The following is a 63568-nucleotide window of genomic DNA, read 5'->3' as shown; positions in this document are numbered from 1 at the left end:
CTCATTATGCTCCACACCTGAATATAGCCGTTATATGGACAACATACCCCCATATCTCAATGTCTGTACTTTGACCAGTTAAACTTTTTACCCCCAATCAGGGAGATTGCAGATTATATATTCCTTATGCCACCCGTTCCTAAACCGAATTTCACACCCCTTGATAATCTGTACCTTTTTCCCTGATAACCAGAAACTTCTATGCTTGAACTCTGTACCGTTTTCTTTTTACTTCAACATTATCTTAATAAAATTATTAAATTTGGTCTTTTGGCCTCGAGATGAAAACCTTGTCTGTCTGTCTCTTGGACTGTGAGGTAAAAATATTATCTAAGTTAAAAAGTCCCATTTTAGAGAACAATGGGTAGACTCTTTCACGGTGAACCTTGCTGTTAACATTACATAGGACATGTGCTTTCGGTACAAGGTCACATTTTGCCTCTTATGGTGAGGGTCTGTCGGTTTGGTGTAAGAGATAACACCCACGGCAGGGCCGGACAACATAATTTGGCTTTCAGGCAGCCTGGTAAGCCACAGTCTTTTGGCTTCTTTAACTTTCATAACATGTGGGAATGGTTTCAAACAGCAGCACCCTCATTTCCCATACCAAGCAGCCGTTGGGTTGGCCATTTAAAATGGGTTAGCAATTTAAAAGAAGAGACTGCAGTTTTTGGGTTAATGTGCAGCACAAACCCAACTAAACCCCCCCACGCACACAATTCTCTGGGATGATCACTTCACCCTTCCCTGCACTGCGTGGATAGCAGCAGGGAATATTTCTTTTCAGCCACAGCCACATAGCCCAGCAGGAACAGCCAGCTCTGAATGTCCCCTTAATAAAATTACCCTATTTCAACCAGGTGACCATGAGGAGTGACCGACCAGGAGAGATTTATGGAGATGTCCCTGGAGGATTTCCGCTCCATCCCCAGACATGTTAACAGACTTTTCCAGTAGCTGTACTGGCCACGAATGCATCCCAAGTCTTCAGGGCAAATTAATCATTAAACACGCTTGCTTTTAAACTATGTATTATATTCACAAAGGTACACTCACCAGAGGTCCCTTCTGCACCTGGCAGATCTGGGAGCCCGCTTTGGGTGGGTTCAGGGGGTACTGGCTCCAGGTCCAGGGTGAGAAACAGTTCCTGGCTCTCAGGGAAAACGGTTTCTCTGCTTGCTTGCTGTGCGCTATCTTCAACCTCCTCCTCTTCCTCATCCCCAAAATGCACTTCCCTGTTGCGTGATAGTCCATTGACGGAGTCAAAGCACGGGGGTGGGGTAGTGGTGGCTGCATTCCCTAGAATGGCATGCACCTCATCATAGAGGCAGCATGTCTGGGGCTTTGACCCCAAGCAGCTGTTTGCCTCTGTTTTTTTGGTAGGCTTGCCTCAGCTGCTTAAGTTTCACGCAGCACTGTTGCGGGTTCCTGTTCTAGCCTTTGTCCTTCATGCCCTTGGAGATTTTTTTAAATGTTTGGGCATTTTGTCTTTTGGAATGGAGTTCTGACGGCACGGATTTGTCTCCCCATACAACTATCAGATCCCGTACCTCCCATTCAGTCCATGCTGGAGCTCTTTTGCGATTCTGGGACTCCATGATGGTCACCTCTGCTGATGAGATCTGCACTCACCTGCATCCCCCTACCCCACAACCACTGGAAGGGGTAAGGGCTCATTCCATCAGAGGGCAAGCAGCCCCTGCTATGTCTCTGAGAGACCTTCCCCTACTAGAGAGATGTAGGGGAGCTACTTGGAGCTCTTTCCATATCTTCACCAGACATTATGCTCTGGTCCAGGTTTCCACTGCACATACACCTGTTGGGACAGCAGTATAACAGTCAGCTATCACTTCTGCGTCCTTGCACCCACCTCCTGTTTTGATTGCTGTTTATTAATCTCCCACATGTGGAATACACAGGGGGACTATCACTTGAAAAAGAAATGGAAGGTTACTTCCCTGTAATTGGAGGTTCTTTGAGACGTGGGGTCCCTATCTGTATTCCACTACCCGCCATCCATCCCCTTTGCTGCAGATTTAGACTTCAGTAAGAATAGGAACTGGAAAATCGTTGGCCCACACCAACCTTTATGCCCTTGCTTTGGAGCATGAGAAAAGTTATGGTGTATGTGCAGGCCAACAGACACTGCTTGCGAAAAAAATTCCAGACTCAATTGCATGGTGCGCATGCATACCCACATGTGGAATACAGATAGGGACCACACATCTCAAAGAATCTCCAGTTACACATAAATAACCTCCATTATTTCTTGTTGCTGAAGGCACCAGAGAAAATATCTGCCTCTTCCATGTTTCTCATTTGTACAATAAACTCTCTCTCCACCCTAATGTTGTTCTGCCTTTAGTAAATATCTGTTCTCTGCATTAGTGTGGTCCGGGGGGGGGGGGGGGGAACTTGTTCTCCTAGTAAGGCTGCATTATTTTCCCAATAAGGAGAATACCATGAGTTTTTAAAAAGTGGAGTAGTTATTTAGCAGAGTAACCAACATCAAGAGTTCACCATCCCTTGTTTATTATATACACTTCATAGCTCTCATCCCTGTGGTATTTAATGTCTTGCATTGTAATGGCCTTGTTGCTGTTCGAATGTGCATTTAAATTAGATTATCTGAAGTTAGTCTGGTGGGAGTAAAGCCAAAAACAAAGTGTAGTCACTAAATGTTTCTAGGGTTTGTTACTATGATACAAGTACAGACCCCATTGTTGCAGACATAACCATAGTCTATGCCAGAAACAAGGATTATTTTAATTTTGTGCGCTAAAATTCATTTGTTGCTTGAGCAGCATGATGATAATATATTTGCTTTTTCCCACTGTAAAAGTGTCTTGGAACTATTAAAGAAAGGTCAACTGAAAAGGCACTGAGACATGCACCTAATAGAGAGACCTGATTTCTTATATCCATATTTTTTTGCCTCTAACAGAGATTGGATTTGTGCCCAGAAGTTGTGAATTTGGGATATAGCCATGATATTTGGGCACAAATTCCTCCCTTACTGCATTTTCTCTATTACAAACCTGAAACAGCTATGTTCATTTTTATTCTGTACTGTTGTATTTATAAAAGATAACTAGTATTTTCTATTGAAATTCAAGGCAGCCTTGAAGAGGCTGTGCATTGTATGTACTACATCTGCCTGACACCTTTGATCTTGTGCTCATGTTTCCTTTTTTGAGCTGATGCTATGGTATTTTGTTCACTAGAATTTAAACAATAGTAGTAGTGACAAGTGTCTCCCTCGGGTGTGTTATCTTTTGAAGATCTAGGGCACAGTGAGTACATCTTGTGTCTAAGAGGAGCCTACAGTCAGAAGGGGACTTGTTTGTAAAGCACTGCCTACGCAAGGAGCAAGATTCCCCAGATCAGTGTGGAATGGATTTTTTTTCTTGAAGATTACTATATCGATACAAACACTGCACAGATAGTAGTTTGGCTAATATAGGCCGGGGGGCAGGGAGAGGGAAGAATTCCCTCCCCACGCTGGTTAGGGAAAACATTACCTAACCCACTTCGTTTCTCTAATATCCTGGGACTGATATGGCTACAACAGCACGGCATGCACCAAGGTTTACCAATGGCATCTCTACAGCTATCATTACAACCTTGGATCGCATAGAGCCAGGGTTTGTGGAAAGGAAACTCATTCTTCCTGACTTCAACAAGAGCAGTCTGAAAGTTCTTCAAGGAACTGAACATTGAAAACATATATATTCAAAATCGTCGCTGGAGACTTGTTAGAATCCTGCAATCTATTTTTGTCTGCCCTGAGTTCCCTCCTCTTTGATGCTTTTACATGTTACATTTGCTGATTAATCTATAAATTGCTTCTCACTATGATTAGATATTGGCAGGTCTATAGCCATTTCTATCACAGACATCTGGTTTTAGTTTTAGTTTTGTTTTATAAACCACTCTCACAATTCCCACAAGATAAAAGCAACTCTCTAACCATGTTTATAATTCCATTTCGTCAGTGAATTTTTTTCTTCTGCTCTGGTTCATCAGAATCCTATGTGCTTTCACAGACAGCCCTGTTAAAGTCTCTGCTGTGGCTATATCCTCTTTCTCTGGATCTATCTCGTGTTATCACCACTCCCTGCTTAAAGTCCCTTTTCCTGACATGTAGCATCTTTTCCAGGGAGGCTGGTGTGTTTTACTACATAATCCACACAGTTTTCCCTCCTTTGTTTCCTGTCCCCAAAGTCTTCCGTTGTAGTTGCTCATGTTTTCTGCTTTCTTTCGTTAGCTTTTATTCCACTGACATTTGCATGGTCATATTTCCTAGTGAACTGCATGCGCCTTCACTTTTCGTGCACATTTCTTCTGTTCTGGAATTATCTGATGTTATCTGTCTGATGTTATCTGCCTCATCTCTCGTGACGTATGAGAATTTACTCTGTACTCATTGCTCTTGAATGTCTATCTGTAAATAGATATGTTAAAGTATTAATATAACAGCCCTAATAATAGCACAACATTGAGACACTGTAGGGCATAAAAAACCTGTAGTTTTTCTCAACCGTTTTATGTGGGCAACATGGGTGATGAGTTGTATAGTCTAGGGGAGGGTCTGCCTCCCCAAACAGCCAGGCATGACCTCACCCCCTGCTGGGACCACTCCCTGCATGTGGCTCCAGTCCTCCAGCTCCAGCCCCCACAGTGCCCTGGGCAGTGGGGGCTGAAACATGCAAATTAGCTTTGCAGGGCCTCAGGCAATTGCCCTGCTTCCTACTCCCTAATGCGAGCCCTGTTTGTAACCCCCCTAAACCTGTCCCATGGCCCCTAGGTTGAGAAACACTGCTTTATAAGTTCTTACATCACTTTACAAACAATGTACTAAACCTCACAACACCCCATTTTACAGATGGAGAAACTGAGCCACAGCAAGGTAAAGTGACTTATCCAAGGCCACACAATGACAGCTGTGGTCCTGATTCCAAGATCCCTCAACTTGAGTTCATGCTTCCTGTTGATCAGTCTGTTGCTGTAGGTCTGTTGGGTTAAGGAAGTGTCCAGAGACATGAGTTCAAGTCCCTGCTCTGCCACAAGCTTCCTGTGTCCTTATCAAGTCAGTCAGCAGCTCTTTGTGCCTTCGCCAGCTGTGACATAGAAATAGTAATACTTCCCTCCCTCAGGTTTCAGAGTAACAGCCGTGTTAGTCTGTCTTTGCAAAAAGAAAAGGAGTACTTGTGGCACCTTAGAGACTAACCAATTTATTTGAGCATGAGCTTTCGTGAGCTACAGCTCACTTCATCGGATGCATACCGTGGAAACTGCAGTAGACATTACATACACACAGAGACCATGAAACAATACCCCCTCCCACCCCACTGTCCTGCTGGTAATAGCTTATCTAAAGTGATCATTAAGTTGGGCCATTTCCAGCACAAATCCAGGTTTCCTCACCCTCCGCCCCCGACAAACTCACTCTCCTGCTGGTAATAGCCCATCCAAAGTGACCACTCTCTTCACAATGTGTATGATAATCAAGGTGGGCCATTTCCAGCACAAATCCAGGTTCTCTCACCCCCTCACCAAAAACCACACACACAAACTCAATCTCCTGCTGGTAATAGCTTATCCAAAGTGACCACTCTCCCTACAATGTGCGTGATAATCAAGGTGGGCCATTTCCAGCATAAATCCAGGTTTTCTCACCCCCCCACCCCCATACACACACAAACTCACTCTCCTGCTGGTAATAGCTCATCCAAAGTGACCACTCTCCCTACAATGTGCATGGTAATCAAGATGGGTCATTTCCAGCACAGATCCAGGCTTTCTCACCCCCGCCCCCTCCAGGAACACACACACACACATAAACTCACTCTCCTGCTGGCAATAGCTCATCCAAACTGACCACTCTCCAAGTTTAAATCCAAGTTTAACCAGAACGTCTGGGGAGGGGGGGGTAGGAAAAAACAAGGGGAAATAGGCTACCTTGCATAATGACTTAGCCACTCCCAGTCTCTATTTAAGTCTAAATTAATAGTATCCAATTTGCAAATGAATTCCAATTCAGCAGTTTCTCGCTGGAGTCTGGATTTGAAGGTTTTTTGTTGTAAGATAGTGACCTTCATGTTGGTGATTGCGTGACCAGAGAGATTGAAGTGTTCTCCAACTGGTTTATGAATGTTATAATTCTTGACATCTGATTTGTGTCCATTTATTCTTTTACGTAGAGACTGTCCAGTTTGACCAATGTAAATGGCAGAGGGGCATTGCTGGCACATGATGGCATATATCACATTGGTGGATGTGCAGGTGAACGAGCCTCTGATAGTGTGGCTGATGTTATTAGGCCCTGTGATGGTGTCCCCTGAATAGATATGTGGGCACAGTTGGCAACGGGCTTTGTTGCAAGGATAGGTTCCTGGGCTAGTGGTTCTGTTGTGTGGTATGTGGTTGTCGGTGAGTATTTGCTTCAGGTTGTGGGGCTGTCTGTAGGCAAGGACTGGCCTGTCTCCCAAGATTTGTGAGAGTGTTGGGTCATCCTTCAGGATAGGTTGTAGACCCTTAATAATGCGTTGGAGGGGTTTTAGTTGGGGGCTGAAGGTGACGGCTAGTGGCGTTCTGTTATTTTCTTTGTTAGGCCTGTCCTGTAGTAGGTGACTTCTGGGAACTCTTCTGGCTCTATCAATCTGTTTCTTCACTTCCGCAGGTGGGTATTGTAGTTGTAAGAATGCTTGATAGAGATCTTGTAGGTGTTTGTCTCTGTCTGAGGGGTTGGAGCAAATGCGGTTGTATCGCAGAGCTTGGCTGTAGATGATGGATCGTGTGGTGTGGTCAGGGTGAAAGCTGGAGGCATGTAGGTAGGAATAGCGGTCAGTAGGTTTCCGGTATAGGGTGGTGTTTATGTGACCATTGTTTATTAGCACTGTAGTGTCCAGGAAGTGGATCTCTTGTGTGGTCTGGACCAGGCTAAGGTTGATGGTGGGATGGAAATTGTTGAAATCATGGTGGAATTCCTCAAGGGCTTCTTTTCCATGGGTCCAGATGATGAAGATGTCATCAATATAGCGCAAGTAGAGTAGGGGCTTTAGGGGACGAGAGCTGAGGAAGCGTTGTTCTAAATCAGCCATAAAAATGTTGGCATACTGTGGGGCCATGCGGGTACCCATAGCAGTGCCGCTGATCTGAAGGTATACATTGTCCCCAAATGTGAAATAGTTATGGGTAAGGACAAAGTCACAAAGTTCCGCCACCAGGTTTGCCGTGACATTATCGGGGATAGTGTTCTTGATGGCTTGTAGTCCATCTTTGTGTGGAATGTTGGTGTAGAGGGCTTCTACATCCATAGTGGCCAGGATGGTGTTATCAGGAAGATCGCTGACGGACTGAAGTTTCCTCAGGAAGTCAGTGGTGTCTCGAAGGTAGCTGGGAGTGCTGGTAGAGTAGGGCCTGAGGAGGAAGTCTTCATAGCCAGACAATCCTGCTGTCAGGGTGCCAATGCCTGAGATGATGGGGCGCCCAGGATTTCCAGGTTTATGGATCTTGGGTAGTAGATAGAATATCCCAGGTCGGGGTTCCAGGGGTGTGTCTGTGTGGATTTGATCTTGTGCTTTTTCAGGAAGTTTCTTGAGCAAATGCTGTAGTTGCTTTTGGTAACTCTCAGTGGGATCATAGGGTAATGGCTTGTAGAAAGTGGTGTTGGAGAGCTGCCGAGTAGCCTCTTGTTCATATTCCGACCTATTCATGATGACAACAGCACCTCCTTTGACAGCCTTTTTGATTATGATGTCAGAGTTGTTTCTGAGGCTGTGGATGGCATTGTGTTCCGCACGGCTCAGGTTATGGGGCAAGTGATGCTGCTTTTCCACAATTTCAGCCCGTGCACGTCAGCGGAAGCACTCTATGTAGAAGTCCAGTCTGCTGTTTCGACCTTCAGGAGGAGTCCACCTAGAATCTTTCTTTTTGTAGTGTTGGTAGGGAGGCCTCTGTGGATTAGTATGTTGTTCAGAGATGTGTTGGAAATATTCCTTGAGTCGGAGACGTCGAAAATAGGATTCTAGGTCACCACAGAACTGTATCATGTTCGTGGGGGTGGAGGGGCAGAAGGAGAGGCCCCGAGATAGGACAGCTGCTTCTGCTGGGCTGAGAGTATAGTTGGATAGGTTAACAATATTGCTGGGTGGGTTGAGGGAACCATTGCTGTGGCCCCGTGTAGCGTGTAGTAGTTTAGAAAGTTTAGTGTCCTTTTTCTTTTGTAGAGAAGCAAAGTGTGCATGGTAAATTGCTTGTCTAGTTTTAGTAAAATCCAGCCACGAGGAAGTTTGTGTGGAAGGTTGGTTTTTTATGAGAGTATCCATTTTTGAGAGCTCATTCTTAATCTTTCCCTGTTTGCTGTAGAGGATATTGATCAGGTGATTCCGCAGTTTCTTTGAGACCAATGCACATTGTAGGGAGAGTGGTCACTTTGGATGAGCTATTACCAGCAGGAGAGTGAGTTTGTGTGTGTATGGGGGTGGGGGGGTGAGAAAACCTGGATTTATGCTGGAAATGGCCCACCTTGATTATCATGCACATTGTAGGGAGAGTGGTCACTTTGGATAAGCTATTACCAGCAGGAGATTGAGTTTGTGTGTGTGGTTTTTGGAGGGGGGTGAGGGGGTGAGAGAACCTGGATTTGTGCAGGAAATGGCCCACCTTGATTATCATGCACATTGTAGGGTGGTCACTTTGGATAAGCTATTACCAGCAGGAGATTGAGTTTGTGTGTGTGGTTTTTGGAGGGGGGTGAGGGGGTGAGAGAACCTGGATTTGTGCAGGAAATGGCCCACCTTGATTATCATACACATTGTGAAGAGAGTAGTCACTTTGGATGGGCTATTACCAGTAGGAGAGTGAGTTTGTGTGTGTATGGGGGTGGGGGGGTGAGAAAACCTGAATTTGTGCTGGAAATGGCCCAACTTAATGATCACTTTAGATAAGCTATTACCAGCAGGAGAGTGAGTTTGTGTGTGTATGGGGGTGGGGGGGTGAGAAAACCTGGATTTGTGCTGGAAATGGCCCAACTTAATGATCACTTTAGATAAGCTATTACCAGCAGGAGAGTGAGTTTGTGTGTGTATGGGGGTGGGGGGGGGGGTGAGAAAACCTGGATTTGTGCTGGAAATGGCCCACCTTGATTATCATACACATTGTGAAGAGAGTGGTCACTTTGGATGGGCTATTACCAGCAGGAGAGTGAGTTTGGGGGGGGGGGGGGCGGAGGGTGAGAAAACCTGGATTTGTGCTGGAAATGGCCCAACTTAATGATCACTTTAGATAAGCTATTACCAGCAGGAGAGTGAGTTTGTGTGTGTATGGGGGTGGGGGGGTGAGAAAACCTGGATTTGTGCTGGAAATGGCCCACCTTGATTATCATGCACATTGTAGGGAGAGTGGTCACTTTTGATAAGCTATTACCAGCAGGAGAGTGAGTTTGTGTGTGTGTTTTTTTGGAGGGGGGTGAGGGAGTGAGAGAACCTGGATTTGTGCTGGAAATGACCCACCTTGATTATCATACACATTGTGAAGAGAGTGGTCACTTTGGATGGGCTATTACCAGTAGGAGAGTGAGGTGGGGGGGGGGCAGAGGGTGAGAAAACCTGGATTTGTGCTGGAAATGGCCCAATTTAATGATCACTTTAGATAAGCTATTACCAGCAGGAGAGTGAGTTTGTGTGTGTATGGGGGTGGGGGGTGAGAAAACCTGGATTTGTGCTGGAAATGGCCCAACTTGATGATCACTTTAGATAAGCTATTACCAGCAGGACAGTGGGGTGGGAGGGGGTATTGTTTCATGGTCTCTGTGTGTATATAATGTCTACTGCAGTTTCCACGGTATGCATCCGATGAAGTGAGCTGTAGCTCACGAAAGCTCATGCTCAAATAAATTGGTTAGTCTCTAAGGTGCCACAAGTACTCCTTTTCTTTTTCCCTCCCTCAGTGCTGGGAGGATGAATGCACTGCTGTGAAGAGCTTTAAGCTCTGCTGTTGAAAAGCCCTAGGTAAGAACCGGGGGCTATTGCAATGAGGGCTGGAGTCCCTGTTTTCGGGCCCAGGCCTGACCAGCAATCCCACTGGAGAAAACAAACTGCTCTTCCCTGGAGCCTTGCAGGGGCTTGTTTTGGACTTGGCGTTGTTGTTATTTACATTTCTAAAGGGTCTGTCCTTGCAGCATGTGGGGGCTCACTCCCCTCCACTCAACCCCCACCCCGGGCACTGGGAGCTTCTCCCCCACGCGCCGTGTCCTCCCTCCCATCACTCCGGGTCCGACTCCCGCGAGGCACGGCAGGCCCAGGAGGGGCGGGCTCTGCTCCCAGGGGCAGGTGCTGGGGCGGGCACGGACCCCAGGGGGGCCTCCACTCCCAGCCTGTCGGCGGGGGGCGGGGCCGGGCCGCTGAGGCGGGGAAGCCGGTTCCCTTCGCCCCCTCAGGGCGGCTGCTCTGGGTGCCCCGACTCCCCCCGCCTCCGGGGCACATGACCCGCCCTCTCCTCTCCCCAGCGGGCGGGTCACATGTCCCCGGCGGAGCGGCGCACAGCTCGCAGGCCCAGGCCCGCGCGACGGAGGCAGGAGCGGATCCGCCCCCGCCAGGCCCGCAGGTACCTGCAGCCTCTGGGGTCGCTTTAGCGGGAGGTCGATTCCCGCCGCGAGGCTCCTGCCCCTGCTGGCACGAGGACGGCGAGCCCTTAGCCCCGGCGCGCTGAGCGGGGGTGTCCTGCCTCGCCCCCGCGGGAGAGAGCTGCCGGCCCAGCGCTCCGACCCGGGGCGAGCTCGCCTGCCCCGCGCCGCGAGGGGAGCGGGCCGGGGCTGGGACCTGCTGCTGCGCTCGGCTGGGAATCTGGGCACACGCGCGCTCTGACTTCAGCCTGCGGCGCGTCTCGAAGTGCCCTGTGGGTGGTTATTGCGGGGGGTTAGGAGTTAAAAATACTGTAATACCATTAAAATAAAAACATGACTCTTCAAAGCTGTTACCAGTAACTCTGTCTTACGGGGGTGTGAGTGTCAGTGTCCGTTTCGTGTTAAAACGAGCAAAGTCAAAAATGGCGAGTCAAAAATGAAACGGGATTTTTTCCCCCCAAAATTGTATTGATTTCTACATATTTTTTTAAAAAAAACATTTGGAATAGGACTTTTAAAAAATAGAAATGTCGTATTTCGATGTTTTTGGAACAAAAACCAGTTTTGATGTTTTTGTTTTGAAATGACACTTTGTTTAGAAATTTACTTTATGTAAAAATTACAAAGGGTTGAAGATGAAACAACATTTCAGATTTGTCAGAACGAAATGTTTAGACTGACATTGAAATGTTGGCCTTTTAATCATGTGAAATTTTTTGAAACTTCGCCTTTTTGTCCTGATTCGTGATGGGTTTGAGTTCTTTTGAATTTTTTTGTGGGGTGAAAAATCTGTTTTCCAATGAGCTCTGAGCATAATGGTTATCAAGCTGCACTCTGCTCTTGCCACTTACAGTCATTAAAACAAATAGTTTTAAACATTTAGTTTACTTCTTCCCTATTTTGTCAGTTTGGACACTGAAAAAAGAGGGATCGCTCTCACTTTTGTTTATTCTATTTTCTAGTCAACAGCACTTCCATGTTTTTATGCATTTAGCACAACATTCAATGTTTTGGTTGTGAATACCGCAGAGGAATGCGTTAAACTGTTTCCACTGAAGACTGATATCTAGAGAAAGATCTGATGATGATGTTTATGTTAGTCTCAAGTTTTGTAAACATTTTCTTTTTTCTTTCTTTTTTTTTTTTTTTTTAAGAGTGACATCTTGTAATCGTACTCCCATTCATGGGTATTAAAGACCAATTTTAGCTCTCAGATATATGCATGTGTGAGCAGCTTCATTGGAAACTTCCAGGGTTTAAGATTTGGTACTTCACTACCACTAGCCACCCTCCTCACAATGGAAAAACAAATGGTTTTCCAGATTTTCTTTTACTTTCTCTTCTGTTTTTTGTTTTGAGGGTGACAAAGAAAAAGATCCGAGCTGAATCCAGTTTCTTCTAGCCCTTGATGAGAATTACTTGAGCACACTAAGAGAGCAGTAAGTAGCAAAGTACGGTATTTTAATTGAGATTAATCCTATTTCTTTTGTGTATTGTGTGTAGATTAAGTTACAAAAGGGCCTTGCTTAGTATTACTGGAGGTTTGCCACTTGAATATGAGCCTCCCAAAAAGCTTGGTTAACTTTTTTCTTCACTATTTACTAGCCCTTTAGTAAGTGAGAGTGGAGTCTTAAGATTCTGTTGCTGTCTCTGTGCAGAAAAGGGCTCTGGATCCAAACAGGAGAACAGAGAAATCAGAGCTTGGTAATGACTTTAGCAGAATGGTTACCCTGAATTAGTTTTATTAGCGGTCCACAGCCCCAAGTCATCCAACACTAGGAATAGGAATCTAAAATATTTTAAAACATTTTTGTTATGTGTGATTTAATCCTCTTTAGCCTAGGATGAAGAACCTCCCAGAAAAGTTCACCCTAGGTATGAAGGAAAAGCATTGTTTTCAGCCTTGATTTGAATTATAAATTAATTATATAGAGAGGGAAGGACCAGATGTGGTGGTTTGTTGTTCCACCTCCAGCCCCCACTACAGTGCTGAACTTTTGCTACTACACTAGTCCCACTATCTCCATTCTTCCCCCTCCCCCCCGCCCCCGCCCTGCAAAAGAGTCAAAATAGAGGGTGTGCAGTTTAAGTCAAGCTAGGTGGCCTTAAGATCTGCTTGCCATTTGGGGGGAGGGGTGCACTTTTTTTCAGTTGCCTGTGAAGATGATGATAATGTAAATGGTTGAGGTAGAGATTGTTTGAGGCTATGTCTAAGCTACATAGTTAAGTCGACATAAATTACACCAATGATCATAACCTGCTATAATGACATCGCTTGTGCATGTTGACACAACACTCATTGTGTTGGCAGAGCTCATCCACAGTTTGTGCTCTAGCACTGACAGAGAGAGCAGTGCACTGTTGGTAGCTATCCCACTGTGCAACTTGCCACCTTCTGCAGCTAGGAGTTGTGAGAATGGGGAGTGGATTGCAGTGCATCATGGGTGTGGGCTCAACATCCCATAGCGCAGTTTTTTCTGTCCCATCATTCCATGGATTTCCGACTATGTTTTGCGCTGTTTATTAACAGTCCCTGTAAACTGTGTGCCCTCCATCTCTGCCTGAAAGCATGGATCCTCCTGCACTGCTCTCTAGTTTTGTGATCAATGTTATGAACACACTGTGGCGGATCATACAGTATTTCATGAGCTTCGAATCTGAACAGGAATCCATGGTGCCTTTCCTGCTGTCTGCCATGGAAAGAAACAATTCCAGATTAAATTTGGCATTCATGGAGTAATTGCAGATGGTGGACCATCACTTTTGGGCTCACGAAACAAGCACAGGGTAGTGGGATCGCATTGTTAGCAGATCTGGGATGATGAGCAGTGGCTGCAGAACTTTTGGAAATGCATAGCCACCTTCCTGGAACTGTGTGCTGAGCTCTCCCCGCCCTGCCCTGTTGCGCAAGGACACCAGAATGAGAGCTGCCCTCTCAGTGGAGAAGTGCATGGCAGTAGGTGTGTGGAAGTTAGTAATTCCGGACTGCTTCTGGTCAGTTGCGAATCAGTTTGAAGTTGGGAAGTCCACTGTGGGGGTTGTGTTCACACAAGTGTTCAAGGCCATTAATTGCATCCTTCTATGAAGGACTGTGAAATGTACATGAAATAGTGGGTGGCTTTGTGGCAATGAGATTCCTTAACTGCAGCAGGGTGATAGATGATAACCATATCCCAATTTTGGACCTGGACCATCTTGCGACAGAGAACATAAGTAGAAAGAGGTACTTCTCTATGGTATTGCAGGTGCTTGTGGATCACCAAAGTCATTTCACTGATATCAATGTGGGGTGGTCAGGGATAGTGCATGGTGCATGCATCTTCAGGAACACTGGCCTATACAGAAAGCTGCAAGCAGGAATTTTCTTTCCAGACCAGAAGATTCCAATGGGGGATTATCATAAATATAAAGGGAAGGGTAAACACTTTTAAAATCCCTCCTGGCCAGAGGAAAAACCCTTTCATCTGTAAAGGGTTAAGAAGCTAGGATAACCTCGCTGGCACCTGACCAAAATGACCAATGAGGAGACAAGATACTTTCAAAGTTGAAGGGCAGGGAAAACAAAGGTTCTCTCTGTCTGTGTGATGCTTTTGCCGGGAACAGAAAAGGAATGGAGTCTTAGAACTTAGTAAGTAATCTAGTTAGATATGCGTTAGATTCTGTTTTGTTTAAATGACTGAGAAAATAAGCTGTGCTGAATGGAATGTATATTCCTGTTTTTGTGTCTATTTGTAACTTAAGGTTTTGCCTAGAGGGATTCTCTGTGTTTTGAATCTGCTTACCCTGTAAGGTATTTACCATCCTGATTTTACAGAGGTGATTCTTTTATTTTTTCTTCAATTAAAATTCTTCTTTTAAGAACCTGATTGCTTTTTCATTGTTCTTAAGATCCAAGGGTTTGGGTCTGTGTTCACCTATGTAAATTGGTGAGGATTTTTATCAAGCCTTCCCCAGGAAAGGGGGTGTAGGGCTTGGGAGGATTTTGGGGGGAAAGACGTTTCCAAGCGGGCTCTTTCCCTGTTATATATTTGTTAGACGCTTGGTGGTGGCAGCAATAAAGTCCAAGGGCAGTAAGGTAAAATAGTTTGTACCTTGGGGAAGTTTAACCTAAACTGGTAAAAATAAGCTTAGGGGGTTTTTCATGCAGGTTCCCACATCTGTATCCTAGAGTTCATAGTGGGGAAGGAACCTTGACAGGGATGTTGACATGCCTAAAGTGATCTTGGAAGACCCAGCATATCCCTTACTGCCATATCTGATGAAGCCTTACACGGGAGACCTGGACAGCAGCAAGGAGCGCTTCGACAATAGGCTGAGCAGGTGCAGAGTGACCATTGAATGTGTGTTTGGCAGATTGAAAGCTCGCTGGCGCTGCCTTTATGGCAGGAGGATCGCAATGAGAAAAATATTCCCATGGTTGTAGCAGTCTGGTGTGCACTGCATAATATTTGTGAGGCTACGGGTGAAAAGTTTCCCCAGGGGTGGAGTGAGGAGGCGGATTGCTTGGTGGCTGATTTTGAGCAGCCAGAAAGAAGGGCTATTAGAGGGCACAAGGGGGGCTATGAGGTACCATTCTGATAATGAGCACCAGTAACATGTTTTCCTATAAAGCATTTTGCAGTGCTTTGTTAACTTGCCACCTTGAATTAAAATTTTGATGATTGCTTCCTGAACGTGATTTGTTGTCTGCAAATGTGCAAATTGCCACTGTGTATGAATTCCAGCAGCAACCACCATGTGTAGGAGATAAATAAAGATTTATTTTCTTTCAGAGAGTACACTTTTATTAAATAGCAATAACCAATACACAAAAAAACGCTTTCTTGATAGGGACATAACAGTAAGAGGAGCACTCTCTTGTTGGAGGCTCTCATAGCTGTGTCTAAGGGTATGGCTACACTTGCAGATGTAGACGCGTTGAGTTAAACCAGTCTTCATAGAGCGCAGTAGAGAAAGCGCTGCAATCTGTCCACACTGACAGCTTCAAGCACACTGGTGTGGCCACATTTGCAGCACTTGCAGTGGCATTGGGAGCTATGCATTATGGGCAGCAATCCCAGCATGCAATTGACTGCAACGTGCTTTTCAAATGGGGTGGGGTGGAGTGTGACAGGGAGTGTGTTGTGTATATGTGGGGGGAGAGAGAGTGGGTTTTTGGGGGGGCTGAAAGCATGTCAGCGTGCTGTCTTGTAAGTTCAGACAGCAGCAGACCTCTCCCTCCTCCCCGTCTTTCTCTCACACACACAGCGTTCCACAGTAATGGCTTGCTTTGTCTCGGAGCCGGCTGTCAGAAACAGAGCTTTCAGAGGGCATATCTGCATTCCTAAGCGAGTTCAAAACAATGAGAAGAGTGGCCATTTGACTTAAGGGGATTATGGGACGTTTCCAGAGGCTGATCAGAGTGCAGTAAGGCAACACCTCGTTCACATTGATGTCCGGGCGTTTCAGCCACTACGCAACAAGCGTTAATCTTCTCGATGAGGTGGAGTACCTGGAGTGCTCTAGCCATGGAGTCAGAGCATTCTATGTGCCTTGCCAGTGTGGACGGGGAGTGAGCTAGGGTCCCCAGGGCTGCTTTAATGCGCTCTAACTCGCAAGTGTAGCCAAGCCCTAAGTCCAGCTATCAGTGGGGAACCTGTCCAAAGAAGTGGAGTGAATGGGGAATACGACAGTCTGGGAAGATGCAAGGAATGTGTGGGTGGAGTTTGGGGAGGACATAGCTAGCAGTTCTGTATGGGCTGCAGGAGGGAGTGAGCTCACATATATTCTGCCTGCAGGACGATTAGGGGCTTCAGTATCTCTGTTTGGTCTCCATCACTTTTATCATCCACTCCTGGTCCTCTAAAATTCTCTCCTCACCCTGCTTCCTCTCTTGGCTATCTGTTTTTAATTTTTCATTGATTGTGTCTCTCCATGCCCTGTGTTCTTGTTCTGTAGCGTCAAAGGATTGGAGCACCTCTCAAAACATTTGCTCCCCCATAAGGTCATTTCCTTATCTGGCAGAGGCACTCCACCAGTGTCTAGGGGGTTCTTCTCAAGGCCACATCTTCAGAAACAAAAGAAACAATAAACAGAGGCATGATAGTGAACTCACAGCATTGAATCATAATAGTAAAATACCTCTTTCTCACTGTCCCTTGGCAAGCACATAGCTCAGCGAATGCCTTAAACATGGTGAGTTTGGCTTGGGCGTGAGGGAAGTGGAGTGTAAGAGGGCGTTCAAAATGAGGCAAAGGATCAAGGTGGTTTTTTAAGGGGATCACTGCAAGTGACTAGGGACAATATTGTGACTGCCACCATTTTCCATAGGCGGGGGTCATTGAAGCCGATATCTGAATCCTTGCTTATCCTCGGAAGTGAAAGATGCATTTCCTGCATACATGCGACTTCAGACTGGGTCCCTCTGCTGCTCTCCTATGTGCCGCTTTGGTCCTTGCACCAGTGATTGCTGATTGACATGGGAAAGTTTCCTACAGCGGGGGAGGGAACAAAGCAGCTCTGCCAAGAAACCTTCCACAGAGGATTGTTGAGTATCTCCATGAAAGTTTCCTAGAGATCTCTCTGGAGGATTCCTGTGAAATCTCGGTGTGCATTAACACACTTTTCCACAGGGCCCCACTGTTTAGTTTCATAGGGAAAGTGAAGCAGAGCCAAACACAGCTAATCTTGTACATTTCTATCTCTTAACCCACTTCTAGCATATAACAAAGCAAAGGACAGCTCTACCTCATATAACCAAGCAGTATCAACTCAAAATGAGCACTAACCAGAGCTCCCCTCCCCTGCATCATGCACGCCACAGGTGGAGAGCTGTGACTGGCTTGAATGCTCCGGGGTTGAGAAGAGGTCCTGGCTCATAGTGGTACTGGACTACCCTGTCACCTGTCCCATCTTGTTCACTACTTCATCCTTGGGGTTCAGTCCACTGGCCCCTGTCTCCAGGCCTCCCCGCTTGAAATATCCATGGGGCTCGTGGAGGTGGGGTCACCGCCGAGGATGGCATCCAGCTCCTTATAGAAATGTCAGGTCTTTGGCACAGAATCAGAGTGATGGTTTGACTCCCTTGCCTCTTGGTATGCCTGCCTCAGCTCCTTGATCTTCACACTGCATTGATGTGTGTCCCATTGATAGCCCTTATCCAACATGCCACGAGAAATCCGACCATAGATATCGAAATTCCTATGCCTGGAGTGGAGCTGGAACTGCACAGCCTCTTCTCCCCACAGAGCCAGCAGATCCAACAACTTCGATGTACTCCACACAGGAAATTGTTTAGTGCATGGAGCCACCATGGTCAGCTGGAAAGATGCCATGTGAGCAGTCCATGCCAAGCAAACCAGAAGTGCAATTTCAAAAATTTTTGGTCCTTTAAAGGGAGAGGGCAGAGGCCTGTGAACCTGGGTGCAGGGCAGGGAAGTTCAAATGGCTGACCAAAGCAGTCAGGATGGGCATTGTGGGACACCTCGTGGAGGCCATTTATGGCGACATAACCAAGCACAGTGTGTACATTGACACTGCATCAATCTAACTTTGCCGCAAAAATCTCTATGCCTCTTGTCAAAGTGGTTTTTATTTTGTTTGCGTAGCAGGAGAGTTAAATCAGTTGGAGGAGCATTGTTGTGTGTATACCTCCACTGTTTTATTGACAAAAGCAGACTTTTGTCGACAAAACTGTGTAGTGTAGATGAGGCCTTAGTGTGGTCTCAGGTAGCATGAACAGGAAGTTTCCCCTAAGCAGACTTTCTAAGCAGATGGAATGGGAACTACAGTTCCCAGGCAGGCTTTCTAAGTATGATCTCACTTGCCTAATTGCATGTTCCACCCAAGCTATGCGTATTCCTGATAGCATTTTATTATTGCTTGTTTGTTTTATTTGTAACAGTTATTTGGCATCCACTAAAGTTTTGTCCACATTTTTTGGTTCAGACAGAATAAAAAAGCTAGAATCCTTTGCAGGGTGCTTCACAACACATAGTCTCTGAAGTGGGGGATGGCAGAGTGGTTGTTTTTTTAAATAGACTCTAAATGGGGATATGATGTTGAACTTTTTGTCTCATGGGCCACTTGCCAATGCTGAAATCTGTGATGGGTACCCATTCAAACAAAATATCCCTTGCTGAGCAAGCATATCGGGTGAGGGAAGAAAATCTTTTAAGGTCTAATGACCATATTTTATCGCATAACTGAACAAACTGAAAAGGATAAGACAGAGTCCTCAAGTCTGGCTAAGTTTATTGGAACTCAGCTTTCATTTTGACCCTGCTGCTGTTGGCATCCAATTAAAACATAATCCTAATCAGGGATGTTGTTTTGTTTAGTGGTTGTGAAATAGGCCATTCTTTCCTCCCATACTTTCATGCAGTTGAGCCTATGAGACGAGATCACTCTTCATGGGATACTTTCTGGAATTATACTCTGTTTGGCTACAAAGGCAGTGTTAATGTATGCAGCCATATTTTGATTTGCATACCTCCCTTCCCTGACAAACATTATTCAGGCCCAAAATAGGAATAATTTGTGTGTGAGGCAGTTGTGTAGGTATTTATGCTGGGTCAGGAAGTATTCATCTACAGACATGTAAACCAAGCCCTTTAAACTGTAAGCCTCTTTTCAATAACACCACTCCCTTCCTTGGAGTGGATTTTCGGGTGTAGGGTAGAACTGGTAAAGGCAGCTTCTGTCCCATGCTGCTCCTGAACATTCAAAAAGCAAATCACTGTATTTTTTTCTTAGTGTATAATAGTTTGTCTAAATTAAAAGTTGTTGTGGGTTAACTTGAACTATTTTGTGATAAAGTGCTTTGCGTCCACACGCACACAATTTTTTGTTGCAAATCATTTGATGTTTTAAGCCATATTAATACACTCCCTTTAGAAGTGTGTATACTGAGGTGTAGGATGAGTTTACCCAGAACAAAGTAGGTGTGGCTGTGTTCCCATCCTGAAACAACTGTTTTATATTTGGCAGTCCTGTTAGTATCCCATGCTGCTTTGCTGGCTACCTGGGTCAGCTTATCTATTTACCTGTGTGCCCTCTACTGTTCTGGAATCATCTTGACGTGACTGTCACCTCCCTGTTTAAATGGTGGCATGCAGCCATGTGTGGCTGTTCATGGTTCCAGCTCATGGAAATGATTATTTAGCAGCCATGCCTCTTGCTTCTGTTTGGTCTGGGCTGAGGTCCTGGACTTCATTGTCCAAGGTTCTGGACTTCGTTGTCCTCTGGGAGAGGTGCGAATCCCAGCCTATCTAAGAGCAGTCTTCATAATGCACATGTCTGCAAGTGTCTATCAGAACAAACAAAGGAGAGGGGGTACTTCAAGAACCTGATCTGATGCTGCCACAAGGGAAAGGAGCTCTAGCTGTGATTTAATAATGTCAGGGTCAATAATAAGGGGCCTGGTTGAACTCGTATGGTTTGGCAGCTATTGTGATGAACTGGATCATATTGCTTTGCACTGGACTTTTAACTTTGCGTCATGTTATGTTTGTTCAATAAAGTTTTTTTCTTTTGCTATTCACAATGTTTAACCTGATGTATTTTTTTTTATTAATCATTAATTGAAAATATCATGACATTCTTTGTTTGAAAATTTCATAAGAGCCTTATGTGATTCAATAAAATCCCCACCTGCAGTGTACTAAACTCCATCTACCAGTAGATATAAGTGTTAAGACACGTGTACTGATCATGATAAAAGCCTTACTCAAAGGTATATACATTGTTCACAAGTTTGTCTTGGCCTCAGAGTAGGAACATAATGCATCCCTGGCTCTGAGTCCCTGACCAGTTGCAGCATTTGGTAGATGCTGCCTTTCTGGTGTTCAGAAACTTCAGGAATTCTGCTCATGACCTCCTTCTATTCCTCAGCAAAGCTATCTCCTTTGATCTCGCGTAGGTTGTGCAAAACACAGCAAGCATCTATCATCAATATCTGATGATGCAGATATTGCTCATCAGCTTTCAGCTTGGACATTAGGTACCTCCATCTACCCGTCAGTCTTCCAAATGTATGTTGCACTATCATTCTGCAGCCACTTGGGATTTAGTTAAACAGGTCCTTTATCCAATCCAAGTATCCAGTAAGAGGCTTCGTAATCCAGGGAGACAGAGGGTAATCATAGGAGGAATGCCAGCACCATCAGGGTCCAGAGTGGTTCACAGAAACAAAAGTTCATTGCAGAAAACAAACCAGAGTTTCTAAAGATCCCAGCATCATGGACCTTTGCAGACCACCCCACATTCATATTGGTGAACCTCCCATAATGTTCAGCCAGCCCTGCAGCACCATGAAGAAATATGCCTTTCTGTTGATGAACCCTGAGGCTTGATGCTGGGGGCAAAGGAGAGGCACAGGGATACCATCAATGGCTCCAATATAATTCAGGGGCTCAAATAGTAAATCCGTGAATAACATCCTGTGTATTGCCTAGCTTTATGACCAGAGGGAACAGCACCTTTTTGATAACCGCACACACCTCCATTACAACAACCCTGAGAGGTGATCTAACAATACCAAAATGGGCCGCTACTGACTGGTAGCAATCGTGTTGATGAGCTTCCAGATAGGTGTGTTCTGCAGATTTCTAGGAAGGTGGCCTTTGATATCCTGAAGTTCTGCTTCCAATGCTGGACATCCCAGGTCTGCATTCCAATCATGTTCCATCAGTCAGTGGTAGTACTGGAAATAAGGTGCAAAATTTTAACTGTGAGAGTAATTAACCATTGGAACAAATTACCAAGGGTCATGGTAGATTCTCCATCACTAACAATTTTTAAATCAAGATTGGACGTTTTTCTAAAACCTGTAGGAATTGTTTTGGGGAAGTTCTATGGCCTGTGCTATACAGGAGGTCAGACTACATGATCACATTGGTCCCTTCTGGCCTTGGAAACTATTAATCTAGTTGGCTGAGCTCAAAAGTGGTGGCTAACTCGCTGAAGCCACTGCAGGAAAAGATTAAGCACTAGTATCTTCTCGATTCCATCTTCCTCAGGGGCCTGTATCTACTTGTCTTTGAAATCATTGCACAATATGAAGCATATTTGCAGTATCTTGTTTGAATTAATCACTGTGATGATCACAATGCTCAACAATGTTTCCTCCGTGCTACCTGACAGTGCTTTAAAAATAGCGCTGGCTCGTTACAAGATGGATGATGGAATGAAATGAGAGGAATCGTGGGAATTATTTATTTTGATCCCAAGTCCCAGAATTCAAGTGCCTTTTGGTAATTATCTCACAGTCATAGAACCATAGAAATGTAGGTCTGGAATGGACCTCAAGAGGTCATCTACTCCATCCCTGCATACTGAGACAAGACCAAGTACACCTAGATAATAGATCATATCTGATAGGTGTTTGTCTAACCTGTTCTTAAAAATCTCCAAGGATGGGGATTCTACAACCTCCCTTTGGAATTTATTCCAGTATTTAACTATGTGCCGCAAAAACAGTCCCGGAATGTGTAGAGTTTAGTGGGGAAGCAGTGTACCAGGGGCTGTCTGCCCAGAATGCTGACTGCTTGTTTTGAAACAGTGCAACACTGTGTGCATGCAGCGATCCCAAAGGGTGCTTAGTTGGGGATTACAATGTGGTGTTGACCGACTGCTTGTGCAGCCATTGTTCTGGATCACTTAATGCAGATACGCAAAACCTGCAACAGCTTTCAAGTGCAGACAAGCTTAGTACAGAACTCTGACGCTTTAAAAGGTAAATGTAATGGAGACTTGGATCCAGTTGGAACAGATTCACCCTTGCTAAATGAACGATCCAGTCTTGATGTAGCTGGTGAACAGATATCTGTTGTTTTAAAAACAGCATGGGAGGCCCACAATACTGCCTTTTTATAATATTTGTATATATTTCATGTTTTTGGGAATATTATATTAGGGAAGAAGAGATGAAATAATCAGAACTATAGTGAGACAGAAATGATACTGAAACGTTTTTCTTTATAGACCATATGGATTCATATTTCAAGTTATAAAGGTAAGTATTTTGCTACATTGGTCAGGATTAGTGCAGTATATTCCAATTTAGATTTTTTTAATTTTTAATTTAGAAATTAGTTGGCTAGCAGGAATCATGCACACAAAGCTTGTTGTGGGGATACTACCCTGGTACAGAATCATAGAAATGTAGGGCTAAAAGGGGCCTCAAGAAGTCATCAAGCCAGCTTCTCTGTGCTGAAGCAGGACCATGTAAACCTAGACCAGCATGTCCTCCTTTGGAAGCCTATTCCAGTGCTTAACTACTCTTATAATTAGGAAGTTTTTCCTAATATCTAACCTAAATCTCCCTTGCTGCAGATGAAGCTCATTACTTTTTGTCCGATCTTCAGTGGACATGTTGAGCAACTGATCGCCAACCCTCTTTATAACAGCCCTTAACATACTGGAAGACTGTTATCAGGTCCCCCCTCACTCTTCTTTTCTCAAGACTAAACAGGCCTAATTTTTTTAACCTGTCCTCATAGGTCAGGTTTTCTAAACCTTTTATCATTTTTGTTGCTCTCCTGTGGACTCTCCAATTTTTCCACATCTTTCCTGAATTGTGGTGCCCAAAACTGGACATAGTGCTCCAACTTGGGCCTCACTAGTGCTGAGTAGAGCGGGACAGTTACCTCCTGCGTCTTACATACAACACTCCTGTTAATACACCTCAGAATCATATGAGCCTTTTTTGCAACTGTATCACATTGACAACGCATATTCTGTTTGTGGTCCACTATAATCCCCAGATCCTTTTAAGCAAAAAGACCACATAGGCAGTTTTTCCCCATTTTGTAACTCTGTTTGATTTTTCCTTCCTAAGTGAAGTACTTTGCACTTGTCTTATATGAATTTTATCTTGTTGAATTCAGACCAATTCGCCAATTTGTCAAGGTCATTTTGAATTTTAAACCTGTCCTCCAAAGTGCTTGCAACCTCTCCCTTGGTGTCGTCTGCAGATTTTATAAACATACTCTCTACTCCATTATCCAAGTCACTAATGTAACTATTGAATAGTACCAGATCCAGGACTGACCCCTACGGGATCCCACTAGATACGCCCTCCCAATTTCAGAGCAAACCATTGAGGCAAACCATTGAGGCATAACATTTTCTCTGCTTCAGACCAGTGTAATGGAACACTTTTTTTTTCCCCCCAGAGTCCTGAGGGGCCAAGATAATGCTGCAATTTCAACTTACATAAAAATCATTATCATAGTACATGATCTGATACAAAGGTCTTGGAAGGTAATAGTAGAAAGCAAATGGTATAAGGGAACAAAAAAAAGCTTATTTTTACACAGTCTGAAAGCTTTGTAAGGGCATTTTTGTTTAACCTATGAAATTGCATTTGGTTTGTAATTAAAACCATTTGCTTTAGTACTACATTTAGGTAGCAATTCTGCTATATTTACATTTTGTACAGTGAATGTATGAGTAAACCAGACCTTTCTATTTTAATCTCATTGATTGTTTTACAGTCATCTTTGTGTGAGATAATTTGGAGATCTTAAATATATCATAAATGCCTTGTCTGGTTTATTACTATACTAGAATACCTTTGTCTGACAGTTAAATTGCGTCTTTAGATATAAATACTTGGGGATTGAACCTGGTCTCGCAAGGCTGTGCTATCAGAATCTTGCCCTTATTTTCTCCTTACTTGGCTACAGTAACAATACTCTTCATTTTCAAAGCATTCTCTGAACATTGACTAACCCTCACAAAACCTGTCAAAGAAGACCAGTGTTGTATATTATTTACCGATGGGGAAACTGAGGAAGAGAGGCTAAATGAGGAGATTTTCAAAGGCACAAAGAGCAATTAGGCACCTAACATATCAAAAATCAATGGAAGTTAGATGCCTAACTGCCATTTGTGCCTTTGACAATCAGTCTGTGAGTGAATAGCCCCTAGGACACAGATGAAATCTAAGTCTGAGCAGGTATTACTAAAGTTTTCTAAAGTTTCTGGCTGTAGCGTTGGGCTCATACATCTTGACTAGATGTTTTACCCAAGTAAATTTCATCAGTGTAAATTTGTGTACCTCAACTTGTTTAAACCATGGGTTTTTTAAATCAATTTGTTCTGAATTCATTAGTTTCTTCTAGCTTGGGGAGAATATGGTGCTGCAGTCAAAATCCACTACAGATATCATATAGTCAGGGAAGTGTAGGTAGAAAAGTTAAGTCCTCCTAAATAGCCAAAATCCAACATAACCTTTACCTATATTAGATGCAAAAAATATTTTTTGCCATAATTAGATTTTAAAATGCATACATATGATATCATCCAAGAATTTCCTCTAATTATAATCCTTTCTTAAAAGTATATGCTGTAGTATAATCTTTTCATTGTTATTATACATGTATAAAGAAATTACTTTTAGCAAAGCCCATAGACATGTAATTATCCTTTTAAGTAGCTTTGTAGCCACAAAAACTTAGTGTGAGAAGGACTGTGAAGCAAGTTATAACTCCACAGTAAAACACACACAGTCATTACACCATAGTTAATTGCAGTTGGTAAGTATACATACTTTAAGAAAGGTTGGTCTAATTAACTTCTAAAAACCAGAGTTCTCAGGAAATTTTGCCTCAGGGTAATGGTATTGTTCAGTAAGGTGCAGTTTTTGGCTCAAAAGGTAATACAATGAAATGTGGGGTAGAGGAAACTTAATGTTTCGTTGTAGGCAAAATTAATGGATTATCTCATACACATACTTCATTAGGGATTTCTTATGTTACAGATGGACATTAGAATTCCATTGTCAGGCAGACAGAAAGTAAAACCTTATCCTTACAGTTGAGGCTAAGTAGCTTGTGTCCCAGAGAGCTTGTGAGAAAGCTTTTCTCTAACAACACACAGAGAAATCCAGAACAAGGACAATCTTCTTTAACTTGCATACTCAGAACACAGCAAATAGAGTTCCAATTACTGTCAGTGCCCCCAGAGAAAAGTCACTTGGAAAATAGAGTCCCATGCCACTTTCTGAAGAGCTTTTGTCTGCTCATATTTAATACTGAAGATACTTCCCTTTCTGAATACTTGTACTGAATAATTCCTGAATTCTTTTTCTCTGAATAAATTAATTAAAAGCACCATGATGTATGTGAATGGGATGTTTGCATAAATAATAGTGTGATTTATTTGATCTATCTCTTATAACTACAAGTAATTTTTTCTTAATTTTGTTCTAGTCTGCAGCAGACTTGATTTTTTTTTTCATTTGAACTTGGTGTGAAGAAACTTAAATGAGACTTCTCATTTTTCTTTATGCAGCAAGGCTGCCATTGCATCTGTGTTCTGAACACATCCCACGAAACTGATGTGAGACAGAGCTTGCTCTCAAACAGTTCATTACTATAAGGACGTGCCAAAATAAACTCTAATTGAGAACACTGTTTCCTCTCTACTTCTTCTCGTCTCTTAGTGGTAATTACTCTGATGTTGTTGTGGATACTGATATGACATTTATAAATGCAGCTTTTAAATCTAGCATAACGTAAGCGCTTCAGTTGTTGCTAACCAAAAAGATGAAATAGCAAGGAGATATGTGCCTGTTACATATTTACTTTGGCACATCCTTCTGGTGCTGCAGTGTCTAACAGAAAGTGACGATTACCATCTGTTCCCTCCTGTGTTATCATCAAAGATTCCCTTCTTCACTGAGAATCAGCTCTTCATAGGGAGATTCTATCCCTTTCTTCATGGCACAATTCTTTTTTTTTCAACAAACATTCCTGTTTTTTACTCCCAGCTTTACACTGTTATTCTCTCTGTCCCTTTCTGCTTGGAACTATCCCATTACTTTAAATCCCCCAGGCACATCCTCATCTTCACCCTCCTGCAAATGTTTCCTTAAAGTAAACCAATGTCTTCCAGTAATCCTTTCCTTATTCTCACCAATAATTTCTCCACACCTTTCCTTTGCTGAACTGTTGTCCTATGTCTTGTCTTCTCCCTGCTAATCTTAGATTATAACTCCACATGGTATGAAAAGTTATTAATTCTGCAAAACACCCTGTACATTGCTACATATTCTGCTATATAAATGATTACTAATGGATGAGCAGGTTTTACTGACTTAGTTTGCTAATGGCGGTGGGCTAAGAAGAGGTTTATAGATTCAGTGAATGAGAAATACGTTCTCACTCTCTGATCTGCTTGGAATCATCATAAAGAATTAGCAAATGAATATCACACTGTATACAGAGGACGCATACATGCACGCAATCACAACTAATACCAATTTGCATAGAATCTATTGGGAAGCTTTCGAATTGATACTACCAACACAGGGGAGAAAGAATAAGAGCCTGGAAGAATATGACCCCTATTAGACACAGGACTCTGGGTTTGGGAGACCTAGATTCTATTTTCAGCTTTTCTCTCAGATTTTCTGTTAATGTTTTGGGATCACTTATTGACTTGAGTCTGAATTTTAATTTAATATCATGCAATAGTGTTGGGCTCTATGCCTCAGTTTTCCTACTTGTAGCAGGCAGATATTAATGTACCTCAGAGTGATGTTGAGGCAAACTTCGTTAGTCTTTGTAAAGTGCTTTGAGATTCTGATGGAAGGAGCTATGGCAGTGTGGATTATTAATATTTCTTTTCATATATTAAAACCTAACAGTTAAAGTAAGGATCAAGATGTGGTGGTCCTTTCTGGCCTTAAACTCTGACTTTAAAACAGTTCTTTGGGGAGTTTATTTTTGGTTTATGGGGTTTTCTAGGTGAATCTTGGTTGGGTTTTGTTGCTGATTTTTACATGCATATTGCATTCTTTTTTGTTTACTTGTAACTTTTGTTTTTAGTTATTACTGTTTAGGTGTCCAAAAGTGTCAGCCCTCGGCACTCACAGGCTACATCTTAGCAAAATTATTTCACATTGATTTTTGTGTACTGAATTGTATTGACTGAACTGTACTATTTTGTAAGGATCAGGAAACGTGTACGTTTAGCAATTAAAGGACCCAATCCTGCAAGCCTTCTGCATGGAACTCCCTGGAGCATCAGTGGAGGTCACATATGGGGGATTTGCAGTACTGAACCCAAGCTGACATAATTGTGTAAAGTTATATTCCTGAGTTGAGACCATATAATACATCATGTTTACTTATATGGCTGGAATGTTGAAATTGGAGTTAAAGGTAGCTGTTTCAGAGTAACAGCCGTGTTAGTCTGTATTCCCAAAAAGAAAAGGAGGACTTGTGGCACCTTAGAGACTAACCAATTTATTTGAGCATAAGCTTTCGTGAGCTGCTCACGAAAGCTCATGCTCAAATAAATTGGTTAGTCTCTAAGGTGCCACAAGTCCTCCTTTTCTTTTTGCAAAGGTAGCTGTGTTAATTAAAAGCACCCATAACTGGATTACACTGAAGAGTATACGACAGCAATTTGTTATAAAGTTGTATAAAAGCAGCACGTGAAAGACAAGACGTTAATCATTGAATACTGGATGATCTACTGGAAAATGTTATACAATAGTGAATTTTCCTGGGAAATAGAGGAGGGGTAAACCTGTTGGAGATGACTCGTGAAACGCCCATTCCTGATTAAAACCCTGGTGTGTGTATGTGCGTGCGCTCCTGTGTATATGTGGAGCCAGATTCTGTCCTTCGTGGAGTCTGTGGGGGCTGCGAAAGTAATGTAACTGAGAGGAAACTTTTGTCTGTATTATTTGCTAAATAAAGGGGGTGTCAATAGTATTTTGTGCCAGACTATTTTACTAGAGTAATTCCATAGAGGCGCTTTTCTATGTGGGTGTGAGAAACTGTATGCGTTTGCTCTTTTGGGGGTTACAGTCAGAAGTTTATTAGTGGGATAATGGAAATTAAAATCCTACTCGATCCAGCCCGTGTTGTTGGGTATAAAACCGATTACTGTAGAGTCATGACAAATTCCAAATAAATTTTCCACCCTGGTGGATTGTGCCAAAAACTGTTTGACTGAACTCTGGCACTGCAGAAATCCTCCAGTAGCTGCTGTGTGTATGTTGTCCCAAATAGAAATGTTTGAAAATAGAGAAATGTATACATATTTCAAAGACAAGGCTTGATCTTGATCCTGGATCACTGTTATACATGTGCAGAGATGATAGGTCAGATTTTGCCCTCTGACTCCATGTAGCCCCACAGACTTTTATTGGATTCAGTGGGGTTGCAGAGATATAATCAAGGGCACAACCACAAGTACAGCGTTTTAAGCACAGATGCACAATGCCAACTAATGTTTGGATACAAATGTTTGAATTTGTAACTCTGCATTTGGAACACATCAATAATAACTTTTAAAATCACATGTGCTGTTGTTTTTTGGTTTTGGTTTTTACTTAAGACTGAAAAACACACCTGTAATTTTGTTGCTTTTATAATTAGAAGGTTGTCAGATAATAGTAATGTATTAAACTCAACCCTGCTCACTGATTTGTGGTTTGTTTTTTTCCCCCCACTTTTTCTCCTGGGTGGTCCTCTGAATTCCTGAGACCCAGGTATTGGAAAACCATTCCCAGAGAGTAGTTATCAGTGGTTCAGAGTCATGCTGGAAGAGCATAACAAGTGGGGTCCCATAGGGATCAGTCCTGGGTCCGGTTCTATTCAGTATCTTCATCAGTGATTTAGATAATGGCATACAGAGTACACTTATAAAGTATCAGGGGGTAGCCATGTTAGTCTGTAGCCACAAAAACAACGAGGAGTCTGGTGGCACCTTAAAGACTAGCAGATTTATTTGGGCATAAGCTTTCGTGAGTAAAAAACCCACTTCTTCAGATGAATGGAGACTTATAAAGTTTATAAGCTTATAAAGTTTATAGATGATCCCAAGCTGGGATGGGTTGCAAGTGCTTTGGAGGATAGGTTCAAAATTCAAAATGATCTGGACAAACTGGAGAAATGGTCTGAAGTAAATAGGATGAAATTCAATAAGGACAACTGTAAAGTACTCCATTTAGGAAGGAACAATCAGTTGCACACATACAAAATGGGAAATGACTGCCTAGGAAGGAGTACTGCGGAAAGGGATCTGCGGGTCATAGTGGACCACAAGGTAACTATAGGTCAACAGTGTAACTCTGTTGCAAAAAAAGCAAACATCTTTCTGGGATGTATTAGCAGGAGTGTTGTAAGCAAGACACGAGAAGGATTTCTTCTGCTCTACTCCGCGCTGATTAGGCCTCAGCTGGAGTACTGTGTCCAGTTCTGGGCATCACATTTCAGAAAGGATGTGGACAAATTGGAGAGAGTCCAGCGAAGAGCAACAAAAATGATTAAAGGTCTAGAAAACATGACCTGTGAGGAAGATTGAAAAAATTGGGTTTGTTTAGTTTGGAAAAGAGAAGACTGATAGAGGACATGATAATAGTTTTCAAGTATGTAAAAGGTTGTTACAAGGAGGAGAAGGGAAAAATTGTTTTTCTTAACCTCTGAGGATAGGACAAGAAGCAATGGGCTTAAATTGCAGCAAGGGAGGTTTAGGTTGGACATTAGGAAAAACTTCCTAACTGTCAGGGTGGTTAAGCACTGGAATAAATTGCCTAGAGAGGTTGTGGAATCTCCGTCATTGGGGATTGTTAAGAACAGGTGTCAAGGCTGATTCCCCACTTTGGCACTTCGAGTGCAGAAGGTGGGGGCCTGCAAGGATTCTAAAAATTAATACTTGCCACTCCAGGCTTGTATTAAACTCCCAAAGTTACAGCTTTTCTCTGACCTTGGATTGGTAGATGCTGCCACCACCCAAGTGCAGAACCCCTTTGAGAGACCAGGAAGGCTCACTTGGGAATTCCTGTGGGGTACCCTCAAGTCCTTTCACCCCCGCTCCCTTCTGGAGAATAGCTGAGAAAAGAGGAAAAAAATAAATCAGCTGTTGCCACCAGCTAATTAAACAACATGTGCACAAACCTCTTAAGACACAAAAATCCAATTATGTTCTTAAAAATGGTAAATTTTATTAATTAATAAAAATATACATCAGGGAACTTAGGCAAAAAAGCACTACAAGGATTAAGCATCAAGAATAGCTTTCTTTAAAGGTTACAAGTAAAACAAAAAGCACGTGGGATTAGCACAGAGGAATCCACAAGCCACAACGAAATAAAAGGAATAAACCTAATCGCATCTTCCTAGACATTTCCTGATCTACTTACATATCTGGGATTTTTAAATGAGTAGTTTCTAGGTCTGATACTGATGATTTTTTCATACCTAGCCCAAGCTCTTACAGCATAGGTCTGTCCTGTCCGCTTCTCCCTGAAAAACAACCACAGACAGACAAAATGGGAGTCTTGTTTCAATTTTAAAAAGTTCTAGCCTTCCCACTGGCTCTCTTGGCCAGGTGCCCACTCACTTCCTTTTACCTATGCATAGCAGTGAGACTTTTTAACCCTTTAAAGGTAGAGCAATTAAAGAACAGCTACTAAGAGGGATTTTATAGCTACTGGCTGGCTGTGTGTCTATAAAAGGGAGCTACTCCCCCCCTCCCCTCCTTTCATTTATCACAACAGGTTAGACAAATACCTGTCAGGAATGGTAGATAATACTTAGTCCTGCAATAAGTGTAGGGGACTGGTCTAGATGACCTCTCGAAGTCCCTTCCAGTTCTATGATTCCCCCACTTTTCTGCTGCTTGTTCCTTCAAGGATCTACATTGTGACAAAACTAGTTCCAGTCAAATAGGGGCTCCTTCTGGAGCAAAAAAATAGCACTTCTGAATCAGGCAGCAGATTACAATTTAGCATCAGAAGAGCACACTGGAAAATAAGATACCTGCCCTGCTCCTGACTTGTTATAGCTGCAGAACATTGTCAAGCACTCCCAGCGATTTAGTTGAGCAAGTTCAAGCTGATGTATCCCTTTACGTTTTTAAACCCTGTAATAAGATTTTTGTCCCATTAGATATATTGGCAAAGAGCGATCTGTCTGGAGAGGTACTACTGTAAGGGCTTGTTGTAAATACAGGGACTGAATGAAAGTGTGTTATTAATAAAACATAAGGAGTGTTTATATAACAGCATGAAAATACATTGAAACTTAAATAACTTCCAAATTGAATTATTTTTCCAGCACAGCAGTTACAGACCAATCAATGCAACTTGCATTTAACAGAGTCATGATGCTATGTGTGCTTGCAGTAACCTCACAGTCTGCTGGTAAATAAAAACTAGTGACAACAAAACATATTAAATCAGTGTCGTCATCAATCTCAGATATCTGATTGAAAGTAGCGAGCTCTGTCTTAAGGCTAATGCTCCATCCATATAGTAGTTTACATTCTTGGGCGAATGTGATGAACAGCACCTCTCAGAACCATATGTGTTGCATATTATATGTGCTGCAATATCTGGGCGAAGTAGGGGAAGTAATCCTTTATATTTTTAGATTGGCATTCTGTTGGGGGGGGGGGGAAAGAGCTTTAGCTCTGAGACTCACTAACATGAATTTTAAAGTCCTGCTGGTCACTTACCCATCCTGTTGTAAATTTTCTGCAAAGGCAGGCTGTTTGTCTTTCTTTTTCCCTTAATGTTATTTTATCTGATTTTTAAAAATAACTTGTTGGCTTTTTGTTGTTGCTAAGAATAGCAGTGTTACCTTTAGGAACCTCCATTTCAGTCCAGGCTTGACCAAGTCTATGGCAGTTTGAGGTGCAGCAGGGTACATTTCACTATGCTCTCAGAACTCTGCACCTTGGTGGGACAGGGTCCCAGCAGTAAGCATTGGAAGTACAATGCATCATTCTGTCTTTCTTTCTCCAACTTAATCTAACTCTAAGAATTATTTTAACAATCTGAGATTCATCAGATAAAGAAAAATGACTTATTTCAAGGGTGCATATGGAGAAGACCATTTTGTTTTGTAATGTACCCAGGAAAGTTCAGCTCAGATGCAACATCTGGCTGTCAGCTTAGTTTCTAGCCCGCTTGATTGAAGCACAAAGAATTGAAATGATTTCTCCTTGGCTAACACAGTGAGACAATGGTTCAGTTAATATTATAAACCAAGACTTCCTTTGCTTCCTGATCTCTGCAAGGGCCACTAGAAACCATTTGGTTGTCTTAATCATGAATGCTTAATATTAATGCTTCCCACCATGCCCACTGAATGAAGAAAGAATTGGATAAGGATGGGTAGAGCAGAATGCGTCTAATTCATTGTTCGGATATGACTTGTAGGAACACTACCAAAACAAAAGCACCAAAAAAAAAAAAAAAAAGTTGTGGAACTAATATGATGTTTGTAACCATTACATTATTCACTCTACTTGTGTGGTTGATCCCTTTCCTCTGTCCTTTGTCTGTTTAAATGTTCATTTCTTTAGGGAAAGGACTGTCACTTATTCTATGTATGTACAGTAAGCTAGGACAGTAGAGCCCTGTTCTTGACTGGCCCTTGTGAAAATGGATCCTAACAATGTAGTGCTTTAACTTTCCTTGATCTATATGCATGCTGAATTTGTTTTATTGAAAGTTTTACAAAGCCTAGTGTTGTTAAAAGAAACCCCTGGTATGAATATTAAAAAATAGAGGGTTTTTTTAATTGTGACTTAAACATTCCTGTGCAGCGTCTGCAGATATTTCAGTATTGGATTAGTGCACTAGATTCAAAATGTGAAACTGACCATAAACAAAAATGAATGTGAACAAGAGTTCATTCAATGAAATTAAAGGTAACAAACTTAAAACCGTTAAAAGGAAATACTCCCCCCTCTCCCCCACAAAGCACAGTAAAACTTTGGAACTAATTGCCACTAGGCATCATTGAAGCCAACAGCTTAACAGGGTTTAAAAAAGGATGAGACACTTGTATGGATAATGAGAACATCCACAGTTACATTTATATTTATTGTAAGAGACAAACTCTTCCAGGCTTAAGGCACTAACTGATGGGAGTTAGGAGGAAAGTCCCCCTGTGGGTAAGGGGGTGCTTATGGTGCTTGCTGCTGTTGGAGACAGGATATCAGAGTAGACGTAATCTGATGTCATATGGCAATTCCTATGTTCCCATGACACTGTTCAGTCTATTTTTACTGTACAAATGGAGTGAAATGGAAACCAAAGTGAGAATATGGTGAAAACTAACTAGATTTTAATATTCACTTTTAATCATTTAAAGTGTTGTAAGGAAATGGTTTTTTTTAAATGGGATTTTTAAGCAGACAATATCCATTTTCAAATGGATGAGTTTTTATAAAAATTAAAAAAAACAAAAAAAAAGTACTGTCTTTGTTACTTTATTTAGCTATTAAGAATATGTCTTAAAATGTGTTTTTGAAAGGAGCAAAACAAAAACATAATTTTTTGCTAGACTGCTCAGAAGATGGTACCATCTAGGATATTTATTTAAACAATATCCATGAAGGGTCATTCATTCTGGGGAATAGTTAATTTCCAGACTGTAAATACATTACTGGAGGATGAATGGAAAGATCTCTTTCTAAGATCTGGCATTGAGCCACTACAAAAAATAAATAATGTTAGCTCGCTTTGAAGTTGTAATGTCAAAGGCAACATGCCAACAATGCCACATGAAGAGATCTTCAAGATTAAAAACACTAACAGTTTATTGTTTACATCTCTGAAAAATACAAGAACATTAATGTAGCATCAGAAAAGTTAAAGAAGAAATAAGTGTAATGAATCCTTCCCTTACCAAGAGAGAGCTAAAACAAGTGTAAAGGGGTTTTAACTTTTATCTCTGGGGAAAGCACTGTCTAGCTGTTAGAGGAAAAGATTCTGGCCCAGATTCTCAGCCTTGCCGAAGATGGTTTGCACTGCTCCAGTAGCACAAAGCAGTTTTAAAGAACTGGCCTGAGTAGCAAACTGGGGAATCTGCAAGGGCTGTAAAGCTGGTTTAGTTGGCTCTATACCATCTCCTTCTGGCTCACACCACCCAGCACAGGGAGCATGAGGTGGCAGGGGGCATATGCTGTGCTCTAGCAATCTGTCACTAACATAATGGTTTTATTGGAGGCCATTACAAGCCAGTGCAGGTTAGAACAGCTCTGTGTCACTTTGCCCGATCTCAATCAAGCAAAGTTCAGGATTGGGGCCTCTTTGTTCTTATATACCACAGTGATTGGGAGTTTTATACGTACTTCCAAGAGGACTGAGAGGTGGACACTGAATATAGAGAGCAACTTAAGGTCTGTGTCTTGAAATGCAAACCCCTCCTTTTGGTTGGTCTTTGCTACCTTAGAGATTACTTCTCCCTTTATAACCAGTACCTCCCATGACAGCTACATTTAACTGACACCATTACCCTTTTGACCAATAGGGGAAGACCTGTGTAGTGAACAGAACTTTCACAGGTGCTGAATGTGCTTTATGGAACTAACTACCAGATAAGACCAGAATAACCTCTTACCTCAGTGTGTTTGGAATGAAGTGCAAAACAAATGTCTTTGAATTGGCTTTTTGGTAGCAAGTTCTTCATGTACTCTTGCACAGACACAGAATACACCCACACAATTTTAAAAAGTCTGACTATTTAAGGTTTTTTGCCCTACAGGTGGAGATTGGAGAGGAGAAGAGAGTTTATTTTGTTTTAAACTTTTGTGAGGCATTTGGTTACTATTGTGATGGGGCCATATAGATTCCTAGACAGTCCAGAATAGAACCCATAACTGAGTTGTGGTGTGACCTGGGGTAAGTCACTTCATTTCTCTGTGTCTCAGTTTCACCATCTATTATATAGTGATGATATTTACAAGCCTCTGCCAAATTCTTTACTATTTTTAAATGGCTCTTCAGTTCTGACATGCAGCACCACTGCTATCCTAGAATAGAATATCAGAGTTGGAAGGGACCTCAGGAGGTCATCTAGTCTAACCCCAATTTTTGCCCCAGATCCTTAAATGGCCCCCTCAAGGATTGAACTCACAACCCTAGGTTTAGCAGGCCAATGCTCAAACCACTGAGCTATCCCTCCCTCCTAAAATGAATGCTCTTGAAGAAAGGCTACTAAAATGTTTTATATTGGATGATTTTTATGGGGACTAACTTCCTGTCTGAAATGCTGAAACTGCCATGTAATCCGGAGTTTGTGTGCAAACCTGGGGAGAATCTGGGTTAGGACTCTGAATATTGTGGCTAAGAGAAATTAGCACTTCCTCAAAGGATACAGAGGTATTTATAGATTTCAGAGTAACAGCTGTGTTAGTCTGTATTCCAAAAAGAAAAGGAGTACTTGTGGCACCTTAGAGACTAACCAATTTATTTGAGCATAAGCTTTCATGAGCTACAGCTCACTTCATCAGATGAAGTGAACTGTAGATCACGAAAGTTTATGCTCAAATAAAGAGGTATTTATGGAATTTTGGCTGAAACTGGTCAGCTGATTCAATCCTTAACTTGCCTTTAATTTCCATTTTCTAGGCTGAGAGGGTTTCTGAGGAATTTAAGGTCAATTTGAAAAGTTACAACATTTGCATGTGAACCTTATGCATCCTTAAAACTTGTGGATGTATGCACACAAGTATCTGATTTTTCTCCAAATGCTGTTTTTATGGGTGCTAATTATGCCAGCACAATCTATATGCCAGTCTTTGCAAAGTTGACCCCAGAGGTTTCAACAACATCTCCTGCCTTACAAGAATTTTAAAGGACATTGATCAATTTTAGCCCTCAGGTAACTGGGTGAACTCTCTTAAGTTAGATGCTGCAGTTCTTGTTTAGCTTCAGGGATGAATTTGGCCCAGCATTTTCAGTGAATATTTTATTTATCCCCTAGAGCAATTTCAAAGCATCAAATCACTGTATGCAACAACAGCAACAACTACAACAAAAACCCTTCCAGCGCTGGAGAGAGTATGGAATAGTATGTGTCATAAACAATGTCTGCCATATAGAACAGTTTTGAAATAATTAATATTTCAAGAATAATTCCTCAAGCATGATGGGTCTTTCAAATGTGACATACTTTAAAAACAAAAAAACAAAACCCCAAACCGCCGCACACACATTTCTTGTATTTAAAAGGCTGCTCAGAAATATTAATATTAAAGAGAAACTGCTTTGGTTTTGTTTTTTTTTTACTTGAGGCACAAAACAGTTTAAAGATGTTCCAAATGGAATTGTTTAATATTTTAAGTATTCTATATCTAGTGCTCTTAAAAAAGTACAACCAGCCTGAAGCCAGAATTATGGAATTAAGAAAGGGTGAAACCAGAGCGGCTTTGGTTTGACAAAATTTCATCACTTGGGGAGGTGTTTTGGATCCTGGAGTCTATGTACTTTTTTTCTTTTGGAGGGTCTACAAGAAAGCAAAGGGGGGGACGCCTTCTGAACACTTCAACCTCAGTCTACGTTTTACATTGTTGAAGTCTGGGAGGTAGTATAGTAAATGTAGAATATCTTTTTTCCCAGCAGCTTTCAAGGATGCAAGATTGTCTGCTTCAGTGTTCTTCACTAGTTTAGTGTGCTAAAATGAGGTATGGGTCTGTGCAAGGATCTGAAGCCTTGATGTATGTATTCTGTGAATTTTCAGGGATAAGCTGAGAGGTTCAAGTGACTAATAATATTTTTGTACAGGTCGGTAGTGACCAAAAGTTACAGCAATCTGATGATATAGCCACCGTATCTACCGTGTTATAATATGATTGTGCCACAGCATAGATGGGCTTCTAGCTACTTACATTAATTTTGAAAGTGGGACTTAGGCTCCTAAATTATGTAAGCTCTTTTGAAAATTGTATGTGACATGCCTCAATCAGTTAACAACAGGGTTGTGCAAATTTTCTCTTGCAGTTGCAGTCATTATGTTCGTTGAAATATTCCTGACACTGGCCTTGGGGACCATCGTCTATCTGTTCCTTTCCAGAAAGAAGGAGGAGACGCTACCCATTGAAGAGGAATGGTGGGGCAAAGGGCAGAAACCTGACTCAGAAGAAGATACAACTGTTCGTCCATTTAAGGTGGAAACCACAGAAGCAGAGCTGAATGTAAGGAAACATTTCTTCTGGGGAGAGGAGAGTATGAAATGGCAGAATAAATGCATGTTTTGTTTTGGAGTGATTTTAAATTAAACCAGTAACTAACTTTATAGAAGTGAAATAGAGCTATTGAAATTGAGGCCTGATGCACAAATCTTAATAGCAAGGGACTTTCCCTTGCTCTCAAAAAAGTAGTAGTGATAAGTAGACTTCTGTATCCCAATGTTTTGTTTTGTTCCCAGCTGGCTGCTAACATGTTAGTGTATGAACCTATTTTGTGGAGTCTGATCATTCTAGAAAATATAGCACAGAAAAGTGGAATTTGGTTTTAGTGATCATTCAACTCTGTGCTGCTGTACTTGCCCCTCCCTCAGAGTGATTTAGATCAGTGGTTTTCAAACTGCGGGTCGCGACCCAGCACTGGGTTGCGGCATGTCAGGCACTGGGTCGCAGCAGATTGGTCAGCACTGCCGACCGGGACGTTAGAAGTCCCGCTGGTGGTGCTGCCCGGCTAAGGCAGGCTAGTCCCTACATGTTCTGACACCGCGCTGCGCCCCGGGAGCAGCCAGCAGCAGGTCTAGGCAGGGGGGCCACGGGGTTCTGTGGGCTGCCCCTGCCCCAAGCACCGGCTCCGCACTCCCATTGTCTGGGTGGGGGGGTGCCTGCAGGCGACAGCCGCGCGGAGCTGCTTGTGCGCTTGCACCTAGGAGCTAGATCTGCTGCTGGCTGCTTCTGGGGTGCAACGCAGTCTGCGGTGACAGGACAGGCAGGAAGTCTGCCTTAGCACCCCCCCTGTGCCGCTGACCTGGAGCCGCCCAAGGTAAGCTTACGCCCCAATCCCCTGCCCCAGCCCTGAGTCCCCCCCCGAAACCCAGAGCCCCTTCCTGCACCCCAAACCACTCATCCCCAGCCCCATCCCAGAGCCTGCACCCCCAGCCGAGAGCCCTGACACCCTCCCGCACCCCAACCCCTGCCCCAGCCCAGAGCCCCCTCCTACATACTGATCCCTCATTCCTGGCCCCAGCCACAGCCCTCACCCCAACCCTCTGCCCCAGTCCTGAGCCCCCCCACATCCCAAACCCCTCATCCCCAGCTCCATTACGTCGTGGGCATCAACAATTTTCTTCAACTGGGTCGCCAGAAAAAAAGTTTGAAAACCACTGATCTAGATAATAAAAGACAGATTGGGCAAATGTCTTTAATTTACTCATTTCAGAAGCAGATAAGAATTTCTCACCTTTTTGAGTGCCACTTGGCTGCAAGTAAAGAACAGCAACAGCACAGCTCTTGAAAATGTTAGTTAAAGCCTTTTATAGGATGACTGACCCGCCTTGGCATTAAAACACTGATACCATGGTAATGAGTACAGTGAAAATATGTAGGTGGTGGAATCTTGCAAGTGATAGAGATTTTGCTTTTACATGTACATGTTTGTACATATTTGGGAAACTTGCAGATTTATAGAGCTGCTTGGTGTGATTATTCAAATGTTATACAAAAAATGGGGTTGTCCCTATTGTTCCTTATAACAGGTTTCTATTTCTTTTATTTGTCGTGGCTTCTATAACTCTTACCTTCTTCCACTTCTGGGTTTAAATAGAAGGTGGCCTCTTAAATGTTCTCTTCCGTTGTATGGTATAATTGTGGATAGCTGCTTACTTGAGGGTTGCCTCTAAATTAAATACAGTTTTGTCTTATGTAAAAGCTATTGTAAAATAACAACCCAGCAGCAATAAATGATATTGGTTGGGCATAAATAAGGCCTTGTCTAGACTAGGATTTAAAGTTGTGATGTTAGCACGTTAGCTAACACATTTTATATAAATCTAGGTTAGACAAGTCACTTTACCTTCAACACCTGTTAAAGCCTGGAGAACACCTCCTGAAGTCCCTTCCAACCCTGATATTCTATTCTATGAGTTAAAACCTAGAGAAAGCCTGGACTCATACTTGGCCAGTTTAGTACATGCTAAAGTATACACTGCCTTGTCTACCCTAGACTTTTAAAAAACATTTTAGCTAACATCACAACTTCAAATCCTTGTCTACGCAAAGCCTAACCTTTCTGTGAATGTGTGCATATAATTCCTGTTAGCTGCAATAGGAGTTATCCATGTACATTGACATCAGAAAGTACTTCCCAACCCCCCCATAATTGCAAGTATGAGAAGTCTCTTGCTACATACAGGCTGCTTGTCTCTACTGAGTGATTATTAGCTGACTGTACCATATCTGCAGCATTCCACATGAGCCCTGAATCCACATTAGGAGGGTCACTTTTGTAGACTCAACAAATCCACCAAAATAAATTTTCAGGGAAAATATCCAGCTCACTGACTCAAGGGAGCAAAGGAAAGGGATTTGTTGGAGTTCCATGTGTAATGGGATTGCAGGACTGAGCTCCAACGGCAGGATTTTCCAAAGTACCTAAGTAACATGGAGCACAAGTACCATAGGAAGGAAATGGAATTTGTATTCCTAAATCACTTTAGGTTTTGAAAATCCCACCCTAAAGCACCTTATTCAGTACCCAAATACATGGAAAAGGGAAGGAATCAGTGTGACAGAATGGGAGCGAGCACTGTAAAGAAGACTCTTTGATCTCCTGCCCATTAGGTGCTCGAAAAAGACTGTTCTCTTCCCCTGTGGTCTGACTGAACAAGGACAGCCAAGACAGTGTGACAGGTATGCTACAGTCAGGAGAGAAAGGGCAGGGCTTTAACAAGGGGAGAGGGCATTGACGGGGGCTCTAAAAGTACATCAGCAAAGCAGTAAATTACACAAGTATCACAGGTTTCAGAGTAGCTGCCGTGTTAGTCTGTATTTGCAAAAAGAAAAGAAGTACTTGTGGCACCTTAGAGAGTAACAAATTTATTTGAACATAAGCTTTCGTGAGCTACAGCTCACTTCGTCTGAATGCATCCGATGAAGTGAGCTGTAGCTCACGAAAGCTTAGGCTCAGATAAATTTGTTAGTCTCTAAGGTGCCACAAGTCCTTCTTTTCTTTTTACAAGTATCACAGGAGGTTTTATTTTCACTTCAGTTACTATTTTGCATGACAATAAATTAGGAAATGTGCCAAGTAAAACACATAAGAGGATCTATAGTATCTTTATCTTATCATCCTTCCTCTTCTCTTTTCCCTTCAACCTATTTCTCTTCTTGTTTACTTTAGGATTTATTTAGAAGACTTGATCAGGCTCGATTCACTGAGCCCCTGGAGAACAGTTGCTTCCAATATGGATTTAACTCCGTTTATCTCCGGAAAGTCGTCTCCTACTGGAGAAATCAGTTCAACTGGAAGAAGCAAGTGGAAGTTCTCAACAAATTCCCGCAATTCAAAACTAAGATTGAGGGTGCGTGGCTTTGCCCTGAAAAGAGCATGTGATAAAATTTAAAGATCATATCTAGCCTGTTGGAATCATTCCAGTGCCATTTAAAACTGGCCAGTTATAACGCCTATTTCTGAGAGGTTTAAAATGAAAATTCTAGCAGATACTGATGCATAGTGGTGCTGATTGTTCTGTTGTTAACATAACTTTGCTGAGGGGAGGTTCTAATGCCATGAAATAAAGATACTTGAGCAGTCCCGTTAAGATCGGAATGCTGCATGTGAGTAAGGTTTGCAGGATCAGGCTTTGCACTTCAGTGCACGACTGCTATAAACTACTTAATACCAGTAGTTTGGTGCATCCATTGCCATTAGAAGGAGTGACACCAAGAAACCCAAATCTTGGTGCTAAGGTTAAACCCCAAGAGTGGCTGCATCTGCAGTGAGAAATATAGGGATGTCTCCCACCATGGTGGTAGCATTGGTACTAGCTGTGGTGGGAGCAATAGTGTTGACTGACTGCTCAGAGGTTTGCCACTGTGTCATGTAACCTTACTTCTGAGTAGGTCTCGGTGCCACAGTGGTAAAAATGCTAGTGGCCAGGCTATACAAACTTGCCCTCCATAGCTAGTATCAGTGAAACTGCACCACTGCTACAGCAATGTGAGAAATTTCCCTGAATGTCTCAGTTTAAACAAGGCCAAAGAGTGCCAAATGGAGTCCTCTGATGCATGCACAGATTTTCTATTGAGGTCACTGGGAGCCAAGTACAAGTGTCTTAAGGCAGAATTTGACCTTAAGACTTTAAAATACCAATTTGTTCTCAAGCCTGCAAAATATCAAAATCATCCTTTGTATCATCCACAGATTCCTTACCTTCGTTCCCTGTCCTATTTTATCTTATGTACCTGTCCAGCCACCATCAGTACCCATAGGTTCTATATCTCGGTAACCCTCCCTAGGACTAAGGTCTAGATGTAGCTCCCTATCGTGGATCCCATCAGATTTTCTGCAGTGCAAATTCAGGTGATCACTGCCCCATAACAACTGCTCGGGCTCCCTCCACTGCACTCTCTGTCAGCCCAGGAACACAGAACCATGTTTCCCTTTGTAGCAATTTAATGTGCTTCTGGCACTTGGTGACTGAGCTAGCTTATTCTGTTTATTTATTTAAATACATCAAAGGGACCTCTTGAAAGTGACTGGGGAGATTTTGAGATTTACCAGTCATTGCCTAATGGAAGCTTTGAAATGCTTGGGAGCAGAGTAATGCTTTATATGTTTGTGTGCTTTTTGGGTACAAGGTGTAGATTCAGGTCAAAGCAGACAATTGTCCCATATTAAGAAATCTATGAAAGCAAAATTCAAGCTTAAGATGATGCCTTTTTTTATTTGAACCTATAAATACATGTTGTTAGAAATGGAGCAACTGACCCTAAGAGGCATTCTGGGTTTGTCACACTGAGACAGTGCTGTTTAGTGGTTAGAACTTGGCGCCTTTATTTAAGTACTGACGGTGTACTTTTATCTTGTGTAGCATCCAGCAAAGAGATGCTGCCTTAAAAAAGACTTACAGTGTAAAAGGTAGACTTGAAGAAGACCAGGACAGGATATCCTGGGCAATGCACTGGAAGTGCACTGCAATTTCATATTAATAATTGTTATTAAGATGGGCAGGAGAGCATGATAAAAAACAAGTTCAAATGTGCATAAATTCAGACTCCTGGGTTCCATTCCTGCCACTGACTCATTGTCTGACTTTTGATGAATTACTTAACTTCTGTGCTTCATTTTGCTAATCTGTTGGAAATAATATTTGCCTTCCTCAGTTGGCTGTTGAGACTTAACTGGCATTTGTAAAGCACTTTGAGATCCTTAGATAAAAGGATCCATAGCTGTGCAGAGTGTTGTTTATAATAATTCTGGTTTTTGCAGTCACCAGAAATACTTTATGAACAGATTTATTCATAACCCTCAGTTCTCTATGATTGGCCTCAGAAGCCTTTGTGTGTATGTGTGTGTGTGTTTGCATATTTTATTTATTTATTCATTTATTTTTACAGGCCTTGATGTCCATTTTGTTCATGTAAAGCCTCCCAGCTTGCCTGAGGGCCGCTCTGCAAAGCCATTATTAATGGTTCATGGTTGGCCTGGCTCAGTCTATGAGTTTTACAAAATTATCCCTCTCTTGACGGACCCTGCTAGCCATGGCCTGAGTGATGAACATATTTTTGAGGTCATTTGCCCATCAATCCCTGGCTATGGCTTCTCGGAAGCATCACACAAAAAAGGTATATTGTGAGTGGAGTAGAAAATGTATCAATACAGCAGTTAGCATCCTTGTGGTAAAGTAATCCTTAGTGGCTCATGCATTTTCTTTAATAATTTGATGCTCTATGCAGAGTAGGAGATAATATGTTAATAATCAAGTTAAATAATTTATTGTACAGATATAAGGCACTTTTATGTGATGTGGCGAAATCAGTGTGATTTTAAAATGACTTAATTTTAGGGCCAATGTATAGATATTTATTTAAAACAGAAAGGGGTTTATAAAAGTTAATATGAAGAAAAACCTCATAAAGTAAATGAAAAACACAAACAATACCTCCCCCCACAAATGGTGGGTTTTTTTAGTTGTAACTGTTCCATCTAGTATCTTTAGTCAATCTGAGTTCAGAACAAAAAGTAAGCAAACAGCATAAATGGTGAAAAGTAAACCTAAGGCAGTTAAAGAATAATGCAACTAAGAAATTATTTTTAAATATGATATTTTGTTAACGTCACTTCAAACAAATGTGGAAACAAGATACTATTTTTAACGTGCTTTCATATCCTAAAGATCAGAATAACACTTGGATGAGGAAAGCAGAGTTAAATGACTGCATGTTAGGTCAGGGCCATGAAGCCTCTGAGGAGGGGAATAAGGACAGAAAGGCCAGTCCTTATCAGTTCTATCTGTTGAAGCAGCTTGTCTGCTGTGCTCTGTAACATGGGGTGCTGTTATTTATCAAATAGAGTGCACAGTATTAATTCATCTAGTGGTCTTGGGGAGGAGGCAAGAGGAAAGAGAAGTTTGTTTGGTCTTCCAAAGCTGGGCAGCTTCTCCAATAATGTTTGTGTGGTTTATGTTCGCACCAAGTTTATGGACTGACACAGAGTGTGTGTATTCTGGAAATGACCCAAGGCATGGCAGTGGACCATTGTATCACTGTTGAGGCTTGAAGTTTCCAGCTCTGGCTAACCTGAAGTTTTCTCCTTGTGGGAATACGCTGCAGTGGCAGTGCTCAAGAATACCCACTAGGGGCTAGTTTAGAGCAGCGTTACAGTCTCCAGGGAGACCACTAACCCTGTGGTAGAGCATGTGCATGAGTGTGGAGCGCTGGTGGCGGGGTGGGAGCTCGGCAAGGGAAAACTGCTGTTCGCCTCCTAGGGCTTTGACAGCACCACTAAAAATACTGTCTGCACAGTGTGGTAGTTGGTAACTGTTAGTCAATAAAACTTGGTGCCTTTTGCTCTTCACAGGCTTTAATTCTGTGAGTGCCGCCTGCATATTTTATAAATTGATGTGCAGGCTTGGATTCCATGAATTCTATGCTCAAGGTGGTGACTGGGGCTGGCTGATCTGTACCAACCTGGCCCAGATAGCTCCCAAGTGAGTATTCTTTAAATCGTAAATTTAATGCTCATGCCTGTGAGGGTCTCCTGACTTGCCTTTACCTGGGAAGCGTGTAATTTTCCCCTCTGGATTGCTCCGCACACAGTCCTGACCTGGATCACCATTTCCGCTCAGGTCCTGGGCTTCTCTCAAACAGAGATGGCCCGTTGTGTGGTGCTTTTGGCATGGCCACAAGTCAGGTCTAGCAAGGGACCCAGTATGAGCATTTGAACCCTTTTCTCTGGAACTGAGTCTAGTGGACTGTGCAATAAACATTGTCCTACTAAACTGTGAAACTGATCAAGCTGTGTACTCATCTTGCAGCTTGAACCTGAAAGGCTGGGATGGGGGTGCCAGTGGTTTGAGCTACAACAGAACCCTTTGGTTGGAACTAGATAAAATGCATCTAGTGCAGGGGTTCGCAACCTATGGCACACGTGCCAAAAGCAGCACGCGAGCTGATTTTCAGTGGCTCTCACACTGCCCGGGTCCTGGCCACTGGTCCGGGGGGGCTCTGCATTTTAATTTAATCTTAAATGAAGCTTCTTAAACATTTTAAAAACCTTATTTGCTTTACATACAACAGTAGTTTAGTTATATATTATAGACTTATAGAAAGAGACCTTCTAAAAACGTTAAAATGTATTACTGGCACGCAAAACCTTAAATTAGAGTGAATAAATGAAGACTCGGCACACCACTTCTGAATGGTTGTCAACCCCTGTTCTAGTGCATTAAATTTATGGATTAAAAATACTTGTAATTTAGTTTCCAAATACTATTTTTGTTAATTTTTATTTTTTATTGTGTTTAGCCACGTGAAAGGCCTTCACTTAAATATGGTTTCAGTTACGAGCATGAGATTTACACAGCTGCTGTCCATTCTGTTGGGACGTTATTTCCCAGGACTCTTTGGTTTCCAGGATGAAGATGTCAGACGGATGTTTCCTTTCCTGAAAAAGGGACTCTATAGGATCTTGGTGGAGGCTGGCTATGCTCACATACAGGCTACAAAGCCTGACACTGTTGGTAAAAAGACTTATTACTGTAAAACTCCACAGAAGAGCCCTGCAGCAGGACTGGGATCCCATGGGTCCTGTAGGACTCGCTGCCATAATAGTGGGAGTGGGTAAAATATACTTCATTGCAGGTGGGATTGGGTGGACAAAAAAACCAGATTGCAGTAATTTGCAGGAAAAAACTTTAAAACTTTTAATACTTAAATTTAAGCGAGGGGTAGAAAGAGATTTGATGTCTATTATAACAGGAGTTAAAGTATTTTTTTACATGGTTTAAGCGAGGTTTGTTTTATTCTTTTAGTGGTAAAAATTGTATATGAATTCTATATATATATATAGTAGCTTAACCAACCGTGTTTTGTTTTGTTTTTTAAGTAGCGTGGGGGAATCTGTCTCATGGGATTTGCGGGATCTAAGGTTTTTGTGGGTGGGAGCAGGATAAAAATACAAGAAACAATACGGGAGCGGGTGGGAGTGGGTGGTGCAGGGCGGGACAGGACAGGACTGGGATTAAAAGAATAATCCCACGCCGGGCTCTTTTCCACAACACTGTGCACTCATCCTGTGATCACAGGGAAAACTAGACTTGGAGCTATTCCATTTTTTTCTTAAATACAGAGTACATTTCAGAAAATGTGCAGAAAATCAGTATTTGCAGGGGGAAAAAAATACTGGAGGTTTGTGTTTTCAAAAGGTATGCACCTATTCTGTGCATGCAGATAGCAGGGTTGTGCATGCATATCAAGTATTTAGGTGCACATGTGGCCAGCTGTGCAGCTAACTGGCCCTTTGAAGGCACAAATAAGTAACTTGCAAGGAAAAACTGGGCATGCAGTTGTGTGCCTGACCCTCTGTAAATGGCGTTGGCATGTTTTTTAGTTTATATAACTAATGTATTTATACATATCCATTAAGACTTGTCCACTTCTATTATGATGTTATGGGGTTGCAAAGTCCATTCCTACCACCACATTCCCGATAAGGAGTGTAGTCGCTCAACAGAGAATGCATCAGATATTAAACTGATGCTACATTTGATACTGAAAATGGCCACATTTATTATTATACCAATGGGTTGTTCCTCATAGACTATCTAATTCATTCAGATCGCTAGGCCACTCTGGTAACTGTCCAGGTGAGACTTAAAAGTGGGAGACTTAAGAGCTGCAGTGCTCACCCACAGTGGTACACGTCTGAACTGGAGAGACTGAGACACCTACCCAGAATACCCCCACCCCTGCCAGCCAAGTAGTTGGAGCATTCTCCTTGGAGATGAGGAACCCAAGTCCTTGTTCCACATCAGGCAGATGAATCCAGGTCTCCCACATCCTGAATGAATGCTCTAACTACTGGGATAAATATGATATGAGGGGCAGGGGGCAGCGTCTCCTCCTCCTCTTGTATCTTTTGTGTGGATTAAAAATGTGCTCAAATCACATCTACAGGATCAGGCCCCAAAGGCAAGGTAAGTGGGGAATGCTTAGTTTGTGAACCCTGCTTGGGTTTAGGCATGAGTTAGGTGCTGAGCTGCTGGGCACTTTCAAGACTTAGGCAGCTGAGCACATGCTGAAATTTAGGCTCTTCGGTGACCTTAGTGGTGGAATATTAGGAGCCTACAGGGTTGGGCAGGAGCAGAACAGGAATTCTGTGGATGTCAGTGGACTAAATATTGGACTTAGGTTCCTGAAGTGGCAGTTAGATGCTTAAGTCTCCCTTGTGAATCCCACTCCAAGTGCTTCCATTTAAAAGCACCTTTTGTAACTGAATGGGACAACTGACTCTAGAAGGTGGAATAAGACACTTAGTTTCCTTAGCTGTATTCAGTTAAATTACATGAGATTGAGTGAAATATTGCTGCGCTAAAAGAATTGTGCTGTAATGCTTTTTTATAAAATGTAGCCACAGAAATTATATTGAAGAATAATAGCTGTTTTTTAAGAATGCTGCAGTATATAATCAAAATGGTTACCTCAGACTAAAAGTCCACAGTGCCTGGAAAAAGTTCTGGCTTACTTTCAGAGATTTTTTTTTTTTTTAGAAAGTTACTAGTCACTAATTAAATTATTTTGTCCAATTAACTTTTTAATTTAAATTTAATTAATTTTTAAAAAAAAATTACAGAAAAAACAAACAATGATCTATGCATAAACTTCTCATAATACATAGACTTCTCATAACACATTAACCATTTGCAACTATACCTTAGTTATACTTAAGTCACTAATTAAATTATGGTTAAGGATAGCTGATGGTCTGACAGGTGACTGCAGTTGGCAGCTCTGCTTCTCCTGCTGCGGAGTTTGCTGGCTGAGAGTCTTGATCCTACAAATCATCTATGATTTGTCAGAATGGAACTTTCAGGCTGTGAATCATTGGTAATTTGGTGACTCAGGAGTTGCAGAGCTGGAGCCAGGGGCATTACTGGAACTGTGGTGGTAGGGGAATATTGGGGGGAGAGGAGGGCATGGCAGAGGCTAGATTGCCCGCTGAGCACCTGTGGAGTTGTGGTAGGGAACATTCCCAGGGGGAAGGATAATGTGTGTGCTGGATGGGGCTTGGTCAAATGGGGGAAACCAGTGCTCAATGGGATGTCCGATGAAAAGGATATGCTACTGGGAGGGCATGACGGACAGGGCAGGGATTCTCAGCCAGTGAACTATGGAGCTTTGCTAGCTGAGTAAGCTGTCATCTGACTGTCAGTTGACAGTGCACCATTTGTGCCATTGTATTTTATCCACATTGGCACTTAATTGAGTTTATGCCTACAAATTCTTGGGGAAATGTGCACTGATTGTTGGTTCACTGCAGTTGACTGAAGCATTTTGGGATGTGCATGAAAGTTGCATTTCAAGTGAGCATCAGAGAACAATGGTCCTTTACTCCTGCAGATGTCTCTAGTGGAGACAATGCCTCAGTTTTTCCCATTTGGAAAACGGAGACACTGATCTACTCCGCCCACTTCACAAGGATCACTGCATGCCTATGCAGTGAAATTGGAAAGTATGATATTCAGGCTAAAAACTATTATGACAACATTTGGTAGCTTGCTTTTTAAGCCTCAGCCACTAGATGGTTAAAACTTTGCTAGCATTATCCATGTTTAAGTGAAAGCTGTTGCTAACATAATTTTATCCAGGAACCTTAAATGCACCCCGTAAGCATGGATGGGGTTTTAAAGATGCTCGTTCCTCATTTCAGTATCATCCTTTAGAAGCCAGAATTGGACATATGTGAAGCTGCAAAATGTCAGGATCCCAAAATCACTGAAAACTAGGAGAAACCCTTATGGCACCCAATGTTAACATATTCTGACTTGGGAGCAAAAACCTAGAAGTAGGTGTAAGTTCACTGTCGAAGCTGAGTGCAGAAAATAAAGAGCAGAAATGGTGAAAAGCAAACTCTATAAAGCAATAGGTATTTGTAATATAGGACAAGATGGAATTCCCTAAAAAGAGTTTGTTCTGTTTGATACAATGTGCTAAATCCTGCTTGTCTTCTCTTCATACAAGTAGCCCTTAAGGCAAGCAGAATTTGTTCCAGTAATACTCTTAGTATTTGACAGTAGCTTCCACTTAATAACAGAGGCAAATCTTACGTGGCACATAAAGCTTAATCTTATTAGTTTGCAGAAAAAGCCATTAGAAATATGACTCTTACATTTAATTTTAAATACATACAGTATCCGAGTAATGCTGAGTCTATTACCATGTTTAATGATTAGACAATAATAGGTTCTGACTTGTTCTCTTTATGATAGCTTAAAACGCCCTCCCCCTGACCCTCACAAAGCTGTTCCAACAGCTGTAACTGTTCTGTACTATAATGGGGAGCTTCTAATGCAATTGGAGATTAATAGCAGGGTACGCCAGACTTATTTTTAATTTTTCTCCTCCTTTTCAGGCTGTGGCCTGAATGACTCTCCGGTGGGGCTGGCTGCATACATCTTGGAGAAGTTTTCTACTTGGACTGATCCTGAATTCCGGAAACTAGACGATGGCGGTCTAGAAAGGTGGGAACAATCTCTTCCTCTGACTCACCATCGGCCTCTTGCCCTATTCTAGAGGAGGTCACTCAGCCCAGACTTATGTTTAGATCACATTAGTCTCTCAAAGCTCTGTTGGAGTAATTTGGTTTACCTGCCATCCTGCAAGGAAACTGTGTGGCCACAATAGAACAAAATTACACTTGTGTTGGCAATCATAGAAAAGAGGCCACAAGTGAATGGGCCTTGAAGACTGATCTACACCCTCACACCTATCTGTGATCCCTCCAGGCCATGGTAGAGGTACACTGGCAGTGTATGGAAGAAACTTGCCCTGCCACTGCCCATGTGGTGTCTGTTTTATGGATAAGCAGAGGACTTTTCATTTCTATGGTTGTCATTCTGGCACCTCTCACTAGAACTAATATCATATTTAAAAAACAGCAGAGAAAATGTCAGGGAAGGTGGAGGGAGGAGGAATCTGGTTTATACCAAACACCAAAGATTTTTTGCTCACAAAATACCATTTCTGATTCAATCTAATGCAAATCTTTATCTCTTCACAGATTTATTTACTTTAAGATAACCATTGTCATAAAAATGTATACTTACAGTTTGCTACTAATGGGTCAGTCTTGGCTTGGGGTAGAAATCTGTGTGTGAGATTCTAAAGAAGCCCTAAAACTTGCTGAGCTACCTGGCTGAAGCTGAGCCAGACTGCACATTAGAAAAAGGCCAGTGAAAATTATTTGAATATAATGTCTCCCCATGACAGGTTTACTGTGGGGTATGAAACCTATATTCATAGCAAAGATTGGCCAAGTTTCTGTAGTTTTTTTAACTTAGTCTTTTATTGAAAACGTGTGTTAGTGTTTAGGGTTTATGAAAATAAATGACACAAGCTGCCCAACATGCTCTTCTGGTCTCCCCCTTCACTGAAGGGACGATATAGATGGTGCTAGTTCGTGGCCTCTTTTGACAGTGTTATTGGAGCTGGGATATTTTTTGGAGTCTGTCTCTCTTGTAAGGATGTTGAAGTGTTAGGCTTTACATGTCTATATGAGTGCTAAATACTCAGGCTAGCAGGAAGGGGGAGTGCTAAAATGTTCGGGCTTGCAGGAATGGGCAATGCTAAAATAGTTGGGGTAGCTCTGAAATACTTGAGCTAGTAGGAATGGAGGGTTGGGGTAAGGAATTGTGTCAAGTCCTTTCTGAATTAGGGTGCTAGTACTATTTTTCGTTAGCCATTTTTGCTTTAATTTTTATAATTTAACCAAAGTAAACAGCCATAAAGATTTGAAATGATTATTCTACCATAAACTAAACTACATTCAACTCTCCTGAGGCCATTTCTATGCTGACCTTTTCAGGAAGTACTCTCTGGATGACCTTCTCACTAACGTCATGCTCTATTGGGTGCCAGGCTGCATGGTTTCTGCAATGCGTTTCTACAAGGAGAATTTCGGGAAGGGGATTGGTACGCAGAAACATGAGAAGTAAGGGGCTTTCTTTACGTGCTCCTCCTTGAATTTGCACGTACATGTGTGCTAGTGACACGGTGTGGGTTAGTGAATATTGTGGGGGAGAAGCTGCATCACAGTATGTATTTTGTGCATTGATTGGACAAGTCTACTTCTTGACTTTTGCTGTATTTTCCAAATGTGTTGCAGTATGTTGCTCAGCAATAAGAGACTTCACTACAGCAACTCTACTGTTAAACTTCTGGTGAGAATTACCATGTTTACACCTTAGTGAAGTGAGAGAGAGAGTGTGCAAACAATTTGAGACCCTAGTTCAGCTAATGAATTAAACTGTATTTGCCATCTTGACTGAATCTTGTAGTCAGCGTTCACTTACATAGCAAAAAGAAAAGGAGTACTTGTGGCACCTTAGAGACTAACCAATTTATTTGAGCATGAGCTTTCGTGAGCTACAGCTCACTTCATCAGATGCATACCGTGGAAACTGCAGCAGACTTTATATATACACAGAGAATATGAAACAATACCTCCTCCCACCCCACTGTCCTGCTGGTAATAGCTTATCTAAAGTAATCGTCAGGTTAGGCCATTTCCAGCACAAATCCAGGTTTTCTCACCCTCCACCCCCCCCCCACAAATTCACTCTCCTGCTGGTGATAGCCCATCCAAAGTGACAACTCTTTACACAATGTGCATGATAATGAAGTTAGGCCATTTCCTGCACAAATCCAGGTTCTCTCACTCCCTCACCCCCCTCCAAAAACCCACCCCCATACACACACAGACTCACTCTCCTGCTGGTAATAGCTCGTCCAAACTGACCACTCTCCAAGTTTAAATCCAAGTTAAACCAGAACATCTGGGGGGGAGGGGGTAGGAAAAAACAAGAGGAAATAGGCTACCTTGCATAATGACTTAGCCACTCCCAGTCTCTATTTAAGCCTAAATTAATAGTATCCAATTTGCAAATGAATTCCAATTCAGCAGTTTCTCGCTGGAGTCTGGATTTGAAGTTTTTTTGTTTTAAGATAGCGACCTTCATGTCTGTGATTGCGTGACCAGAGAGATTGAAGTGTTCTCCGACTGGTTTATGAATGTTATAATTCTTGACATCTGATTTGTGTCCATTTATTCTTTTACGTAGAGACTGTCCAGTTTGACCAATGTACATGGCAGAGGGGCATTGCTGGCACATGATGGCATAAATCACATTGGTGGATGTGCAGGTGAACGAGCCTCTGATAGTGTGGCTGATGTTATTAGGCCCTGTGATGGTGTCCCCTGAATAGATATGTGGGCACAATTGGCAACGGGCTTTGTTGCAAGGATAAGTTCCTGGGTTAGTGGTTCTGTTGTGTGGTATGTGGTTGTTGGTGAGTATTTGCTTCAGGTTGCGGGGCTGTCTGTAGGCAAGGACTGGCCTGTCTCCCAAGATTTGTGAGAGTGTTGGGTCATCCTTTAGGATAGGTTGTGATAGAGCCAGAAGAGTTCCCAGAAGTTACCTACTACAGGACAGGCCTAACAAAGAAAATAACAGAACGCCACTAGCCGTCACCTTCAGCCCCCAACTAAAACCCCTCCAACGCATTATTAAGGATCTACAACCTATCCTAAAGGATGACCCAACACTCTCACAAATCTTGGGAGACAGGCCAGTCCTTGCCTACAGACAGCCCCGCAACCTGAAGCAAATACTCACCAACAACCACATACCACACAACAGAACCACTAACCCAGGAACTTATCCTTGCAACAAAGCCCGTTGCCAATTGTGCCCACATATCTATTCAGGGGACACCATCACAGGGCCTAATAACATCAGCCACACTATCAGAGGCTCGTTCACCTGCACATCCACCAATGTGATTTATGCCATCATGTGCCAGCAATGCCCCTCTGCCATGTACATTGGTCAAACTGGACAGTCTCTACGTAAAAGAATAAATGGACACAAATCAGATGTCAAGAATTATAACATTCATAAACCAGTCGGAGAACACTTCAATCTCTCTGGTCACGCAATCACAGACATGAAGGTCGCTATCTTAAAACAAAAAAACTTCAAATCCAGACTCCAGCGAGAAACTACTGAATTGGAATTCATTTGCAAATTGGATACTATTAATTTAGGCTTAAATAGAGACTGGGAGTGGCTAAGTCATTATGCAAGGTAGCCTATTTCCTCTTGTTTTTCCTACCCCCCCCCCCCGATGTTCTGGTTTAACTTGGATTTAAACTTGGAGAGTGGTCAGTTTGGACGAGCTATTACCAGCAGGAGAGTGAGTCTGTGTGTGTATGGGGGTGGGTTTTTGGAGGGGGGTGAGGGAGTGAGAGAACCTGGATTTGTGCAGGAAATGGCCTAACTTCATTATCATGCACATTGTGTAAAGAGTTGTCACTTTGGATGGGCTATCACCAGCAGGAGAGTGAATTTGTGGGGGGGGTGGAGGGTGAGAAAACCTGGATTTGTGCTGGAAATGGCGATTACTTTAGATAAGCTATTACCAGCAGGACAGTGGGGTGGGAGGAGGTATTGTTTCATATTCTCTGTGTATATATAAAGTCTGCTGCAGTTTCCACGGTATGCATCTGATGAAGTGAGCTGTAGCTCACGAAAGCTCATGCTCAAATAAATTGGTTAGTCTCTAAGGTGCCACAAGTACTCCTTTTCTTTTTGTGAATACAGACTAACACGGCTGTTACTCTGAAACCTGTCACTTACATAGCTTACACCCTTGGTCATCTGGTTTTGTTATCCTGCTTATCTTGATTTGGGGTGAAGTTTTCAAAAGGGCTTAAATCCCACTTTCAAAATTGACTTAAGCATATAGAAGCCTTTGACTCATTGAAAGTCAATGGTACTTAGGCGCTAAAGGGGAAGAGTTTCAAAGACCCAAATGGGAGTTAGGCATCTCATTCCCATTGATTTTCAATGGAGGTTAGATGCCTAACTGACCTTTGTACCTTTGGCTACATATTCAGTAGAAATGGTGCAGCTGTGCCGTGGTGATGCTTCAATGTAGATGCTCACTACAGTGATAGGAGGGGGATTCTCATTGCAGTAGTTAATCCACCTCCCTGATAGGCAGTAGCTAGGTCAAGGGGAGAATTATTGTGTTGGCCTAGCGCTGTCTACACCAGGTGTTAGGTTGGTTTAACTATATTGCTCAGGGATGTGGAGTTTTCACACCCCTGAGCAACATTGCTGGATCGACCTAACTTTTTACTGTAGACCTGGCCTTAGAAAAAAAGCCTCTTTAAGTCACTGTTGAAAATGGGACTTAGGTTCCTAAGTCACTTAGGGCCAGATTTGCAAAGATATTTGGGCACCTAAAGATGCAAATAGGTCAATAGTGTGATTTACAAAAATACCTGAGCCCTATCGAAATCAGTGGGAATTAGATGTCTATAGGGCTTAGGAACGTCTGAAAATCCCAGTAGGTGCCCGTTTGCATCTTTAGCACCTTAAATACCTTGAAAATCTGGCCCTTACATCCTTGTGAGAATTGTACCCTTGGTTTACAACAAATGCAATAAAATCCTAGAAACTGGACCCGTGAGGTCATAACCATTTGCTTCCACTCCACCTGCCTCTGCAGAATTGTTCCTTACAGTATATTCTTGTGTACTTTGTGCAGTCCAGTTTTAAATGGCATAGATGGGAGAGTTTCACCCACGGGAGACTATTCCACAGGCTGAGCGACCTCAGTGCTATGAAATATTTCCTGATATCCAGCCTAAATTTACCTTTGTTCAATTTCATCCCATCATCCCTACCGAAAGCCCCTTGGAGCATTCTAAACGATTCCTTTCTATCACTGCTGTTTACACCCTTCAGATACATAGACTCTTAATACATTTCCCACCCTTCAGTTGTCTTGGCAAGTTCCCCATATTTAGTTCTAATCTTCCTTCCCGCATAAATAACCCATCCAGTTCCCTCATAGTTTTTGTTGCAGTCCTTTGAATTCCTGTCAAACACATGATCCTTGGTATAGTTTGATCAGACTTCCATTCAGTGGTTACTTCCCCCCTTCCCCTTCCTCTGGAAGGAACCTCATCTAATCATATAATCCAACCTCTTGTAATGAGGTGGGACCAAGTAAACTTATACCATCCGTGACAGGTATTTGTCCAACCTGTTCTTAAAAACCTCATGATAGGGATTCCACAACCTTCCTTGAAAACCCATTCCGGAGCTTAACTAACCTTATAGTTAGAAAGTGTTTCCTAATATTTAACCTAAATTGCCCATTACTTCTTGTCCTACCTTCAAATGGAAATGGAGAACAATTGATTACCTTCCTCTTCATAACAGCCCTTAACATATTTGAAGACTGGTATTTGCTTCTCCCTCAGTCTTCTCTTCTTAAGACTAAACATGCCCAGTTGTTTGAAAGTTTCCTTATAGGCCAGGTTTTTCTAAACCTTTTATTTGCTCTCCTCAGGACTCTCTCCCATTTATCCACATCTGTCCTAAAGTGTGGCGCCCAGAATAGGACACAGTACAATTACCTTCCGCATCTTACATACGACAGTCTTGGTAATACACCCCAGAACATTAGCCCTTTTTGCAGCTGCATCATGTTGATTCATATTCAGTTTGTGATCCACTATAATCCCAGATCCTCTCCACTAGTACTGCCACTTAGCTATTTATTCCCCATTTTGTAGTTGTACGTTTGATTTTTCCTTCCCAAGTGTAGTACTTTGCACTTGTCCTAGCTTGGTGTCATCCATAGATTTTATAAGCATACTCTACACTTGATTACCCAAGTTATTAATGAAAACATTGTGTAGTACTAGACGCAGGGCAAACCCCTGCAGTACCCCACTAGATATGCTCTCCCCAGTTTGACAGTAAACCATTGATAACTACTCTTTGCATGTGGTCTTTCACCCAGTTGTGCGCCCACCTTACAGTAATATCAGCTAGATTATGGTTCCCTAGTTTGCTTATGAGAATGTCACGTGGGACTGCGTTGAAAGCCTTACTAAAATAAGATACATCATGTTGATAGCTCCCCCACTCTTCCACGTGGCCAGTAACACTGTCAAAGCAGGAGGTGAGGTTGGTTTGTCATGATTTGTTCTTGACAAATCCTGGCTATTCCTTATAACACTATTATCCTCTGATGCTTACCACTTGATTGTTTAATAATTGTACCAATATCATTCCAGATATTGAAGTAGGGCTGGTTGGTCTGTAATTCCTTGTGTGCTCTTTGTTCCCCATTTTAAAGACAGGTTCTGTGTGTGCCCTTCTCCAGTTCTCTGGGACCTCACCTGTCATCCAGGAGTTCTTGTAGATAATTGCTAACAGTTCAGTGATTGCTTTAGCTAGTTTCTGAAGTATCCTGCGAGCTATTTCATCAGGTCCTGCTGACTTGAATACGTCCATCTTCTCTAAATATTCTTTAACCTGCTCTTTCCCTGTTTTGGTTTGCATTCCTTCCCCCTTGTTCTTAACGTTAATTGTGTTGAGTATCTGTGCCCCTTCTGAGGGTACTTCACAAACTGTACGAAGTCAGGTCCTATATTTACATAAAATTTGAAGCCACGTCCTTTTAAAGTCTTTTCAGGAATTGGAGGTGATGGTGTCTAGTAGTTAGAGCCAGGGATTGGGAGTCAGTTGGATTATATTCTTAGCTCTATCACTACCCTGTCGTCACTTAACTTTTGTCTTAGTTTCTCCATCTGTAGAAGGGGAATATAATTCCTATTTCAGCAGGGTTCTGAGTCTTGCTAACCTGTTTATAAAGCACTTTGATTCGCTATTGAAAAGTGTTCTAGAAGGACAAAGTTGTTTTCTCTTCTCTCTATCCCCTTTCAGGCTCCCTGTGCAAGTGCCTACAGGTATTGCTTCCTTCCCCAATGAAGTCCTGCACACACCTCGGTCCTGGGCGCAGCAGAAGTACATCAATATCATCTCCTTCAATTTCATGCCACGAGGTGGCCACTTCGCAGCCTTTGAAGAACCGGAACTTCTTGCCGCAGATATTCAGCAATTTGTGGGGAGAGTGGAAAAGGAGGAACTCTGGCGGGAGAAGGGAAAATAACTCCCCTGTGTGAGGTGCCTTTAACTTCAGGCACTTGTGACCTCAGTATGGCCTGTGTTATGATATGGAAGCTTGCCTTGAACAAGATATAATAGAAAATAAAATAGAGCAGCTGTTTATTCAGATGTAGTATTCTTAGGGTGTAATAGTTACTCTTCACCAGCAGGCTGAACTGAAACAGTATAAGAATGTAAGATGAAAATGTGTCTTTTCACATGCAGAACTCTGAATGTCAGCATTGACACCTGTTAATTCTCTTTGCTTTGGAGATGCAGCGGGGAGTAGATCTTGTTTGATTTAGATGTGTCTTTGGAGGAGTAAATTTCCTTAGTTACTACAACCATGTGGCATCTTGAGATTTTCAGCTGATGATAATCTATATTCAGGGGTTATGGCGTCACTTCTCTGCTAATAGTATGCATTAGATTTCTGTACTGAAAGGTGGGAAATATAGCATTTTAATGCATAACTAACTGAACTACTGCAGCAGTTAATCATTCAATAAAGAAAAGCCTATTAAACTTCTGTGGTGAATTTTTAAGCTCTGTTCTGAGCAAAAGGAAAAACCTGACCTGGAAGGTTTTTGCTTACTTCCTCCCTTGCTAATATCCCAGTACGTTTCATGCTGTGGCATCTGATTGTAATGAGATTTCTGCTAGGCATGATGGGATGACTTAACCAGTAACAGGAGGATTTGGGAGTCTGGGATGGAAGGGAAATTTTAAAAAAAAGTTCAGCTCAAACTTCTCCAAATGCTGACTGTCCCCCAGCTCAGTAGGGACATGAGCAACAAAATCTGCACGTGCTTTACCTCTGTTTTCATTAGTAAAATATTCTGTTGTGTTCTCACTCTATTCTCTATTGCTTGCAGGCACAGGCTGTAAATGAAGAATCATCCTCTTGTTCCTAGAAAGAATTTGCTACAGGGAGGGGCTTTTTTTGAGTTATTCCAGGTACACTGTGGTGAAAGTGCTTTCCCATCGGGATGAGAGGGTGTTTGCAGGCCCTGATACGTTCCTTTTTTGGTTAAGTCCTCGGCTTCTGGACACTCATATTTGTCTTCCTTTCCTCATACCCCCATGTGTGGTCTTACATTTCAGGGCAATAGGTCACCCTGTCACATCTTTACTGCTTATGCAGACATCTGCTACAATATCAGGAAACATTGCTGTATACTAATATAAATGAATATTTCCCCAGGGACTGATCAGTCACAGCACAGACAAAATAAGTGGAAGTGAAGTTTGCTATATGATGCCTGCCAGATCAGTTTTCTAATGTGAGTAAGTCGAAAGCTCAGAAGCAGTTTCATTTTCTTTCTGGTGTAGCTCTACTTTTAGGGGCCAGGTCTGAACAAAAGGAGGTAGAGGAAAGTAAATGAGTCTGTTCCAACTTCTTAGGTTACAGCAGCCCTCCCAGGCCCCGTCTTTAACAAGACAGTTGTTTTTTTCTTTTAAATGTTCCTGCTGATGGTTCAGCGTTTGTTGCACTGAGTAATTTGAGACACCGATGATAAAGCCCACCAGCCGCTGAGAGAAAATGAGTGAGCACCACATTCTGTACAACAAAGGAAACAGATTTTTATATCAGTTTTGTCAATTTTCCATGTTAAAATTTTTTCTTTTACAGAGAGACACTGTAAAGGCTACAAGAAAATGGAATTGACTGACCAGATCTGGACATAAAATTTAGGTTTTTCAAAGATCAGTAGAAATATCTGTCATTAATTTTTTATTTTTAATTAAGTTTGACTCAAATGTTCCCGTTGTCTCTTATTCAAGTTTCTAAAATACAGAAATCCAATTGCAGCAGGAGCTAATACTCTTTTCTTCATCTAGGAAGAGTGAAATGCAAAGCTTACCAACATATATGGTGAAAACAACATTTTTTTAAAGTTACATTTTTAGTCAATCACACCTGCTAATAACACAGTTAAAGTAGTATGTCTAAAACTTTAACCTGTGTCCTGTCACTATCATGATCACGTGCATACTCAGTTTATTTAAAAAACGGAACAACGCACCCTGCTGTCCACTTCTTGCTTTATTTATAACACCACCTAATATAGAAAACTTGAAGCAACCCCAGTGTCTGAATTGCAAGTTATGACATTATCCAAATGTGGTGATGGAGAAGATCTGTTTGCATCGCCTCTTTTATGGACAAAACTCTGGTGTGACCTTAACAGCTGGTTTTGATATCTGGCTATCACAGCTTTGAGCAAATTATACCCGAGTGTTGGATGGAGGACTCATTATCGGAAGCGTATGGTAATTGGTCATATTCTTCTAAAGGGTTCAAAAGAAGAGCCAGTCAACATTTTTTTGAATTTTCATGTTCTCCATTAGTTGATGATTGTGATGCAGCGATGATGAATAATGCTAATAAGAATGACGAATAGCTCCTTTCACAAAGAATGGGATTTGTTCCTAAGCCAGCTGGGCATCTTGGCATTCATCAGAGTAGCAGCTGATTTGTTGTAGATTCTGTTCTTTGTGAAACTTTTCACCCAGCAAAAGAGCTTGTCTCAGCATCTGGCTGAATAATTTCTATCCTAAGCTGTTCCAAAAAGGATCCTCAAAGCAGTAGCCATGGCTTTCACAAACACAAACACAAACTGCTTCTCTGATCCAGGAGTAGAGCTCTTTAGCCGCTGAAAAGTTTCATTAACATAATTCCTTTCCTCCACCTAATTTTCTGTAAAACAAAGTCTTACAGTGGTGTTTGGTGAAGATACTAGGCTGGTCAGCCAGTTCTGATGAAAAGACAACCTTGGACTTTGAAAAAGTAGTTTTTACTTATAGAAGGTTCAATATACAAAATGCATTCAGTGAAGATAAATCTTTGCTTGGAAGAGTTTGGATAGGAAAGGCTCTGGTGGGTACAGTCAAAGGAGACAAGGCATAAATCCATATTGATTTCAGACCAGTTGATGTAAACACGGAAAATGATGTCCTTCATTTCACTTGCTATGACATGATTCTTATAACTGAAGTCTAAAACTCCTCCCTTACAGTAAATTTTCCACTCACAGTGAATATGTAATGCCAGGAGCATTGATAGGGTTTATGCTGATGCTTATAGGAGAATTAGACCCATTCAGGCTTTGTTGGTTGTTTTCCAGCTAGTTATATTTATACACAGACAAGTGCTGAATGATCCATTTTTACCCACAGGCGAGTTGTGCCCAGCATGAGCTCCTCTTTCTTAAATTCCCGTCAGGAAGGGGACACCAGTTCCAGCAGCAGAGTGCACTGTAGAGCTTACCAGGCTCCAACTGTGCTTAGGCCCTTCCACGAACAGGGACCATATTCATGCAAAGCACCCCATCTTAAGGGAGCAAATGAAAACTACATTTCAGGTAACCCTGCCTTTCTTCCCAAAGCTGACTGCATGAAGCATAGTCCCATAAAGAAAATTCTCTCTCTCTCTCTCTCTCTCTCTCTCTCCTAAGTTCTAATTAGAGCTTTGAAGACAGCAAATCACAATGTATTATTCCTGGCTAGTTCAATACGTCAACAGTTCCACCTCAAAATAAAAGAATCCACTTCTACAGTTGCTGTTTCAAACTGCCATAGGTGATGGTCACAGAAGGGCCTCATTATTTCCATTTTACAGAGTGGCAAACTGAGGCATAAATGGAGGCAGTGACTCTCCCAGCAGGTGAATGGAAGGTATAGAAAAAGAACACTGCCATGCTTATCCAAAGTGATAACTGATCATGGCCCAACTTGTAACACCTTAACGAGGCGTGATTTGCAGACGGTACTGAGCACCCACCTGGTTACAATCAGGCCCCTTTAAAGTGTCACATTGTATGTCAAAAAGTGAGGCACCCCAAAGCACTGGTCACTTTGGAAAATCTTGGCCTTGGGCACCTGCTTCCCTATCCTAGACATGAGCCCCTGCACTATGCGCCGTCCTTTAGTTCAGTTTCTTTAAAACATTTTTTTAAGCTCATCACTTACTACCACATCTGTTAAGCTGAAAAATGCGCCAGCTAGTCTGTATTTTCATGCTTAGTTGTCAGGGATGGAATATTAACAGGGAACTGTTTATAGGGCCATTGGGCTCACCCCTGAGCCCACCTCCTTCTGTCATTGCCTCCAACAACAAGGACATTGTACAAACTCCACTCTGGGAAGAGCACTACTTGTTCGTGTGCACTCTCAGAGGTCAGGTAAGCGGAGGCTGAATGAAGAACAAGCAAGACAGGAGACGCCACTTAGATAAATGATAGAAACAGGGAGCGGCTTTGCTGTCAGCATTTCTCCAGTGAAATCTGAAGGTGTGCTGCTGCTAAGATTTGCCTTTCCTTGCATGGTAGCTCTGGTTCAGTCCAACTTAGTGCGGGCGAGGGTTCACCCTGCTTCGGATTGTACTAATTCCCCTCCAGCTGAGCCCAGTCACATTTCCGTCCTAGTCTAGGACAGACTCTGCAACAGCAGCTGTAGACTGTGCTCCGACAGCACGTATTAACCTTTCATCTACCAGGGGTCTGAGTGACACTTCTATGTGCGTCTCTCGGCTGAGCAGATGGGAACCTGTTTTAGAAACAGACTGACGTGGCTGGGGTTTTTTCCTCTAAAAATATATTTGTGCCTATTGTGTTCTAGCTTTGCTCTTGCCTGGACGTAGGGGCTGAAAGGAAATCTGTCCCTGCACTCTCTCACACTGTAACAGTAATGCTTTGATATTAACCTAGTTAGCGTACGCTGGCAGAAGGTTGAACAAAGGTATGGAAAGGTTCTTACCCCATTTTTCAGATGGGGAAACTTAGATAAAGAAAAATTAAGCAACTTGCCCAAACTTCTCACTAACTTCCTGGAACTCAGATATAATGCTGGCCCCTGCTCTAACCCCTAGATAGCACTGTCGTCTCCACTTTTTTTTTTTTTTTTTTTAATTGGGAAGTGGAAGGTATTTGCTTAATGACTCCTATTTGTCCCCGACACACAGTTCATTTTACTTCTCAGAATTCTTGAATGTTTCTCTAAAGAAGCAGATTTTGGTTGTATGCTGTTTGGGGGTTGAGCCACCTGAAGCACCTGGGTCACTACACAGAAGCAAAAGAATCAGAGAAACCTGCCTAAAGCTTAAACTACCTCCAACAGAAAACTCCCTTGGAGCTGCCACACGCAGGTTGAGAGACACCAAATCTTAACCCCAATGCCTTATGCCTTCATAGAAAAGATTTTGCTCTAAGACACGTACAGAAACCTGGTTTTACAGTCAGAAGTCTGAAATAGTACCTATACATTTGAGAATCTCACAAGTATTATGCAGTTAAATCTGTAAGATACACAGAGTAGAGGATGGTGTGGTAGGAAGGTTGTATTGGCGCTTATTTAGGGTAATCAGTACAACTCAGTTATGGCTTCACCATGAATGAGGCAGCCATCCTAAACTCTCAGTGATCAAACCTTGATACCCTAGCACACCCTCATGCACAGGGCTGTGATTTTGTCACAGAGGTCTTGGTAATCGTGAACTTGAATAAAGTCCATGAAATCTTGGAAAGGACTGTAAAAACACGTTTGATGCAGCCCCCAAACTGAGTGGCATCGCAGCCTGTGCAGGAGATTGCAGTGCTACTCAGGGTTAGCCCATCAGCTCCTCGTGGAGATGGAAGGCCAGACAGGTGTGCACCAGCTTGCAACGCCCAGAGTGGGGAGTCCGCCTCAGCCTTGGGGGAAGGAATTGCTGCTGTGGGGCGAGTTTGCTCTCCACCCCAGCCACGCCGCTATACTCTTGTGTATGTTGATGAAGCAAACACATTTGGTGATCTTTCTCTGACTTAGCATTTTTCCCCCCTTGTAGAATAGATCAGAAAGGGATTCCTTTTCCAGCAGCTGTGGCAGGGGAGCTTGTCTGTTGGTTAGAACAAGGGGACAGTGAGGCAGGAGATCTAGGTTTTTGTCACAGCTTTGCCACTGACTCGGGTTCAGATCAAATTTCACAAAATGTTTAACTAAAGTGCGCACCTCTGACAGGCAGGCCTGAGCACGTGAAAAATCCAACTGAAGTTAAATGGGACCTACAGATATTCAACACCTTTGAAAAAAATCAATAGCTGGATTTTCAGAGGCATAAGCACTAACAGCTCCCACTGAAGCCTAACTTTAGCCATCCAGAACAGTCAATTGTTGCTTCCTCAGTTCATTCTCAGGGCTCTTCTCTGAACCATTTTTCAAGATCCTTTTTTAAGTGTTAACATGGCATTCCAGTATGGTCTGACCAATCCCCGCGAGAGTCCCATATTTTCTCCCCCAGCAACTCTTTTTAGGTTGGGGTAAGCTGCTGTACATGTGTATGGGGGAGAATATAGTGCTCTAGATAGTCATTTAGAAACCATGTTGACTCAGTAACCCCACTCACAAGCCTCAGGGAAAAGTGACTGCAGCTAAAGTGAGAGTGGCCACGATTAAGTTCTCAGTAAGTTCTAGCTGTTCTCAGTACAGCTTTCAAACGTAGACACACAACATGTAA

General features: G+C 42.4%; 1 protein-coding gene across 5 annotated transcripts; it reads left to right on the top strand.

The window, feature by feature from the left end:
• Positions 1 to 10507: 10507 nt before the first annotated feature.
• Positions 10508 to 57600, top strand: EPHX1 (epoxide hydrolase 1). Of its 5 annotated transcripts, none has more exons than XM_077813684.1 (11): positions 10508 to 10608; positions 11987 to 12066; positions 37365 to 37558; positions 40725 to 40905; positions 42944 to 43171; positions 44406 to 44535; positions 45353 to 45567; positions 49458 to 49566; positions 50910 to 51035; positions 51210 to 51264; positions 56854 to 57041. In XM_077813684.1, the coding sequence occupies exons 3-11, from the start codon at positions 37376 to 37378 to the stop codon at positions 56896 to 56898; spliced, it is 1272 nt and encodes a 423-aa protein (XP_077669810.1). In that variant the 5' UTR covers positions 10508 to 10608; positions 11987 to 12066; positions 37365 to 37375; the 3' UTR covers positions 56899 to 57041. The 5 variants fall into 5 exon arrangements, with proteins under 5 accessions (XP_077669810.1, XP_077669809.1, XP_077669807.1 ...); XM_077813683.1 differs by lacking the exon at positions 56854 to 57041 and adding an exon at positions 55469 to 55534; XM_077813681.1 differs by lacking the exon at positions 51210 to 51264 and having other exon boundaries at positions 56854 to 57600.
• The last annotated feature ends 5968 nt before the right edge of the window (positions 57601 to 63568 follow it).

This window comes from Eretmochelys imbricata, chromosome 3, assembly GCF_965152235.1.
Source record: "Eretmochelys imbricata isolate rEreImb1 chromosome 3, rEreImb1.hap1, whole genome shotgun sequence".
Lineage (NCBI taxonomy): Eukaryota > Metazoa > Chordata > Testudines > Cheloniidae > Eretmochelys > Eretmochelys imbricata.
This window is presented reverse-complemented; position numbering and strand designations above follow the sequence as displayed.

Excerpts from the sequence above, each read along its gene's own strand:
- EPHX1 (XM_077813681.1), top strand. The coding sequence starts at position 37,376 with ATGTTCGTTGAAATATTCCTGACACTGGCCTTGGGGACCATCGTCTAT. Across the intron at positions 40,906-42,943 it reads ATTCAAAACTAAGATTGAGG|GCCTTGATGTCCATTTTGTT; the intron begins GTGCGTGGCTTT and ends TTATTTTTACAG. Across the intron at positions 44,536-45,352 it reads CTGGCCCAGATAGCTCCCAA|CCACGTGAAAGGCCTTCACT; the intron begins GTGAGTATTCTT and ends TATTGTGTTTAG.